Below are 72,089 nucleotides of genomic sequence, written 5' to 3'. Positions count from 1 at the left end.
GAAGCTTTCCACTCTTAGCCTAGCACCTTTATGGTGCGTAAATGGATCTCTTGTTCACGTACTGATACGCCGGACACTGGTGCAGTATATCGAACATGGATTCGCACTAAGGGAACTCTTGGCCTTACCCCTAGATTAACCCACACATGCATGTAGTATACGAACACATGTGCATCACGTGTGTGAGCCTAGCTTAGGATACCCTACCCATTTGTGTCTAGATTAGGCCGTGGTCCATCTTCCAATGGCTATGATCGGTCTTTAGGTGCACAAACAAAGTCATGAGTCGAGATCCTCTCTCCACTCCGCTAGATTAGGATTAGGGTTTGATGCCTTCAGGTAACACTGTTAAAATGTACGAAGATTAAAAACTTTCCCTTTGGGGTTAGGATATAAATCCCATCATTTCCAAAAATCTCATAGGATTAGTCATTCCTGATCTACCCGTTGAAAGCAATCCTATGTAATCTCATCTAATCTTTTGATCGTGTGTCTTTCATTCTTCTGTCATACGATTCGGTCGTATCTTCATACCATCCCCTAACTGGCAGGAACGAAATGTCACAATCTTTCGATTATGCAATCTCATGATCTGATCATACCTGGTCCAGATGATCCAATCTTGTTTATATTATTGGTCTCTTCTCACTCTAGGGGTAACCTTTTATAAGATTATTTCGATAAGCCTCTCAAAGTCTATTCCCATGACCCTTAAACTAGGGGCATCCCCTAGTGCATTCGTGTCGCCGTCATCGTGTCTCAGTCATTATGGGATTCATTATGTCATTTCAATTGCTTGTTTAACCCATAACCATCTTTCAATCGTCAAGAAGAGAGCGCACCTTGAATGTCAAGCTTATACTTTATATTCCTTGTTTCCATTCCAGGAACTGTCATAGCCATGTCTAATATTTTTCAGGTCCGGATCAATTCATTATTACAAATGAGGCCTGGCTCTCCACAACCTTCTGTTGTTGATCCAGATTCTGCACCACTTCCTCCGTCAGCTCCTGTGGCTGAAAGCTCGAGAAATACCCGGTCCAATATCACTGCTGATACCTTGGCTCTTATCTTCTAACAATTGCAAGAACTTAAAGAAGAGAATCGTTGCATCAGGGTTCAATTGAATGAGATATTTGGCTCAGCTATGTTACCTCTAAAGGCAAAAGCCCTAGCTTCTCCATGGCATATGGGCGTGCTCAAAGTTCCATGGCCACGGGGTTCTAAAGGATTGATTCTGAATCTCTCTAGACAAATGGCCGCCCTCGCGCAGGAGATTCATCAAATGAAGCAACAAATGAAGACCAATTGTTTCCAACCGCAAGACTCCAAGCTCCAAGATGATAGAGAAGGAAGTATTGTTATATGGAACTCGGCTAGTCAAAGCTCTAAGGAACCACTCAAGTCTCTGACTCATGAGCATGAACACGAAAGACCATCCAAACCAAATCCGATAATCGAGCTCAGTAGTAGCAGTGACGACGACAGTGACGACGATGCCGGAGGAGATCTAAACGTAATGTTGCCAGAAGGATTCCTTGATCCCCTGTCACCGGATGATCTCGATGCTTAGACGACCTATGGTTAACAAAAGAAACAGGTCTAGTTATGAGCCAGCCCATGCCGAGCCTCCAAAGCCAGACAGTTGCAGCAGTCTTAGTCCTTTTGTTATTTTAATTAACTCCAGTCATGATATCAAGTCCAGTTATTAAGTGCAGTCTTCTAAAAGTTTGAATAAATTTCTAGTCCAGTTGAGTCGTTTCTTACTTTTATTTTTGAGTCAAGAGTGTGAATTCTGAGTCTGTTCAAGATAAGTCTTATCAGACGTGGTATTTTTCAATTCAATGAAACTTGCTTTCTCTATACATTCCAACGTGTGCTTCTAACTTTAATAACCAATGAGAATAATACTCCCTCCTCAAATGAGGAAGAAGATGCCGACGAAACTCCTCTTGAGTTGCAGCCTATGCTCAAACAAGAGGAGGACCGCCGAGCCTAGCTTCTAAAAGAGGAAATTGAAATGATAAACATTGGCACTGAAACTTTGATTTAGTAAATGCCTATTGGAAATACATTGCCCTCTGAAGAGTGTGAAGAATTGGAAAACCCATTTCGAGGATAAAGAGGTGGTCCAGTAAGCGCTACCATTAATGCCAAGAGAAAGACCCAGATAGAAGGTTCAAGAAAGAATGAAGTGAATATCACATGCTATTCAAGGGGCATGGATTCGAAATAACTTCCATATCTCCAGTCAATGGCCCCGGTCACAGGTTTCACCAGTAACAATGTAAAGCCATCAAATTCAATATGAAAAGTGCAAGAGCAATCATCTCAGAGCAATCATCAAAGTATTAAGAGCCACCGACTCAATGATGAAATGATGTCCAAAAACCAATATGCACCCTCAAAGTCAAATTACTTATCAATATCCAGAAGGAAGAAGAATCATTATCTCTTACCGGGAAATGCCGTCAAACTCCGTAAAAAAAAAGGAAAAAAAGAAAAATAATCAGTACCAGAGGGACTCTAGTAACCTATATCGATTCCCAATCTGGACATCGGAAGGCCTCCTTTGGCCGAATAAATCCCAAAATCAGAACCCAACGTCAAAAGAATACCGGTTTGCAAACCCTTCGAGCCTGAATGAAATTTTCTTGAAAACCCATCAAACTAGGGGCATCCGCCCCAAACTACCGAGACCTGATCCCTACACTGGGGTACGTAGGCAGCTCGGTTAAACCGAGTTCGGTCGATTCAAAGAAAAAAAAAGAAATTCAATCCTTTCAGAAAAAAGAGGGACAAGTTCCAAAAGAAGGGAAGTCAATTATTCCAAAAAGAAAAGAAAAAAGAAAAATCAATCAACCTTCAAACAACTTATAGGGGCATTCGCCCTGAACTACGTACAACCTGATTCCTACCCTGGGACACGTAGGCAACCTGTTCACAGGTTCGGTCGAAATCTTTATTGAACCTTAAGCCATTCTTTGAAAAGCCCTATCCTACCTATAAAGTCCTTTCGGTGTTCAGAATTAATGATCTAGGTCCCGAAGCACAAAAAGTGAAAAAAAAAAGAAAAAAGAAAAAAAAGAATGGAGTTTGAAGATCTGCTAGAGTGAAAACCTGAAAGGGTGGTCTAGGCAAAATTTAAGATCATTCCCCTGCTAAGTTGAAAACCCGAAAGGGTGGCTTAGGCAAAAGCTAAGGGGATAGCCTGCTGAGTTGAGAATCCGAAAGAACGATTCAGGCAAAAGTTCAGGCTAACACGGTCCGCCAAGTTAAAAACGCTGAAGAGGTGACTTGGTCACGGTAAGAGAGTCATTATAAGAAGGTTACAGCCGATATCAAGATTGAAGAAGAGAAAAGAAGTTCGAGCAAGCTTAAATGTCATCCAAGAAACTTGGGGGCATTGAAACCAAGCAATCCTAGGAGTGGTAATCAAATTCTAAGAGCATTACTGTTTTTAAAAAAAAATTCCAATGCTTATAAATTGAGAAACTACTCTTTGAAAGGCTAGACTTACCAAACAAAACGATAGCTAAGCCAGGAGCATCACTGTGTATCAGTCCAGTCAGTCCATTCCTGTTCGTTTTAGCTCATTCTTTCAGAAACTTCCCGTTCATCCAATAGTGTCTTTTACCATCTTCCCCTTTTTAGTAGAGTCGATCATTGTCCAGTTAGTCAAATGTTGCAGCTGTCTCGGTAAAAGATGCTTGGTGTAGCTAACCCCCTGCAATTGTTCCAGAGCTAAGTTAATCCGCATGCAAGGATTTCAGGAGTTAAGAAAAAAATCCAGTCTAAGCAAAGTCAGTTCCAGAAGAATCCAGAAGCAGAAAAATCCGAAAAACCAGTTCCCATAAGAAGATCATACCTTAGAAAAGCACCTTGAGCTTGGAAGAGCCTTAGATGCAATGGTGGTTGAGCCAGTTTCTCATAAAGATGAACCATTAAAAATCGGAATCTCCTTCCAGTCAGTTGAATATTTGTCTGAATGCTTGTCAAAAGAAGAATCCTCTGTACCAGTGTCCAAATATTCCGAGGTCCCAAGAAGATCTTGATCTAAGAAATTTCAAGCCCTGTGAGACTTTCTTGTTCATCCTCAGTAAACAATTCAAAATGCTAATAAACTTGTGTAAAAACCAGTTTACTAGTTCATCAATTACCAATTCCTAATTCGCCAGTACCAGTTCACCGATTCCAGTATTCCAGTTCCAGTTCTAGTATCCAGTATTCCAAAATTCCAGTTCCAGTATCCAGTATTCTAGTATTCCAATTCCAATATCCGGTACTCTAGTATTCTAGTTTCAGCATCCAGTATTCAGTTTCAATTCCAGTATTCCAGTTCCAGCGTCTAGTATCCAGTTTCAATTCCAGTATTCCAGTTCCAGCATCCAGTATCCAGTTTCAATTCCAGTATTCCAGTATTCCAGTTCCAGTTCCAGTATTCAGTATTCCAAAATTCCAGTTCCAGTATTCAGTATTCTAGTATTCCAATTCCAATATCCAGTACTCTAGTATTCCAGTTTCAGCATCCAGTATTCAGTTTCAATTCCAGTATTCTAGTTCCAGCGTCCAGTATTCAGTTTCAATTCCAGTATATTCCAGTTCCAGCATCCAGTATCCAGTTTCAATTCCAGTATTTCAGTATTTCACTATTCCAGTTCCAGTTCCAGTATCCAGTATTCCAATATTCCAGTTCCAGTATCCAGTATTCTAGTATTCCAGTTCCAATATCCGGTACTCTAGTATTCCAGTTCCAGCATCCAGTATTCAGTTTCAATTCCAGTATTCCAGTTCCAGTTCCAGTTCCAGTATCCAGTATTCCAATATTTCAGTTCCAGTATCCAGTATTCTAGTATTCCAGTTCAAATATCCAGTGCTCTAGTATTCCAGTTTCAGCATCCAGTATTCAGTTTCAATTCCAGTATTCCAGCTCCAGCATCCAGTATTCAGTTTCAATTTCAGTATTCCAGTTCCAGCATCCAGTATTCAGTTTCAATTCCAGTATTCCAGTATTTCACTATGCCAGTTCTAGTCTCCAGTTCCAGTATCCAATATTCCAGTATCACAGTTCTAGTGTCAAGTATCCCTATCACCAGTATTCCAGTGTTCCATTTTCCAGTACTCGTATTCCTGTTCCCAGTATTTCGACACTCCAATTCAAACACCCAGTTCCAGTGTCCGAAAATCCAGCGTTTCAGTACTCTAATTCTAGTATCCGGTATGTCTTCGTTCTAGATTCCCGGTTCCCGATGTTTAGATCAAGATTCTAGTTTTCAGTTTCCAGTCCTAACATCCAGTGATCAAATTCCAATCCCAATTGAATCAATCAAAATGTCAATCCAATCTAATCCCCAGTTCACCAATTATCAATTTTTGACTCTCCAGTTTTCCTGTAATCAAGTTCTACAATTCCCAGTGAACTAGCCCTTTAACTTCTCAGCTCTTTAATTCTTTAGTTATCCGACTATTGAGTCCCTTAATCATCCAGTTCTCCAATTTTCAGCTCTGCAAATATCCAGTCCCTAAATTTTCTACTTCTCCAATTTTTCAATTCTTCAGTTCATCAAATCTTCAATTCTCCAGTTTCAAGTTATCAAGTCTTCCAATTCTCCAGTCCACCCATTGTTTGATTATTCGATTTCTCAGTTCTCCGTTCTCAAGTCCTTAAGCCTCTAATTCTCCGGTAATCGAGTCCTCCAATTTTTAAATTGTCATTTCCAGTCTCATTCTCAATTGTCAAATCCGATCTTAAATCCATTAGCCCCCACCTCACTAGTGAATAGGCTAATTCTCTAATTTCTCTGAGCCCGTTCAGGGAACGTGCCTCCTTCCGTCGTTGCCCGTTTGAAAACGGCGCCACGTCTAGGTTGCATGATTTTTTACACCCAGATTGAATCCAGTTCTTTATTATTCTGAACCACCAAGTCACGATGTCTAGAGTAAATGATCTTGATTATGTTCTAGGACTTCATCTAGGGTCTTGCATTAGGTTAGGTTGCATTGTCTAGTGAATCCATTGTTGATTAAAGCTACGCAAAACGGTTCTGTCACTATTTCCTTTGGTATTCGATGACTACGTCGCCTCTACCAAAGAGGGGCATCTGTAGACACCCCTATTTTGCTACGCTTTAAAAAGCAAAAGATTCGGTAGTATCATCGAGTTTTGAATCCGTATTCAGCATTAGATTTGGCATCCATGCATTTTAGGGTAGATTTCATTTCATTATGAGAGTTTTGAAGTTGATTCGCAATCCTGAAGGTCTCTAGGGGGTTCCTTTGGCCTCTGAAAGATGAAAGTTCAAGTTTTCAAGCAAATGAAAAAACCTGCTAGAATTTTCAGGGTTTCCCTCATTTTTGCTTATTTTGCACTGCTGGGGTATTTTGGTCATTCCCGATGTGCCTCGTTTGACCCCCGAGTTATATTTGAGAAATCTTGAGTGATTTTACAAATTTTTGAAAAAGTTGTTATTTTTAGAAACTCATGGGGCTTCCACATTTTCATCATCTTATGGATATTTCAATCATTTCTCATATGTCCAAAACCATCTCGAGGGTACGGCTGATGGATTATGAGTAATTTCGTAAGTTTTGGGAAACCTGCTAAATTTAGATCTCTCAAGATTTTCTCTTAGTCTTGCACTTCGGGGGTATTTTAGACATTTCCAAACATATCATATTTAGTCCCTAAGTTGTGTCTAAGAAATCTTGAGTCTGTTCATAAATTTTCAAAAATCTGCTATTTTTAGAATTTGTCAGGGTTTTCCCTAGTCTCGCCAAATTCTAGCACCTCGGGGTAATTTGGTCTTTTCCTGTGTATTTCTTTTGATCCCCGAAATATGTCTGAGAGATTATGAATGATTTTCTGAAATTTGAAAAACCTGCTAAATTTAGAATTTCTCACGAGTTTCGCTTAATTTGGAAATTCTAAGTGTTGAGGGCATTTTGGGTATTTTCAGGGGGTACCAAATGATCCTGTTTGATATTGCCCATCAAAAGGACCGAACTTTAATAGTTTCTATTTTTGAAGTTTGATCACAAAGACTTTCCATTTTTAACATTTTCCTTTAGGGGTGAACCAATTTAAGGTTATTTTGGTCACATTTGGATGTGTAATTGTCAAATAGGGGCATTTTGGTCCAAAAAATTATTTTTCCAAAAAAGATGGTTCGATCATGTGTGAGGGATGCACCATAAATGTCAAATGGGTTGGGTCCATATATAGAATGTTGAATTTAGAAAGATTTTATTGAATTTTTACGGAAAAACCTGAAACCCGTGTGAAATTGCCCATTGGGCTAAAGCCCGTAAAAATGAAGCTCATGTGGGTTCACCCATATGGGTCGACCACCATGGTGGGCGCCCCACATGGCTGACCCACAAGAATTGAGCATCCAACCTTGATGATGTCACAATGGTGACATCATATTTGTTAAAAGAAAAATAAAAAGAATAAAAAAAAGAAAAGAAGGAAAGAAGGAAAAGAGGAATGATTGCTTAAAAAAGGTTTTCTTCCAAAGAAGCAATGTGGAATAAAGAATAGCATGTCTTGATTGACAATAAATTAAGATTGGAATCAAATCCAATTTGGAAACAAGAAAGAAAGCAAGCAAGAGGGGAAAATTGGAAACAAGCCAAAAATAAGAGCTCTCACATTGGGAACTACTATTTCTCTCTTAACCCTAGCTTTTTTGTATAAAAATCAAAGCAAACAATCCTAAAAATGATTGGAAAAAGATCAAAATTCGTTTTTTTCTCTCTCATCCCAAGAAGAAAAAAAAAATTCTCTTTTCTCTTGAAGTGTAATAGATCAAATCAATGAATTTTTTCTTGACATTCTAGTATGTTATAATATAGATTATGAGTTTTCAAAATCCAAAATTTGATCCAAAAATTAAATTTCCTTTATTTAATAATGATTTTCTTTCGTTTTTTATTCAATATGGATTTAAATCGGATTATCAAAGCAAGTGTTAGAAAACGTGGGTTTCTTTAAAAACTGATATTTTTTTGGATTTCTATAAAATAAAATACTACTGGAAACTTAATTTTCAATCACGGTTTGGCCGTTTTAATTTTCATTCTAATTTTCAAACAATAACCCCGAAAGGGGTTATTTCTTGATGAACGAATCCAAAAGTATATCAAACCATGTCCAAAATTTATAAAATCTAATGTTTTTATTTCCAGAATACCCAAAAAATTTTGGATTTTTTTGAATTTTTTTAATCCGGTTTTAAATTATTTTAAATTTCGGCTATTTTTAATAAATATCAAAATATTTTAAAAATTAATTAAACTCTCCAGAATTAATTTTCAATAATAAATTGAATTTTTCATGAGATGTTTTTTTTTTTTTAAAAGATTTTTTTATTTGTTTTCTAATCGCTTTTTTCTTTTACGTGGCGTAATTCTTTTCGTATTAAATTTATTTGATTTTAGGATACTATTAGGTTTGCTTTTAAGTAATTCTTTGGTTTCATCCGATTTTTGTGTGAATTTCAATTGGAATCAAATCATAATAAAAGTTCATGAAAGTCATACAGTAGTCTAATCTCATGATTATCTTTATTCTGTGAAAGTTTGGATTAATTTGAAATTGATATGCTACAAGTTGATGTGTTAATCTATAATCTGATTTAAATTTTGGAAAATCAGAAATTGATATCAAATCTTAATGATAATTCATGAAAATTTTCTAGTAAGCTACAATTATCCATATCTTATTACTGAAAAAGTTTTAACTGATTTGGAGTTCAATTGCTTAGGGTTACTGTGTATTCCTAACAATCTGGTCTTAATGGTATTAAATCACAATTTAATAGCAAATCAATACAAAAGTCAGTAAAAATCTCCAAAAAACCTTAACTTTTCATCATAAATTCAATCCCTAACTTTTTGAAATAGAAACCTTAGGGTTCATAGATTGCCTTTGTAAATTGGCTATGCTGTGACAATTTAACTGCCGAGATCGTAACCATAATCGTATACTAATTGCGATCGATCCAGCATAATTTGAGTGCGTAAATTATAGTATAATATTGGCTCTGAGGTCCACTGTCCACGAAAATCCTGAGAAATATGCCAGGCAATAAGATACTATAATTTACGTGCTAAATTATACAAGGGTTGAGAGCACGATTCCCTTCCATAGTTGTGATTCGAGGTCGAAACTTGCGAACCATAGAGCCTTTGGTATTCCTTAGATGTTTAGGAACCGAAAATCCTAGAAATCTGAAAATCATTAACTTCAGCAAATTGAATCAATTTACATCATGTCTTTCGGAACCGTTGGATTGCGGTTTCCATCGTAAGAACCATTAGAGCCCTATTTAGGAACATTTGCGTCATGTCGTGTCCTCGGTTTTAGGGAGTCCTAGAGTTAGGAGTCTAGCCTCATCACGGGCGTTTGCTATGGATAGCAAGCGTGCCATAGATCTAGTTACACTAGTCACCTCACTTTCCTCATAGGACAAGCCTAGTTACCTAGGATGTAGGTTCATCTGCATTAGTCAAAGGGATGTCTTGCACTTAGATAGGACCATATAGCATCTTAGATGAAGTCCTAGGATAATAAAATCTTCAACTTGAATTAAATAATTTCTCTTAAAACTGTTGAAACAGTCAATCCAGTCTAGATCGGTGTCCTAGATGAGTTAGGCATAAGTAGCTTAGTTCAGGTGCACCGAACTACGTCGACTCTGATCCCAGTTAGGCTTGGGTACGTAGGCAGGTTGGATGCTTGATGGCATACCAATCACGAGTCGGCTCCACAACAAATTGTGGGGTTTTGTATATTAATTTTCTTGTAAATTCTTAATTAAATCAGTTAGGACTTTCTATGAAATTAGAATTTTAGGAGAACATTCACTTAGATTGAATTCAAAAAAATTAAGAAATCGAAAAAATATACATTTAGGATCTACATTGAAATTAGATCATAGGATGCATGTCACATAGTTAGCACACTAACATAGAGTTAAATGAGCCATTTAAAAGTAATTCAAAAGAGTTAACTTTTGGAATTGAAGACCGATTATCGGGCAGGAATGGTGCATGTGGTGGATAACTCCAAATACCTTCCATTCTTGTAACCAGGTAACGAGTCTAGATTTCTGGTTAATTATGGGTCCTAGATCCCACATCTAGGTGGCGACTCTGTCACTCTCTTTTGTGTGGAATTCGGATTACCTTAGTGATTCCAAGTTCACTTAAAAGACGAATTAAAATCAATAATAAAAGAGCACACGCCAATCGCGTGGGTACGAGAGACCAAGAGAGAGCATGGCGGCTCGCGCCCCACCCCTCTCGCGGGATCGGGTCCCACATTTACAGATGACATTATTAGTGTGAGAAATTGTTGTCATCTCCTTCACAAATGGAACAATTCACGAACTCTACAAGACTCGAAACATACCCCAGAACTTCAATAGTAAAACGTAGGAGTGAAACATATAACCCATAGCCTTTACCAATTAGAGGCTTAGAATGATCAAATGTGAGTGGATGTTCGTGCATGGCCTATACAGAGCCTAACAGATTATTAGTTTGGGTTAATGAACTAGTGGCCAGACTTGTAGTTTTACCTGTTCATATTTTCCGTGGAAAAATATGTGCATCCATCATATAAACCAAAGAACCCTGTAACACCAAAAGATAATAACCTAGAGCATACGATAATTATACTACAAAGTGTAAAGGATAAACCTATAAGTATAATAAACACAATTAACTAAGATATGATCTGCCAAGTTCACTTTTCGTTGTTTATATAGAAGAAAATGGATGGATATGTAAAAAAAATCCAACATGTGACCAGCACACTCCAACTGCCTCGAATGTTTTAGTACTTGAACAAAGAAGTAAAACCAAGCAGAGGTTGGAGGTAATCCACAAATCCTCGCGCTTCACTACACCACCTTCAAACAACTTATTCAAAGCCATACCAATCTATGATTACAGCAAAAACTAGATTAAATGAAGGAAAACTGTGAGATGAAGCAGATACCTTAATCAACGCACCACATGTCTTTTCTCAAATAAGTGACCAAGTCACTTATGGATAATGCCAACCGTAGATAATGCCAACCGTAGATACTAAAGAACAGTATAACAGTAGAACTGATCAACGAATAAAAACTAATATTTCTAACAGACCATTTCACATGCAAGTTGACAGAGGATGATAGGTTTGAAAATGGAAACTATGATAGTGGGTTCCGTTGGCAATGAGAAGCAAATCCACATCAAGTACGTACGAGTTCAATGGTACACAACAAATAAATGGAGCCCCAAACACAACATGGAATGAGGCGTACAGCAAATCAGAAGCAAATCCACATAATACATAAACAAGTTCCATGTATAGTACCTACGAGTGCAAATCCACATAATACATAAACATGTTCCATGGCATATCCAAATAAACAAAGCATGATAAACAACAACTACTGATAATAGCAGCATCAGAAACCATAGTCGGAGGAATGGCGGACAGTAGAGCGACGATGAAGGAACTTGTTGACAAACAATACACGCATATCCTTAGGGCGGTTCAGAAACCCACGACCCTCTTTTCCGTTTACAACCAAGTAGTCGTAAATGTCACAAATGTCACCACGGTCAAGGCCCTCTATCTTCTGTAATGCTTCCATCACCTTCTGGCATTGGATATCAGCCTTCTCATTCCTAGCATGAAGGGCGGAAGCCATGTCCTTCACGCTTTGAGTGAAATCCAGTACACACTCCTTCATGTCAGACACACCTCTCTTCTTCCTCTTAGAAGAAGCAACAGATTGACTTCCACCTGCAGCAGCACTTGTTTCCATTGGAGTACGTGTCGGAGTGCGCTGCGACCGCTGCCCGACCTCAGGTGGCGAAGTCCTACGAGGGGAAGGTACCTGAGGCATTTCTTCGGTGGGAATATAACTCGGCATGTCGTCGTACTGAGACCCAGTACCAATAAAATCAAATTGAGACGAAGTGTGTTCAGTGTATTCACTCTCCTCATTGGCCACGTTGACGACGTAGGCCTCCTCCTTAGAAGGCCGCATAACATTCTTATTTGTTTTTTTGTAGGTTCCATGTGCATATTCATCTCCAAATATTTCAGCCATCTCCTCATAAAAATCATGACGCTGACTGAAGTACCTCTTCCTGTTAGGATAAGACTAGGAATAAAACAAAAGCAGATCAGTTGAAAGCTAGCGGTTTGCATTATATAACTAAAAAAACCATGGATATGCTTATAATTAATACCTTCAAGTACTCCATGGCAACGTCCCTTGTAACTACGATTTTCTTTTTCTCTTCATCCCATCCAAAGCCACTTGTGGCAAGCATCTCAGCCACAATTCTGTAGTTGGCTTTCATTGTCTTAACATAGTTTTTCACTTGTTCAAATGTCAAATCGGTACCGCATGCCTGATTAACTTCAAGTAGTGCATACTTATACGCACTCTTCTTGAAGCCGTTGGGAAATTTGCCCCCCTCTATGGCCTCATGCCTAAGGGCCTGTAATAACACCAAGTCCATGTCAGATGTCCAAGACGCATTTTTTCCCTTCCCTTCATCAACCGCATATTTTCCCTTCCCATCATCAGCCGATGTTTCCATTCCCTGCCTCATGTAACAATATCATATCATAATCCATAACAACATTCATATTACCTCAAAGAAACACATAAAACCTTCCACTGGAACAATAAAAACAAACATGCATGAAATTCCATTACACTACCATAAGTAATAAGATAAAACTTAGACAACCACAACAGTTTACAGTACCATAAGTAATAAGATAAAACTTAGAGAATCACAACAGTTTACAGTACCATAATTCCCATAAGATAAAACTTAGACAACCACAACAGTTTAGTGTTTGCAGGACCATAACAATACTTCACTTAAGAGTATCAAATTAACTACACAATTCAAATTTCAAAACAAAATAAACAGTTCGACATCAGTCGGCCGCGCTGTAATCATTCCATATGTCACTACAGATCTGCTCCCGAATCCGATTTCCTTCCCTAGCATCGGCTGTTCGGCCCAATCATGGTGCACTTTCACGTTCTTCTGCCTCTGAATCATCTTCATCGGGAGCTTCTCGGTGGCGGCGGCGGGCACGTCTACCTTCTACTTCAGCTACTTCCCTATCAACCTCAGCAATATACGCATCATTCAGCATCACCCCTCGTAGGAAGTTGTGCACAGCACAACATGCCATAACAATGTCAACTTGCTTTCCATAGGCGTACATTTGTTCGCATGTTAGGATGGGGAAACGCTTTTTCAGAACACCAAAAGCACGCTCAATAACATTTCGGGCTGAGGAATGCTTGTAATTGAAAAGCTCTTTCTTTGTCCGGGGTGCGCGACCTCTCTGTTCACTTAGATGGTACCTTGTAACGCGGTAAGGAGTGATAAAATTGCTTAGTAACGGGAAGCCTGCGTCTGCAAAGTAGAACTTCCCAGGGTGGCGGGTAATTCCAAAGTCGTCAGCGATGACGTCCCCTAAGATCCTAGAGTCCGACGCAGACCCTTCCCATCCCGCGAGAACAAATGTGAATTTCATGTCAAAGTCGCACGCGGCGAGTACATTTTGCGTTGGGTGGCCCTTACGACCAATAAATCGCTTCTTCATTTCGGCCGGTACTTTTACAGGGATGTGTGTCCCATCTATCGCGCCGATGCAGTCCTAAACAATTACAAGTGACAGTGTTACTGTTATGTGTTACACTAGAAATGACAGATAATTTTAACGGAAGGAGGTTACCTTAAAATAAGGGTACCATCTTGGATTTTCCGCAATCTGCGTAGGTGTCTCCGAAGAAGGTGGTATTATAAATTGGTCTACCATAGACAGAATGGCACGGAGAACCTTATTAAAGTAACGACTTATGGTTTCTCCAGACCTTCGACAATACACTTTCATGCAACGGTTCCTCAGGTTGTGTACAACTGTGTGCAGGAAAATCGCAACATGTTCGTCAACATTGCAGTGGATAGTGTCCTTTAGGGTGCCGCTCTCCTTAAAAATATTCACGAATCGTCTAAAGCATTCGACGTTCATCCTAAGGAGATTATGACAATGCTCATCGCTCTCTACTACATAGTTCACGAAACCGCGATCAGTGAGATAGTGGTTCTGGTAAGGACCCCTTTCTATGAAAAGCCCTTCTTCGCCCATTACCGTCATTAAAAATAAACAAGCACCAACACAAACAACTGAGGCCACTTCGTCAACCAAATCATCTGCATCGTCACTACCTCCACTTCCCTCGGTATAGACATCAGCATCTATTTCCCAGTCATCGTCCTCCATCCTGATGTCTTATCGCAGTTGGATCAAGTCTAACATAAATAATTCCATCAAAATTACTGTCGTGTTAGTAACCATTTCATGAGTCAAAAATCGAACCCAACATAACCGTGTCGTGTAACAGTTGCAAAAAATCACAAAACCACAGCTTCCCGTGTGTTGGATCCATTGATTAAAAATATAAAAAAGCATGTAAACAATGCAATTCATGTGCACATTCGCATCAGAAGAGCCGTAATAGCACAAACCAAACTGATTTCCTTATTACGGTTGAGGAAATGCGAAAAAATCTAGTAAACAATACCATTAAAGCCCAAATAAAAAATTTCATTTCACCAGAAGCCAATCAGAGGGGATATGAAGAAACGGTCTTATCAAATAAAGAGAAAAAAAATTATATACATAATGCAAGGAATGGATATAAACGATCTACAAAAATAGTCATTAGTTAACAAGTTTTTTATTTTTGATGGGCAAGTTAACAAGTTCAAAGATTGAAACGGTAATAATGAAGCAACCACCTAGTAGAGAAGTTGGATGAGAAGAAAAATGTAAAAAGAGAAGAAATGATTACCCCAAAACTCCATTGAAATAGTACTGGAACAGGGGAAGAAATGCGGCAAAATAGACTAACAAATAGCAGAAAAACCCAAATAAATAAATACATTTCGCCATTTTAGGGTTTAATATGCGGAAAAACCCGAGCCTGAGAAGAGCGCGCACGACTTCGCCATTTCGACCAAAAAACCCCACAAAGCAAACTGATTTTTCTCACTAGGGTTTCAGATACATCGAACAATAAAACCCCCAAAAAAAAATTAAACCAGTCGAATATCAGACATGCAAACCAAGTCATAGCAAGGGTTTCGTCCTTTTTTTTATGGGTAGGGTTCCAAAGAACAACAAAAAACCCCAAATAGAGAACCCAACACTTCACAATGCAAGAAAGCCCTCAAATAGATCTACCATCACAAAGCTTTGATTCAAAGGGGGAAAAAAATTTGAAAAAGATGAACTTACCGGACTGGCCTTCCGCTTTTTGCTCCTCGACTTCAGTGGAGAGCGGAACGAAGAGGAGCTTGAGGAAGAGAGAATGGTGGTTGTGGTCATGAATGGTCGTCTCCTCTGTTTATTTTTTTTTTCTGCACTCATGTCCTCTCGGAAATGCCTCGGGCAGTAAGAACGAATCTTCAGTCATTCTCAATCCCATTCTCATCCCATTCTAAACAAAAAACTCCCATTTCTGGGTTTGCCATTCGGCATGGTGGAGAAGGCCACGTGGGCCGACAAGCATCCAACAAGCCCAGTGGTCAAACAGAGAAAACACATCCAAACGGTGGTGTGGAACTTCATTCGGAAATAAAATCCCACCCCAATGCCACATTTCATAGCAACCAAACAGAGCCTTAGTGATCAAAAGAGGTACAGAGGGTTTACACTACAAAAAAATGTATCTTTGGCCGGCGCACATCACCCGGCGTTCATTAAAAAAACGTGGGGAGAAAGCATACATCGTGACCAAAAAACCGAACCCGCCATCAAAAGAGGTACAAGGTTTTAGCTTTTCTCGTTCTCATTTCTTATTTTCTATCTGCCACTTCTCTTCACCTCAAAACCCCATTCAAACGAATCTACTAGGTATTTTTCACACCCCAAATCTCCTCCTTCTCCACGCCCCAAATTTCCTCCTCCTATTTTACCTTTCTATCGTTCTCTCTCTACCACTCTGTTTTTTTTTTTTTTTTGCAAAAATCATTTCCATTCTTGCTGGTTTTAGGGTTTTTCGTGAAGGAAGCATTAAAACCCCATTGAAACGAATCTACCAGGTATTTTTCTTCTCCTCCTTTCTCTCTCTATCTATCTTTATATATATCTCTCTCTCTCTCTCTCTTAATCAAGAAAAGGGTTTTTGGTTGTTGAAAAGGGTTTTTGCATGTTGCTCACCATATCTGCTTAGAAACCCTTCTTATGCAGATCTTCTTCACAATTTCTCTAAAGAAACCCTTTACCCTTTTTACATGTTGATATCTTTAATTTTTTATGCTAATTTTATCACCGTATGCTCTTTCTCTTTCAACCATTCACATCACTTATTGTGATTAGGGCAGATTTTTTCCTTAAATTGTAGCTCTTTCTGTCATTTTATTTTTTTCCATTCGACTAATATTTGAAATCTGCATTTTGTTCAGTCTACAACATAGTAATTTGTTACATGATATTTGATTTAGGAGATATAGTAGGTACAACACACCCCCCCCCCCCCCCCCCCTTTTTTTTTCCTATTTTTAAATTTTTTACCCCAATTCCCTCTTGCCATCTTGATTTGTTTTTCTCGGAATTGATTTCCTTTGGATTTGATCTGTAATTAGAGGGGAAACTTAAAAAAATAAGTGTTTTTTTCTCCTTTAAATCTGTTGGATTTTCAAAAATATAGTGTCTTGTATTGTTGCCAATCATATGTGTCTTGTATTGTTGTAGTAAATGTTTTCATTTCCTACAGGAACTGATTTTGTCAGGATAATGCAGCAAAGAAGATATTTTCTTCTTCTGTGATGTTTGGAAGCAATATATTGAATAATTTTATTTTTCTTTGTGGGATGTGTGCGGAATTGATTCTTTTACAATTTCATGTAAAATGCTAATTAAATATGTTCATGGCAATGCTTTAAATAGGTTACAATATCACTAGTTGAAGTTAACAATGGTCTTGTTCACTAAGTTTTTTATTTTCAGAATGTAAGCATCATAAATTAGGATCTTTAAAATTCAGAATGCTTCATAATCTGCTAGGGAGTTGGTTGAATTTTAGACTTGAATGAGTACTTTTTCTTTTTGTGTGCATGTGTATGAGTTCTTCACGAGAGATGGAGAAATCACAAAGAATATGGGATTTATGAAAATGTTGTAGAAAATGTTATTGTTCTGTATTTCGATTGGGTTCGGTCTTTGACTGTATTTTGGGGACATCTTGTCCCTGCTGTATTTATGGTTTATGGAATAAAATTTTGTTACCTTTTAAAAAAATGAAAATGTTATAGAATTAAGGCTATAATCTTATATGAGTAGAATAGACAACATGTAATCAATACTAAATGCAATTTCTTGTTTCTAAGGTTCAGAGAATATGGGATTTGCAATTATACTAATTCATTAAATCAAAATCTGTTTTTTTTTGTTCATGCTAGTGTAATAAAATGTGCTCTCTATAGAGGAAGGCAACTTGCTTGGTAGTTTCTTGAGGCTTCCTAGGACACACTGCTTTGATATATTTTTTGATAGCCATTAGGAACTTCCCGGTGAATCTTACGAATGTATTGTTTTCTAATGAATTGAATGTTTTGAATCTTTTGATATTAATGAATGAAATGAATGTCTCTCTCTCTCTCTCTCTCTCTCTCTCTCTCTCTCTCTATATATATATATATATATATATATATATATATATATATATATATAATGGTTATATGGAAATATTTTCATGAATGAAAGCTATTACTGTCAATTGTGCTAGAATCGAAGATGCGATTAGAAGGTAATTTTTCTTTTCTTATATTCAATCTTTTCCTAATTATATTCCAATCCTAACCCTGTCCATTGTCTTTTGTCACATTTTTTATTTTAGATTTCATCTCTTGAACATATCAAAGAGGATATGGTGACTCATTGCATAGTCTCCCATGAATGTAAGAGAGCCCTCAATTGCCCATATTGTAATTGTTCATTTATAACTTTATTCCGTTTATTGTTCTCAATTATAAGAATGCAATGAATTAATTGTTTGTTGTTGTTAAAATGCTTCCAATGTGGAGATTGAGTGCACTAGTATCAACCATTCTCGAATCCTTTAAAAGTTAAGTAATATCAATATTTTTGGCTTGTATGGTTTTTTACAAATTATGTTTATTAATGATTTGCTCTAATATCTACTCTTTTGGATGTTTTGCAGGTGAAGATAGTCTCCGGTTGGAATTTCTTGCACACTAGCTTTAACTTTAAAAGTTAAGGATTGCTTCAATTTATTGAAGTTAAGAATAAATTTGATTTGGAATGTTTGTATATGTGTTGTAACTTGTATAAGAAGGTCCCTTATTAAATCTCATTAAAACTAAAACATTTTTCTTTCTTCTATTTTCTCAGATTATTATCCAAAGTTTACATTGATTCTCCCCCTCTGTCACTCTCGGCACTTCTTCTGCAACTTGCACAGGTATGTAAAGTTAGACTTATTTTATTGATTTTTACTCTCCATTTTTAAGTGTTTTCTGGGCCTTTTGGTTGATGGGTATTTGGAGGTCAGCTTCATGGAGTGATTTTATTTCGGTATTGTTGTCATTGAATTTGTCTTTCGGTTGGAAACTCAGTCCAGGAGATCGATCTATTATGATGAAATGTCAACATGAAATTTCTTAAGTTTGTTGAAGCCATTTACTGAATTGGTCTGAGTCCTTTTGAAATACCATCATACTTGTGGAACATTCCTGCAGAAATTAGGTTTCGGTTCATGGGTGTCCTCTTATGATAGATCTGGAGTAAATGACTCCAAAATAGGAAGGAACCACTTGAATAAAGAAGGGATTATGAATGTTGTCACTCTAGTGGCCTAGGCACTTGTTGTAATTGGATGATCTAGCCTGTAGAATCGTGTGGTTGGTAGGTTGAAGAGTATGGCCAGCAGCCCTTCCTAGTGCTTCTAGTAAGATTCCCACTGTGTAAGCATATCCTTCGATGTGAGAAAGTCACTAATGGAAGAAAATGGTAACATTAGATGCCTATATAAAAACCTTAACCTTTGTCCAAACAATATCCATCTCTCCAACACAGCTTGTATTGATTGCAATATTCAATACTGTACCTTACTCATCATGACCCCTGCTACCCTGAAAGGGGGGATGAGTTTCTGCTATTACAACCATCAAAATTTCATTCTGGAAGGGTAGTATTTACATGGCCGCCTCTTTATCACAACTCGAAACTCCATTCGGCCCATCTCTGCACTTACACTTGCATCCAATGACAGCGCCTTCGACTCCAACCCTCCTTCCGAATTCCTCAAGCCGTTCCACAGCTCGTGATTTCTTGCATCGCCCCACCCCATGCAAACCTCAATCCTTTTTGATAATGCCACCGCTCCGCTACTCCCACCACCACCACCACCGTTGATACTACTACCACTACTACTAGTACTAGAGAAACTGCGAATTTCAATTGATTCTATTGTCTGTTGGGGTTTGATGGATGGTAGGCTTGGAATTGTTAATGGTAATTCAACCTCTGATGATGCTTGTGGTTGATCTGTTGTGGGTTCTGCTATGGATTTTCTTGTAAGGCTGTTCATGTCTAAAACATGTAAACATTTCTTTTTCAATCCAAACTTGGATTCCTTGTCCCTAGGATCTAATTTCACTTTTAAAAGAATTGAATGTCTCCAATACCACCTGATGGGTTAAGAAAGAGGTTTTACAAACTCATCAACTTCCCATGTACATATAGCATGTAGAATCATCTTATGTATATGTGTGTTCGTGTAGCTTCCACGAAGAATTGTGTAATTTAATCTTTAAAGGTATCTGAGATGATGATTAAGCTGTGGTAAATTATTCTTTACAGGTTCTAGGTAATATTGTATCCCAAATTTGGTTTTTTCGAATATTAATTTTTTTTTTTAAAACAATATGCTTCCCGGCGTTCCTGAATGCGGCATATGTTCCCCATATATATATATATATATATGAGTTAAGTGAAGCTACACATACGTGTAGCTAACTTAGCTACACCGACGGCTTAAAATACAGTGGGCCCACATTGTTTGGGTGATCCAAACCATTCATTTGATAGGCCCTCACATTGATAGGGTGTGCTAAAAAAATCAGCTCCATTGGATGATCCCAACCCTTCAAACTGTGGAGGCAAAAATGGACAGATTTGTGAAGGTTTTTACACGTCCATTTTTGCCTCCACAAATCGTAGGGTTGGGATGATCCTATGGAGCTGATTTTTTGGGCACACCCTATCTATGTGAGGGCCCATCAAATGAATGGTTTGCATCACCCAAACAATGTGGGGCCCACTGGGGCCCACTGTATTTTAAGCCGTCGGTGTAGCTAAGTTAGCTACACGTATGTGTAGCTACACTTTTCTCTCTCTCTCTATATATATATATATAGATAGTTTTTTAATTTAGTTTGGACTTTAGGCGGTGTTCGTGAACGCCGGGCAAGGTTCATCATATATGTTCAAGTTGGCATTCGGAATGTAGATACCCGGTGTTTTGTGCCGGCGTTTAAGTCTAAAAATTCCGGCGTTCATAAATGCCGGCCAAACTTTTCCCGACGCAGGTAGAGCGGGTGAAATTTTGAACGCCGGCAATACGCTGGGAGACCTTAAGCCGGCGTGGTTGCTATGTTTGGTCGGCGTTCATAAACGCCGGGAAAAACTCTTTTCTTGTAGTAATTATTTATCACCAAATAGAGGAAATGCCTAGTCCTCTTTGATTAAGAACAGGATTACATCAAGGAAATGACTTACATAGTGCAGTGGACAAAGGAAGATTGTTGTTGCTCATAACAGTATTATGAACTTAAACAACAGCCAGTCAGTATAGTCATCAACCAATATACAAAATTGTGCGCCAACAACTAAAGCTCTATTTGTAGTTGAAAGAACCAGCACCATTGATGGATGAAAAGACAACTAGATTAGTTTTGTTGTCAATGGGGTTAGAAGTCACATCCTCAAAGCGATCAATTCACATTCCAGACAGCTGGGAGCCGAGAACGGGCTGGACTGCAGGACTAAAGGTCTCTCTCGTTCCAGTTACAGGAAGCTTAAATTGCGTAATTCCAAGTTCCCAATGTGCAACCCTTGTGTTTTGGTTGGTGTTGATTAGTATTGTTACGGCATCCATGGGGATATTTTTTATTTGGAAATTGAAATGTTGCTTTGAATCGGTCGAGTGTAATTTGTTTAATTTCGCATGGTTTACGTAGAATTTGTAAAGAATGATGAATTTTTATACTGAATCACTTTTGATTTGGTCTCCGTGTCAAGGTTTGAAATTTTGGTTTCGGTAGAAATTTCGGCCAAAATCTTACAATTTTGTTTTGGTTTTAAATTTCGGTCCCGGCCGAAACCCAAAATTTCAGTATTTCTTTGACTCATTCTCATTGGGCGAGGAAGCCAGTGCCTAAAACAAGGTCCTAGCCTAGTGCACCAACCAAAAAGAATCCCCAAGGATTCAAAAATGGAAGAAAAGAATCCGATTCATTCATTGATAAAGCATTAGTCCCACTGTCCCTAATTATATGAGCAGAGTCGGACGAAATTCAGAACCATGCTACGTTTTTGTTTCTGTGTGTTTCATGTCTTCTTTTGCAATGCATTGTTATAAGCTTTACCATCTGCATTTGAAACGCCTACTCCATTCTATTCTATGTTGTTGTGATTTTCTCCGTTTGACACTTTGATAGTGAATGTGACTGACGTTCGATCCTTGTAGTTTTCAGCCTGTTATTTTCTTTTGTAATTCAATAAACAAATTCTGCCAGAAATTGCTGATATGAAATTGATGCAGAAAATAATCCAAATAAATAAATAAATGAAGAGCTAATTTAGAAAGTTAAAGTATTGCAGTAACGTACTGTTGCACTATGTAGACTGTTCATTTAACTGATTACACCATGGATAGGCCACGTCCTAAAGTCATCTTCAAAAGAAGATCCCAACATTGTCATAAAAATAGATGGCTCAGATAAGTCCGAGTTTTATGCACTAAAACTAATGGCCATCGGATCACTTTTGCATTTGTTTTAGATTTCATAAAAGGAAAACTTTACGATGAAATAGTTTATCATTCATAAGTTTTGCTCAGAAACTTATTTTACAAAAGTTTTACTGCAGTTGGAACAGACCTTGAATAGAAGTTAGAAATTCAAAGCCAATTTCTGAGTGAGTAAAAGACTTCAGATATTATTGAGGATCAATTTTCAATGCGTAAACCCTGGTTTAGCGTTACTTGATTTGCATCTGTGAAATTGGTGTGAAAATGATATTGAGAGACAGTAGCTTGCATGCTAGAGTTCATCGGTATCCAATCATCTATTATAAGATAGGAAAGAGAAAAGTACGGAATGTGTGCGATAGTTTCGAGGAATTATGGATTTCAGGTACTTTTGAAAACAAGACTCAAACACGGGCGATTCTTCAAAATCGAGTGGGAAAAAGACCCTGATACCCTTATGACATGATCAGAGTCCTCGTATGTTGCCCTACCTGATGGATGAGAATGTCAATCATTATCTTTGAAAATTTTAAAGGATGAGAACGTCAATGCAGGGGGGTGAAAATATCATAAAAAACGTTAAAGTTTGCCACTTTTCACATAAAATCAAGTACGTTTCTTTTGGCTTAGACGGTGACACTATTGAACATTTTATTATTTCCCACGTCTTTTTTGGCTTAGAATGCCGCCGGATTCTTGAGTACGCTGCCGGAAAATCAAGTACGCCGTCGGATTCAAGAAACACCCATTGTTCAAAGATATCATATACGCCACCGGATTCTAGAGTACGCTGCCGGAATATCGAGTATGCTGCCAGATTTTCTGGGTTCAAACATGTGTTCTAAACGTATCGAGTATGCTGCCGGAATATCGAATACACCGGTGGAAATAATGGGTATGCCGGCAGAATCTCATACAGAGAGGTGATATTATTAGAAGACGCCACCGTTCTATATTGATGTCCACGTGTCATGGATCCGACCGTCTATGCCTATTGGCGACGACCAAGATTTAAACGAACCCAAGGGACTCTGGGTTCAAAGAAAGATTTCAAATCCAAACCAAACCGGCTGTGTATAGAGGCGCAGCATTCCAAAAAGTTTTTCAGCACGTGTCAAGCATCCATCTGTCTCTAGTTATTTCCGACGGCCAAGATAGAAACGAACCAAAGTTCTGTTGGTTCAAATACACATTCAGACGAACCAAAAAAAGCCTTCTGAAGCGCATCATTTAATGGGCAGTAATGAAAAAGGAGATTTCTATTGATGCCAGAAGGGTGTCAGGTTCTTTTCCACCCGATTTTGAAGAATCACACGTTATTGATTATTGTTCTCAAAAGAACCAAAATCCATAATTTCTCGAAACTTGTACCTCCATTCTGTACTTCTTGATAGGAAAACACTTTGAAAACGGGAAAACGGGATTCCGTTTGGAAAATAAAAAGGGACCGAAGACTGTTGATTTGACCCTTTTAAATGTGTATTTATTGCTTTTATAGGGATTTGAGCTCCCTCCATTTGTCTTTTAGTGGATGTGGTTCCACCGGTTAATGCCCATTTTTTTTTCTTCCCAAAACGGGATTCCGTCTTACTAGCAGTGCTCTATAAGATATTGACTTTCTTTAAATTCATGTGAAATATATAAGGAAAATTGATGAGCTTTGCGATCGAGATGTATTCAAAGAAAGGCCTATCTAGCGATTAAGATGTATTCAATTGGTTTGAGTGTTGGTGAATAGAAACGGTAGGGGTAAAGCAAATTTTTTTGTTTGAGGCCCTATTTGTTTTTTATTTGATAATCAATTTGGAGTCCAAAACTAAATATTGGACTCAACAGGGATTGTACCGGAATCTGCATCCTATTCCTATTTTTAGGCCTTTTTGTTTTGGATTTTTTCATTTTAATACCAATTTTGGGCAACCCTCTCAACAGCTAAGAGATCCATTCGAGGAACACAAGGACTAGTTGAAGTAATGCACCTCTCATATTGTATTGGGAGGCTCATGATGCAGGTGCATCTCGCACTATCACGAGATCAATCAAGATCGTCAGAGCCTTAATCGGATCGTCTAGAAGCTTCAGATTGGATGATTTTGGACGGCGTCTAGATCAACAGCTCACGTTGATTACTACGATTCAAGACTTCTAGAGTTAATAGGATTTTTAAATTTTTTGTTATCTTGAATTGGATATCCCAAAGTAGAGAGAGTTTTAGGATTTCTAGGAAATTTAGAGAGATTTTAGGAAAAGATTGGATTTACCTAGTTTTTAGGGATAGAGTTGGCGTTAGAAGGGTCGTATAACCCCCAGGCAAAATCACTATAGTATAATAATTAATTTTCAATTCTTCCCTTAGCCTAGCATTTCTAGGAACTAGATTATATTTTGGTGATAAAATAAACAGATAAAAAACATACCTTTGTAGAAATTACCACAAAGATCGCCTGCTTGATCTACTCCCCGAATCTCCACGAACGAAATTTTCACCGCGGACGCCGCAAGTTGATCCGATGGGATCCTTTGATCTTTACACAAAGGGATAGAACAACCCTTGTTCTATTTAGGGATATGATCTAAATCTGATCTAATGGAGGGGATTATCTTAATTGTAGCTGGAGCTTTACTTGAACGTTCTCACTTATGGGAGGTTTTTCCAAAAGCAATACTTTTTTAAGACAAATGTCCACCCCTTTCTATATTTGAATATCTAAAAGAGTTTTATTAAATCTCAAGTTTATTTTATCCAAAATTGTAAAGCAACAAATATAATTTGATAAAATAAACATCACTATTACTTGGACGTTCTACAAGCCCAAGTTGGGCGTGTGAGAAACTTATGGGATTTAGATAAAATCCCTATAATATCTCCAAAGTCATCCCTTCGCTATCTTTTCGGAAATTGGTTTCCAAATGTAACTAGGTTTCCATATAACCATATGATCCTTGCAATTTTTCAAATCCTAAAAGATCTCAAATAAGATCTTCTCTCTTTATCTCCAAGGAAAGAAATTTCCTCTTGCAACTAGTATTCCTTTTTAATTATATTAAGATTATAATAGTATCTTCACAAAATTCTATTCTTAGGGCACCTCGACTAACAATCTCACACTTGCCCTCAATATGAAATTTTTTCCAATAGGGTTAAATTCAAATATTTATTTAATTCTTCCAATTAAATAAATGATTCCCATCCAATGAGAATAAAGCTCCATGTAAACATTATATAATACCTTTAATACCCTTTTTGTTTAACACTTAACCAATTTGGTATTCCTATCTATCCCATAGTGTACACGCACTATGATATCCATTTCCTTTGCATCAAATGCAACGAAACAAGTTTGTTTGTGCAATCAAATAAATGCAGGACCATATCTAATAGATACAATTGGCCATTCGAGTTGTGAGTGGGATTATTGCAGGGACTCAACGGTCGATCCTGCAAAACCCAATGAAGGGTCCCACTGCGATCTTTTTCTATAGTTTGAAAACCACAATCGCATTGAGTCAGTGGCCTCCATCGAGACGTAACCCTGAAGATGACCGTCAAATCATCTTACCCGTAATCGCATCCAATATGTGCAAGTCCTTTCTCCGTTCTCCATCTACCGAGTTAAGTCTTACGGGGGGTGGACATACACTACCCCCTTGGCCCACTCTGGGTATACCTTTCAGTCAAGTAGCTTAGGCACGCAAATGCATTTGCTAAAATCATTCAAAATATTTTTGTAAAATCATTTGATAAAACATTTATCAAATCCACCTGGCCATGTATTTTATAGGCCTACTGCTCTGACCAAAACTGTAGATGGTTTCCTCATGTTTATGAGGCGAAGAATTCCTTGTCAGCTATCACTATTAGTCTCATAGGTTTGTCCACGACTCTAGTACCACCCTTAAATGATTCCTAAGAGAACCATTGTAAGATAGACCAAGATAAGAGGACGGGCCCCATAGACCAATAAGACAATAAGATCCCTCAGGTCATAGGACATGTAAAGGGTCTTGTCTAGTGGAATAACCTTACTATCTCCTGTCGACAGGCAATTCCAATGAAATCCAGTTCAGAGCGCGATCACAATCGTCGCTTCCACTCTTCTTGCTTAGGGTCTCCTACCCAAGTGACTGAGATAACTCACCCCACAACACGTGCATGTCAACAAGATTGGTGCTGGTTGTGTACAGGAGGAGATGTTCAATCTCCACCCCAACCAGGAACTTTTAAGGTTTGTAAAGAACCGAAATTCTATATCTCCCTGCTCCCTAGGATCTGTGAATCCTTGAGCATGGTATTCCTACTTTGCTACCTAAGGACTAATACGTGTAAAACAAGCAGATCTCACATATTAACAAAATAACACCCAAAGATGTCATGAAATAATTCTTTATTAATGAAAAATACAAGGTACACTGGAATTTAAAGTAATCTCACACTGACTTTAGATCCACTCGTGCATATATCTAAGATCCATTCCCTCAACATGCTTGTCAAACACTTTTTGACTAAGGGACTTAGTGAAAGGGTCTGCCACGTGATCTCCCGTATCACATGATACTTCCGAAGGACGTGCTTAGACTTCTGATGAGACCTTGGTTCCTTTGCTTCAGCAATAGCCCAACTGTTATCACAATACAACGTAATTGGTCTCTTAACAAAGGGAACGACGCCAAGGTCATCCAAAAACTTCCGCAGCCATACTACCTCTTTTGTCGCTTCACTGGCAGCGATATATTCTACTTCACTGGTAGAATATGTTGTGGTGTCTTGTTTACAACTCCTCCAAGATATCGCTCCATTAGCCAAAGTAAAAAAAACATGAAGAAGACTTCATGTCAAGCGTCAGTAAAGCCAGAAACAACTAACTCGTCTGCCCCATAAACCAAACAATAATGTTATATTGTCCTAAGATATTTAAAAATATCTTTAATCGTCGTCCAATGCTCAGGACCTGGGTCTGACTGATATTTGCTAACCACACTTACAGACTGATAGATATCTGGCCTTTTACAAAACATGTCGTACATAAGACTTCCCACAGCTGAAGCATAGGAAACTTTATTCATCATCTGCTTCTCCTCAGATGTCTTTGGAGACATCTTCTTGGATAGCCTGATTCCATGCCTGAAAGGGATTAATCCCTTCTTGGAATATGTCATATTAAACCTTGTTAATATCTTGTCAATGTAAGCCTCCTTTGATAGCCCAAGCTTCTTATTTTTTCAGTCTTTAAACAATTTAAATCCTAATATATAAGAAGCTTCACTCAAATCTTTCATTGCAAATGTACTGGAAAGCCATAACTTTGTGTTAGATAACATTCCTACATCATTCCCAATGAGTAGAATGTCATCCACATATAGAACCAAAAAGGTTACGGTACTCACATTGACCTTCTTGTATACACAAGCCTCATCAACATTTTAAGAGAAGCCAAACTCTTTGACCGCTTGATCAAAACGATGATTCCAACTGCAAGATGCTTGCTTTAGTCCATAAATGGATCTATGCAAGTTCCACACTTTCTGATTATCTTCTCTAGCAGCCTCAAAACCCTCTGGCTGGACCATATAAATATCTTCTTGAACGTTTTCATTCAAGAAGGCAGTTTTGATGTCCATCTGCTAGATCTCATAATTGTAATGTGCGCGATAGCTAACAAAATCCTGATGGACTTTAACATAGCTACAGGCGAGAAGGTTTCCTCATAATCAATTCCAGCCTTTTGAGTATAACCCTTTGCCACAAGCCGTGCCTTGTAGGTCTCCACCTTTCCATCATGGCCCTTCTTCCTCTTGAAAATCCATTTGCATCCAATGGGCTTAATACCTTCTGGTGGATCGACTAGAGTCCAGACCTTGTTGGAATACATAGAGTCCATGTTGGATTTCATAGCATCTAACAATTTGCTCGCATTGATGTCTAATATGGCCTCTCTATAGTTAAGGAGATCAATTTCTTCTATGTTTGGATTAATTTCCTCACCAAGATAGAGATATCTACGGGGTCTTCTGATCTCCCTAACACTATGTCAAAGTGACGGAGTAGGCTCATTAAATTCTTCTTCAGTTTCCTCATATCTCTCTATTGGATTATCAGATTGCTCTTCCAAGGTAATCCTCTCCATCTCACCAGGATCTTGGATGAACTCTTCTTCCAAAAATATGGCATTCCGGCTTACAATACAAATTTGTTCGCCAGGGTTATAAAATCAATAACCTTTTTTGTTTCTTTAGGATATCCAATAAAGAGACACCTTTCGGTTCGAGTCTCTAACTTGTCAGGACTTATCTTTTTAACATGGGCAGGACAACCCCATATCCTCATGTGAATCAATGAGGGTTTTCTACCCGTCCATAACTCATATGGAGTCCTTGATACTGACTTAGTTGGGACTCGATTAAGGATATAAAGCGTTGTTTCTAAGGCATATCCCCAAAGAAACAGTGGTGCCTTGGCAAAACTCATCATGGATCGAACCATGTCTAACAAAGTTCGATTCCTTATTTCTGAGACACCGTTCAACTCGGGTGTGGCAGGTGGAGTCCATTGAGACGTTCTTCCATGTTCTTTTAAGTAGTCCTTAAACTCATCCAAGAGATACTCTCCTCCCCTATCAGAACGGAAGAGTCTTGATTTTCTTATTTAACTGGTTTTCTACTTCATTTTTGAACTCCTTGAACTTTTCAAGGATCTCAGACTAGCGTCGCATTAGGTACAGATATCCGTACCTTGAATGTTCATCCGTGAAAGTCACAAAGTAGATAAACCCTCATCTTGCAGGATGAGAAAGAGGTCCACAAACATTCGTATGTATCAAATATAACACACTTTTGGATCTTCCACTCTTGCTTTTAAAAGGACTTTTGGTCATTTTGCCTTGTAGACACAATTCACAAGTTGGAAAGGGTTCCATTTGAATAGAATCTAATGGACCACCTTTCACTAACCTTGTGATCCGCTCTAGGCGAATATGACCCAATCAAAGATGCCAAGTTGAGTTGGAATTACCATGTCCCTTGCCCTTTTGAGGTTCGGAACATCAACGCTTAGAATACTCTCAATGTTACTCACATTCTCCTTGGCGTTAATCAGATACAAACCATATACTAATGTACCTTCCACAATAATAGAATTTTCTCTTTTAATAAAAACTGAGCTTTTATTAAAATCTACTAAATATCCATATGAAATTAGTTTAGAGACAGAAATTAAATTAATTCTTATAGAAGGCACATATAGACAATCTTTTAATAGTAAGTATCTCCTAGAAATGTCAAATAGTAATCGCCCACAGCCTGAACTGCTACAATTGCATCAGTCCATTTCTGCCTCCTGCCCCTTTCAGCCTGTGGGGCATCGACAGTCAAGGTTTAAAATTTCAGTTTCGGTACCGGTTTCGAACCTTGAAAATTTGAAATTTTGACCGAAATTTAGAAATTTCGGTCGAAATCTGGTAAAAAAAAAACAATATTTAATTCATTATTAAATTTCGATCGAAATTTCGTTGAAATATTAAATTAATATTAAAAAAAAATTTGGCCTAATTTCGAAAAAACTAAAATTTGGACCGAAATTTCAAAATTTCGGCCGAAATAAATGAACATTTCGGTTTTGTGTAGTTTCGGTGTCGGTCGATTTTGGTCTGAAATTTTGGATTTCGGTCGAAATTTAAAACCATGTCGACAGTAGGCTCTTCAGGTTCAACAGTGGTAAGAACCCAATAAACTTTCGCATCTGTTAAAACCAGCACCAAATTCATTTTCCAGTCAATGTAATTAGGGCAACTTAACTTTTTATCTTCTAAGATTCTAGCTAGTGGGTTGAAGGAAGCCATTGATCTACATTCAATGAAAAAAAGAGACACATTAGCAAGACTACCAAATTTAAGTTCATTAATTTCATGACATATTTCCATCGGATCTAGGTTTTCAATCTACGATGGGACCACCCATTGTACGTCTCATTCATGGGCCCCTCAACCTCGTGGATGAAGAGAAATTTGTAATTTCTTCAATGGGTATCGGAAACCTATTCATAACTTTGAACAAGTGGATGCTTCTAATCCATTATGTTTCACATAATATCCGATTTTTCTTTTGGCCTCCAAACATCGCGGTATGTTTATCCTTTGGGCTTCAATACCCTTTGCTTGGTTAAGTTAGACCCATTACCTCAAAAAATAGTATAAATTTACAAAATCTTCTGCTTTGGCATATAACCTTTGCATTTTTGCATGTTTCCTTTATCCCCATGGGAATCTAGTGGTTACTCTAGCTAAGGGAATGGAATCGGCTTCTGCTTTGGCATGTGATCGTTCTATTCTCTTGACTAGCCAAGCACTAGATGGCTATGGAAGGCCATGGAGTTTAATTCTTTCAATTTGAACTCTATTTATCAACTTAATATCATAATGAGGGCATTTTTATAGTGGTAGTGTGAATATAACATTATTTGCTTGTTTTAAGCAAACAACCATCCAATGGAATAAAACATGCATGAAATAAGCATAAAGCAATCATAAGGCATCCATCACATGAACACACCCATCCAAACCATAGGCTCAATTTGGTATTTGGGTTGTAGGGAACTCCTACTAACCTTATTATAATAAGGGTATCCCTACGACTCCACATTACCAAACCGAGGGTGAATTTTGGGCAACTAAGTGCTTTCGCACTAGGAAAATTCGCCGACCTCAAGGCGAATCATCCAAAGGGGTAAATTTTAGATATATGCCTCATCAAAAATTGCTAAATAAATCAGCAACATCAACATATATGTCCATCCTTGGCCGAATAAAAAACCACATCATCCGCCAGACCTTCTGAAGCATCTCCATTCCACGGTTGATTTGATCCGTCAGTCGGCCTCCAAGTCAACGATCCGATAATCAATTGAGCTTATTTGAACATAAAATAAACTACCCTAGTGTCCTACACTAGCCTAGGCAATTTATAAATCATGGTCAAATCTTCATGGGAAACCAGTTGTCCGCGCAACTGCCCAGAGGGAGTATAACAATTAAGTAAAATTAAAATTAATACATTGCGGACAATATGTGGGACAAACCACGATTGAGAAGATAAATAACTTGCACATCAACATATAAAACTATAAATTAACTCTGTAATTGAAGAAGAGATACACCATAAATATGGGCTGTACATGTCTTAATTGACATGTCCTTATTAAATAGTCCTTATTACATACTCATATCCTATTGGATAAGCATTATTTGAGATCCTATTGGCTGCTTCTAGCTTATTTCATATTGGAAGAAATTGATAAGGAAAAGAAAGTTTGAATTGGAGGTGGTTTCCTATTTGGAGGAATCTTTTGGATTTGGAAACTAACCACAACGGCAAAAACATTTTGTGTGTTGGTGTTTTTGAAACAAATTGGAAAATGAGTTTTAGTGGTGTTTTTGAAACAAATTGGAAAATGAGTTTTAGTTAAACAAAGTTTCTAAGATTCAAGAGGTTACCTAATAGGAAATGAATTCCACTTTGGAACTATAAAAGGGAGATGGTGGTGGACAATTTTACACTCTTGCGAAATTTGAAAAGCCTTGGAAATTAATTTTCTCCAACTCCCTCTTCCTTCCTACTTCTAGTTCTTCGGAAGAACTATCAAGCCTCAAGGATTTCAGTTTGGGATTGGATTCCAAGTTTGTTTCTTCTTCCTCCTTCATCTGTGCGACGTCAGGACTTCCGGAGAAGCTCAGGTTAGAGATACATCAAGCACCTAACAGGGAGTAGATCAAGCAGTGATTATTACCTCTGATAATCTGTGGTAAAGTTTTCTATTCTTCTGAATTTCAATTCATAACAATTATGAATCTAGTAACTAGTATCTTGGTTCGGTTTGTGGAAAAGATTTTTTTTATTTTTTGGACAATCAAGCTTCTGCCGCAAGTACTATCTCCACCACCAACATTCAACATTAACACACGTGTAAAACCAAACAAGTGCAAGATGAGAAGGTTGTTGGGAAGCATCTATCAGAAGAACTTATAGAAATAACATATGATTCCAAGCAGGAGATTAAAATGTACAACAAGTATATTATTAATAGTTTTAGATTACACATTAAAGCTCGGGAGTTGAAAAGGAAGACTCAAAATAGTAGAGTTATTGTGAGTTCCACAGTTGAGTGCTTTTCGATTGCCAATGATAGACATCTGACAAACTAAGAAGTGGATTAGGTTTCCTCGATAAACTAAGAAGTGGATTTCTATGGTTTCCTTGATGTAATCGTTGACTATTATAGTAGTTTTACGGTGGTATTATTCAAATGTGAGTGGTTCGACATTAATACTCGTGGGAGTAGGATTAAGTGTGACGAATATGGATACACAGTTGTGAATACCAACAAAAAGTTAAAAACTGGTGAACATTATGTGTATCATCTCAGGTGGAGTAAGTGTTTTATGTGGACGAACCCAATGGCAGAGCTAGTGATAGAGCTAGCAAGTCGTTATTTGAAACATTTCTAGGGAGTTTTATGATCATATGCCCGACACTACCTCAATAGATTATGATGAAATGTACTGTCCAGTCGTGTCAAACAATATTCATCATCAAGAAATTGTTATGGGCGCAGACAATGATGATGTGAATTGGGTTAGGATGGGTGCAAACATGGTAGAAGGTGATGAGTATCAAGCCTAGGATGAGAATGACCCCATGGATATTTCATGATGTACTTAAAAGTAATTTTTAAATATGACATAATTATTGAATATTTTTATTTTATATGTATTTTAAATGAATGATTTTATGTGGTGGAAGCAGATATATGATGCCACCCCGTAGATGTGTCATGGATCGTGGTTTACAGTCAATGTGCCATGTGCGACGACGTAGGGGAGGACTTACCCCAAGACTGTATTCGGATCCAGTCGAGGTCCTTCGCCGGAGGAGAACAAGATACGAGCACAGCACAAGGCTCGGTAAGTGGAGCTTATGACTGAGCTCTCTGTTATTCTTAGTCAGATAGATACGCTACAGGCAACGGTGGAACAACTGCAGATAACATTTAGCGTGATGGAATCCCAATACAGTCCGTACATATCATCTCCTGGTGTTGCTGAGAGCTCACAAGTAATATTTAATAAGCTTTGTATCATGTAAAATCTTCTTTGCAAATTTATTATGTGTGTTTATAATATATAATATTGTTTACAATTATCTAGGTAACTTGTACTGACGCTTCTCTGTCAGCAATATCACCTCTTTAGAAGAGGCCTATGACTGATGTTGAACAGGTAATTAATAATTTTTGGAATTTATAAATGATTGAACTGCTTAAATGTTACTAATGTATAATGGAATCACTCATAAAAAAAATGTATAATGGAATTGCTTGCATGTTTCTTATATATGTTTATGTTTCATCTTCCAGGGTGCGTAGACGTCTCTCTTGGCATACCAATAGAACTACTCTCTTTGTTTTTTTATTGCATTTGGTATTATCTTGTATTTCTGTTTATTGTGTATTGGAACATGATGTTTTTTTTGCAACATTGGCAATGTTAGTTGTGTTATATATGTTGTATTTCTTTTCTACATAATTATATAGACACCACCATGTTTTGATAATAGACGCAAAATTGACTTGTTCGTTATGTTTCAAATAGCTGTCAAAGGCTGCTGACACCTTTTGGGGACTTCTAACAACTGGTCATATATATAGGACAAGCTGAGTTTGCGTCTATTATCACAACATGCTTGTGCCATATATCATGTTCTTCTTTTATTGTGTTTTGTGTTAATAATAAGAGGAACAAGTAACAGGTACATACAAGAAAAATTGATATAGGTTGTTGGTACCCCAATTAAACAAAAAATATTTTAAAAAATATAAGAATATTAGTGACGGTTTTTTCCATACCTAATAGTAAAAAAGGCGATGGAACATTCTGTCAAAAATTCTAACCAAACAATGTTTAAAAAATTAATTAACTTAGTGACGGTAACATTAGCATCGCCAAAGTTATTTTTAACGATGGATTCTTTTAAGGGACGGTTTTATTTCCATCTCTAGAAAGTAAATTTCTAGTTTTTCAATGAAAAGTAAATTAAATTTAGCAATAGATATTTCTGACACAGTTTTGCCTTTTATGGCAACGCCTTTTTTGAAACAGTACATTAACCGCCACTAAAGGTATTTAATGGTTTTGCGGTCTTTGGCTACACATTTTTGCCGTCTTCAAACACTGTTTTTCCTTCACCATGTCCTCACTTATAGAAGGTCATAAGGCTTGATGCATTATATTTTCAAGGGAAGTTCAGAAGCAAAGTACAAGGTTGCAGGAAAATGAAGTAACCAACTGACAAGGACAAATCCTATATATAGATGGTTGTGCTAACCGGTTAGGTTCTGACTTCAACGGTAAATATGCAATTCTCGACTGAGAGCAGAACTACAATAGTTCTCTGGTTCAAATCTCGCTATATGTTTGATTTGAGATCAATAACACAAGTAATGTGATGTCTCAGAGAGGATGAAATCCAATCAACATGAGAGTTAGAGCAATAATTAAACCACTCAGATTTTCTCAAGAGGCTTAGCAATATTATAACCAATCACAGATTCCTTTCAGCTAATCGAGGGAAACAAGTGTGCTTGTATTCAATTTTTATGAGAGCCAACAGATCTATAGTGTAGAACAAAGTTCAATGCTCTTAAAATGTTCATAGTTTACTGATTGATTGAAAAAATTGAAAGTCCCATGATTTCACTATGCCTTGAAATTAAATAATGGCGCAAATCCAAAATGCTTTTAAATGATTAAGCTTGGAATATGGTTCTTGCCCAAACACTATACTCCTAATTTTTGGAGAAAATAAATGGTTTTATAGTCCTAGAAAATAGATCCACGCAGAAAAATTCTGAACATTACAGTAACCAATGATTGTGATGATTTGTAATTAGCATCCACATGCAATGAACATTACAGTAATTAGGAAGCCACGAGTTTACAGTAAACTAACTCTTTGATTACAACAGCTGAATGAAATCAAACTTACTATAGAAATATCATGAAACTCGTTCATCCATCCAGATAACCATTCATAGGTGTCTAGAGTGGTCTAACATGCGAATGCATAAATTGTTTGTTGTACAGAAAATTTGAACAATTTTCGTTTGTTACTTGTAGAACAATGTGTGATGATTGCTTAAAGAAAATTGAGAGTACAATTATGTAGGTATTCAAACACATGCTCAAAAGGAAACTCGCTTGTTTAAATAACTGGGCAGCAAGTTCAGAGTGTGAACTTTGCTGCCTTTTTCTTTTTCAATTCATGTCCTCCAATTGTAACTCACTAAGGACGTTTGAGGTATTTTAATTTTAAAACTTATTAGCAGAATTGATAGAGAACTCCACAGATCTGATGGAAATTTTATAAATCCTTGCACATCTAACATCCAAAGGATTGGTGTTCACTCAATGAAACTGAGAACAACAATATAGCCGTCCTTCGGTAATTCCAGCAACATTTGCGTTGGATTTTCCCTAAAATTTTGAAAGGTGATTAAAGCATCTATATGAGACTTACCAATCCATTATTGATTGAAAGATTAGCACAAAAGTACTCTAAGACCAGCACTGTTTTCAGCATCATAAGCATTCGAGGCCAGACAGGGAAAGATCTGCGATTTAGCTCAGTATTTAAAAATGCGGATGTGACGCGTAACGCGGCCAAGAAAAATCCTTGTCGACTCTGCGCGGACGCATCCAAGAACACGTTTGACGCGGTCATAACTCGGGAGAGTCAAAGGAATTTATTGACTCTGTAGGGAAAAAAGTGGTATGCGGATGTGGTGCAACGCGGAACGCGGAACGCGGCCAAGGTAGAAGGAGTCGGCTTGGGCGAGTTCCTTATCGAGTCAAGGAGTTTTTAAACACTGATTTAGATATTCAATTAACAATTTTTCTACATGCATTGAACTTTGATCCAACAGCAGCAAAGCCTAGGTCAGATACTCTATTGATTGTTGTTCTTTGTGATTTCTTCAACGAAAACAAATTCGATCCAACAAGGGGATGCTGGATCTTGAAGACGATAAAGAATCATTGCTAAACAAGGTCAGAACATGGTGAAATGAGAAGGAACTGAAGAAAACCAGTCCCCTATTCTCCTTCCATGAATTTAGCAAGAAAATGTCTATCCACAAGGAGAATTCCCTCCCAAATAAAAAAAACTCAGATTTCTCACTAATTACAAGAACACAATTAAAAGACTAACTTAAAAATGAAATGCAAGATGACTTTTATAGCCAATTATAAAAATGAAATGACCTAACTTCCCTTACCTAGCGGAAATTTCTAAAATGAACATGAATGAAATCAAAATAGCTAAACTACCCCGTATTAGATAAATGCAACGAAATAAAGATAAAATTCTACATTAATGAGCTGTTGAGCCCTATGTTGACTCAACTTAAGGGGATGCTCCTGCATCAAGGCCCATGGAAATGATATTATCGTGTATTTGCGACCATCGACTGATGAATTTAAAGAATTATGGGACACATGATGTACACCTATGATGCATCGATGAAACGAATACTTTCTATTTAGAGTGGTGTTGCTTTAGACAATTAGGGATTTTCCAGCCTATGCTAATTCGTCTGGTTGGAAGACTAAAGCAAAGTTGGCATGTCCTTGTTGCAATATAAACACTTTTTCAAGTTGGATATCTAATGGTATGGAGTATTGTTATATGAGACATCATTGTTGGCTAAAATCATATCACAATTGAAGAAAAAAATAAAAGATATTTTGACAGAAAGACTGAGAACTGACATTCGCCTGTATTCTCATCTTAATATATGTTATTAGGACAGTTACATGACATTGATGTTGTCCTTGGGAAGAACTCAGGCAATCGAGATTTACGAAGCAGACAGAAGTGGGAGAATAAGGGTATATTCTTTAGATTATTTGATGCAATCAAACAGTTAGTGAAAGATTTTTGAGGATGAATGTAATGACGAGATACACAAATGGAAAATACAGAAACTAATCCATTTTCGTGAGAAGAAATATTTTTGGTGATTTTACACTCCTACATATGCAACTCCGTAAAAATAGCACGTTGAAATCATGAAGAATATGGAAAAGTTAGAAATTTGGAAGATTTGGGAAACACAGTTTTCCTAAAAGTTATTTATTGCCTAAAGTAGAGTATCTCTTCCAACTATTTAGCAATTTTCTAGTTTTTTGCTAACTTTTCCTACTTTTTATAAGCTCATTGTTTGCCCTTTCCTATTTTGATGGTCTTTCCTATTCTGTACGTTAATTGTTAGTCATTTCCTATTTTGTAGGTAGTTTAGCTTTTATATTTTGTTTTGGAGAATGTAATGGACGATCGAGTATTTGAGAGATTGAATAAAAATTCTAGCTTCGCGGTTTTGCTGAGACGGCATACGTGAACAATCGAAGAGTGTGTTAAATTAATTTTTTTCAAAAATAAATTTATCTAGAGTCAAAACTACAACTATAGATTTTTTAAATCAAACTACTACTTTTTGAGTTAGATGTGACCACCAATAAAGGTAAATGATTATATCAACGGTCAAAACTATTATCCTATTGCAGGAATAAACTTTTACCATTCTTTCCGGGGGTATCCGGCAACATAAGCTTCACCAACACCACATTTAGGAGAGGATCTTAGAATGCCGGTAATCCGCCGGTAAAAGTTATACTGATAGATTTTAATAGTTGTACTATGATATTATCTTGTTTGCAAATAAAGAGAAATTTTGGTTGCATGCAAAGAGATTCTAGTACTTCCATTTTGCTTTATAAATTTTCAAGAAGACGGCCCCTCATTGGCCTAGGAGTTCAAAAAAAGAAAATAATCAATTAAAACTTAGAAAATTTGAATAAACCAAAATAAAATTAAATATTTCACAACAAACATCATATTTTTCTTCCCTCACATGTGCCACCCTGCTTCAAAGAGGCCAAGAATAGGGTCCTCCTCCTTCAAAACAACTTTTTTCTCTTTTCTCCCCCGTCTTGTCTCCGGTAGGAGGCGCACGAAGCTGATCGAGGCCTCTGGTCGGTCACGAACTTCACCAATAGTAGCCACCTCCGATGGCGCTTGAATTCTACCTATGTGGGCCGTGCGCTTCTTGCGAATTCCCTTTCCTTCTTCCTTCTTCCCAATATCCTCCCTCTTTCCTCCCTCCTCCTTCCCAATCTTCTCTCTCTTTCCTTCTTCCTTTTTCCCAATCTTCTCCACAGCTCCCAGCTTTTCCTCCGGTGTACTTCCAACGCCCTTCCCAATCTGCTGTGTCTTTCCTTCCTCTTCCATCTTCCCAATCTTTTCCTTCTTTCTCTCTTCTTCCTTCTTACCAATCACATCTCTCTTTCCTTCCTCTTCCTGCTTCCCAATCTCCTCCACACCTACCAACTTTTCCTCCTGTTTACTTCTTACGTCCTTCTTCCCAATCTTCTCTCTCTTTCTTTCTTCTTCCTTCCTCCCAATCTCCTGCACACCTACCAACTTTTCCTCCCGCGTACTTATGACGTCCTTCTTCCCAATCTTCTCTCTCCTTTTGTCTTCTTCCTTCTTACCTATCTCCTCCACACCTCCCAACTCTTCCCCCGGCGTACATCTGACATCTTTCTTCCCCATCTTCTCTCCCTTTCCTTCTTCCTTCTTCCCTATCTCCTCCACACCTCCCAACTCTACCTCAGGTGTACTTCCAACATACCTTTCATCACAGTTTACATCGACTACGATCTCCCTCACCTCCTTTTCTCCATCGAAGATCCAATAAACTATGGATTGCAAGAAATACAATCCAACCATCAATTGGGTCGCCACCCAACCAATAAGAGGAACTTGGTGGATCACCGCTGGAAAATGATCGACGACGTCATCAAATTTCCTTGGTAGGATCTCGGAGATGTCGAGGAGAATGTCGATCCTGTCGAAGAGATGTTTCGAAGGAGGGAAGAGCGTCTCGACCGTGTGTTCAACGGTTAAGATTTGTTCGTCGGCGAATGAGAGGATTGATAGCCATTGGTATTGTAATGTGTATGCAAGAGGGCTAGCAAATGAAGCCAATTTTTGTGCTATAGAACCAATGGGGCCATGGAGCTCTTCTGCTTTTTTGTAGGATTTGTGGGCTATTCTAAGGAGGGAAAGCCCGCATGCATATAAAAGTCTTGGTCTATGTTGCCTTCTGGTTGTTGATGGAAATTCCTACACAATTTTCATGAACACAGAGCTTAAATTAAACCCAAGGAGACTTAATATAAGTCAATAGAAATTTAAATAAAAACGAATTCAAATCATACTCTATGTGGAAGGGGCCCCCGAGACTCTCCTGCAAATTCCATGGATTTTCATACCAACTTGGCCTCTGGATGGCACATGCAATTGTACAAGTAAAATTCCAAAGAAAGTTTAGTAAATATTGAAATGCTCATAGATTAATTTTCAGAAAAATCTAGTTCATACATTAAATGAGAAAATGGAAAATACCTTTTGTCTTTCTCTCTTACCTTAAACTTAATGTGCTTTGGAAAGGGAGGTTGGGATCAGGGAAAAGGAAAAGGGTGTTGAAGGAAAGGTCGGAAAATGAAAGGAGTGCATTGAATTTCGCCAAAGAAATTTCCGGAAGAAATTTTCCGAGAATGATTACTTGAAATAGGGGGTTGGGGGGAGGGGGGGCATCATGTCCGCATGGTTATCTTGGGTTTGGTCTCTTTTCATGGAATTTACACAAGGGAAATATTATCAGCACTACTGTATTTTGATGATCGCACTCCTCATTTTATTAAAAATATGGTATGGCCCGCAACATAGGATGATCCAAACTGTCCATTAGATGGGCCACATCCTAAATAGGTTGTGCCCTAAAAATTATTTTCCATAGGTTGGTCCTGGATGATCCTAACCTTCTATAGATCGGAGGGTTAGGATCAACCTACGGAATTAATTTTTGGGGTACAATCTATTTAGGGTGTGGCCCATCTAATGGACAGTTTGGATCATCCTATGGTGCTGGCTATACCGTACTTTTAATAAAGTGAGGAGTGCGATCATCAAAATACAGTAGTGTGATAACATTTCCCTTTACACAAATGCCAAATTTGCTGACACCACAAATTTGGCATTTTTCTTCTATGGCAGTTTGTCTTATTTGAAATTTTGAATTGACGTTTCAAATGATACGGGTGCAATGCCTAATTTTCAGTGGCTGTTTGGATCTGAAAATGACTTTTCTTACGTTTGGTTAAGCCAGCTTCCGTTGAAAGAATGTGGTAAACTCAGTTTCCATGGATTTTTCTTCTCACCCTTTTCCCATGGGAAAATTTCGATCCCATCATACACTGGAATTTTTTTTCTAAGAAATATTGTTGTTCTTGAATTTTTCTCTCCTTCCATAAAAATGTTTGATCCAAACAGCCCTTCATTGTCATGGAAACATATGCGTATCAGCATCTAGTGTAACAACATATGTGTATTTACTTCTATATGCGTGGAGGCTGGGGCGGAGCCAGGAAATTGCTCCAGGAGGGGCAGAGAATGGTTGTTATAGCATGTTGGGGCCCACCATTTTACAATTCATGTTTTGATAGGTGGGAACCACCATCTCCCCTAACCCATGCATTAGCTGGAGTCCACAATTTACCCCTGATATTTGGATCTAGTGGGGCCCACTATTCACACCTCACGTTCTGATGGGTGGGGGGCCATTATTTTACACTCATGCATAACATGGCCTAAGAATGTTAGTAGTATAATAAATTCCAAGCCCTCCAAAAAGGATCGCTCTTTTACTCTGAAAATTTTAATAATTCTAGAGCTTTTATATGTTTGTGCGTGTAGTCTTATCATTTTTCAAAAAATACTATGGGCCCACTTCATTGGATGATCCAAACTGGTCATTTGTTTGGCCACAATGTCTAAGTGCCATGTAAAACATCTCCATTGGATGATCCTTATCCTCCAATCTATAGAGGTTTCTATACCATGCAGCCTATTTACGTTATGGCCCGACGAATGAACAGTTTGGAAAATTCCTATGAACAGGGCCATCTCATAATTATGAGTACTGCTAAGGAGACCAAGCAAATCCCCACATACCACATGGCTTGGGAGGGGTAGTTTTGCCATTTTAAAGAAGGAAAAGTCAAAAATCAAGGCTGTAGTGTTAAGAACCTATTTGTTCGTTTCCACTCGGTTATCATTATCCATAATTAACTATATGGGATAGAGAAACCGATCGTTGAAGATACAAGAAACCAACTTTCGGAAAAAAAATCCCAAATTGAAAGAGGGGAGAGAGAGAGAGAGAGAGAGAGAGAGAGAGAGAGAGAGAGAGATTCGGGGGAAAAACTGAATCTGGGTGGGGGGGGGGGGGCTGCTCCTAGCTCAGCCCCCGTGTGGAGGTAAAATAATGGACGCAGGACCCTGTTGGATTGCAAGAATTTTTTGGAAACTTTGGAAAATGATTTTTTCTGAATTTCTTGTTTTTTCACTGTTTGATTACATGTGAAAAACAAAGTAATTTGAAAAACTAAAGTAGAGCGACCCAAGAGGGGGTGAATTGGGCTTGTAAAAACTTTTGCTCTTTTAAAAAACTTAATAACAAATTTAAGCTCAAAGAACAAAACAAGCACAACGGAAACTAAAACTCAAATTCACAAAGAAAATAAAGAAAAACGAGTGGCTCAGCCCTGTGTGGAGGTAAAATAATGGATGCAAGGACCCTGTTTGGATTGCAAGAATCTTTTGGAAAGTTTGGAAAATGATTTTTTCTGAATTTCTTGTTTTTTCATTGTTTGATTACATGTGAAAAAAAAGTAATTTGAAAAACTAAAGTAGAGCGACCCAAGAGGGGGTGAATTGGGCTTGTAAAAACTTTTGCTCTTTTAAAAAACTTAATAACAAATTTAAGCTCAAAGAACAAAACAAGCAACAAGCACAACGGAAACTAAAACTCAAATTCACAAAGAAAATAAAGAGAAACAAGTAAGGGAAGAGTGCACCGAGATTTATAGCAGTTACGTCCTTAGATCCGCACTAAGGCCTACTCCACTCCACCTAGATATTTGGTGAGTTCCACTATCCAATCCTCTTAAGGGTGAGGATCAAACCGGTTACAAGGAATGGCTTCGATCCTCACACTTGCTGTCGGAGAAGGATCCGCATCTCCCCACACTTGCCTCAAATACAATCTCTCAACGAAGAAAGAAAACAAATGCCTTTGAAGGCTTACAATAATTCAAGAAAGGTATACAATTGAATCCTATGTCCAAATCCTGTTCCAATAACGAAAGAGGCACTAATAAATATATTCCACTCTTTAGGATGTTCAAATGATGTTTAAGAGTGTCTTAGTTGGTTTAGAATGGTAGGGGAACTCATATATATAGTGGAAAACCAAAACTAGACGTTTGAGTGGCACTTTGGTAAAAAACTGTGAAGTTCCCGCAACTAGCCGTTATAGCTCCAACAACAAGTTTTTAAAGTGCAGTCCAGTCGACTAGACACCCGCAGTTGATTGGTCCTATGCTGGACCACATGCTATTAGAAAACATCTTGTATTTTGAAAAATGTCCAATCGGCTGGACAATGGGCAATCGACTGGCCCTGCCATTTTATGCACATTTTGGGGCATATGATATCCAATCTTTAGGGTGTGTTAGCTAGGTCTTGCCCCACATATATTATCATGTTTAGGGACCCTAATTAACTTAATTAAGTGCCTCAAACAACCTTAGAACATAGAATGGACTTTTACAATCTATTTGGACATTGAACAAAAATAGATCTTCATTTGAACTACAAGGCTACAAGTCCACAAAGCTCCCTGGATCTCCTCTTCTTTACTTAGGCTTCATTTGATCCTCCATTTGAGCTCCAATTCCTTAATCCAAGCTCCTTGACTTTGGCTAATTGCTTTAGTAAAGCTACAGCTTAAATACAAAACTCATTCGCACTAAAATCACTTGTGTTTGGAAACATCAAAACAAGATAGAAATGCCATGGGTTGAACCATTGGGCTTACATTAGGGTATGTGATGTAGATGCATCTTGAAAGATCATGAAGATCACACAGTTAAGTGACGGAAGGTTAACCACTTCCGACAAGATCGTTATGTGCAGTGGAATAAAAATTGTACTTAAAATTTTTCTTTTCGATCTTGCAGTCGCCCAAGATCCTAGAGTTTAGATTAGTTAATTATGTTAATCAAACATAAAGAAATACCTCTTTGAAGAAGAAATCAAGGAGCCACGTTGTTTGATCTACTCCTTGAACTATTTCGATCGTTCTGAATGCCTCGAACCCCGCAAGTTGAACCGATGGATTCTTTTTCTTTGCTCGGACTATTGTGGATGTGAATAACTCTTAGTCACCTCTTTAAGGTCTTATCTAATCAGTACCTTTGCTGTAGAGAACAGAGAAATTGATTGGAAGCCTTTTCTCTTAGAAACTATTTCAATTGGAAGAGAGAGAGGAGAGAGAGATGGAAAATAATTTTTCCAAAGGGGGAAGCATGGGAGAACGAATTTTGGAATATCCCTCACTCAAAATTTCGTTCAGCCATCTCTCCTTTATAGAAAATAGAGTTTTGATTTCATAAAATCTTTGTTTCTCACTCCCAATTCCTTTCTAATTGAGAATCCAACTTGAATTGAGACTCCTCGAGTGAATGAGACTCTCCCAAACCTCCAAGGCTGTGTGGGGATACTCAAGATACATGGGAGAATGTGTATGGATGCCTCTCTCCAGCCCTTGTAGCCTTATCTCATAAGAGTTGGTGTTGGAAACAAATTGCTTGCTTTGTAAATCCTACAATTTAGCAATTCTTATCCAACAAGGAGTTTGAGTGCAACTCAAAGTCCTTGAGCAATTGGGACTCTTTTTCCCAGCTCTCCAACTGATTTAGGAGTGTTAGGGACCCCAATAACCTTATCCAAATTGTAGTACTATCCCAATTCCCAATTCCATTCCAATTCTGCAACTTTTGCAAAACCGGTTTGAGAATAACTATCCTCATTTGGATTACACATTATTATGTTTATTATTAATCAAATTAATAATACATAATAATGTATAATAATTAAAAAATTAATTAATTAATAACTCACATCCAATGGGAATTATTTCGGCTCCAATTTGTCTTCAAAAAATTCCCTTACTGTCTCTTGTTACTTACTTAACAAATTTCGTTTTCCCCCTAAATTTCACCCAAAAATCTGTTTTTTTTATTAAAATTTTACCGAAATTTCAGTCGAAATTTTATATCAAATAAAAGTCTTTTATTGGTTTCGCCGGATTGAAATTTCGGTCGAAATTTTGATTTCGGTGGGGTCCAAAACCGGTACCGAAACCGAAATTTTAAACAATGGTGGTAGGTAAAAGGAGATACGGGAAAATAAAAGAAATGCAGGGGATTAAAAATGTCCTAGCCCTAAACTCTTCTCTCTTTGATGAGGGAAAGATAGACCTATGTCATTGTGTTGGAGGGTTGTGCACAAGACCTTTAGTTGGCGAGGCGAGTGCCCTGGTTGTGTAAATTCTAGACAGATTGAGGCAATGTTCCAAGGGTTCCATTTCTGATTAACATCAATCTATGATGTGTGTATGGTTTGGGAATCAAGGAGACAAGAGAATTCAATGGAAATAATCTAACAATGAAACAGGATTTCATAACTATAAGACATACTAGTGGTATTTGGAAGCTCTGTAACCCCATTCATTTATGGCCTAGATAAGGACCAATCACTTAATGCCATGATGAAATGTAATTAAATTAGCGCCTCCAGGACAGGGATCATAAGTTTCATGGTGTTATTTTTTAATGATTTGCTACTAAGTTACATGGTGTTATTTATTAATGATTTGCTATTAAAATACACCCTGTTGAAAAATGAAATGTTCACGTACTCTTTGTTAAGCAAAAATGAAATAAGTATGTCTCTAGGTGGACACGACTACATGAATACATGAACATCCATAGTAAAATTATAATGTTTCTAGCTTTGCTTATGCAAGATAGCTAAATTTTCCATGACTCCTATGGAGAATACAATGTTGATGGTCCAATACATGGTTTATAACTGTCATCCTTACCCTATCATTAAAAAAAAAATGTCATCCTTACCCTTTTTGGTTTTCTTACGTTCTAGTAAATGTATCATAATGCCCCACCCGGGCATCAATAACTATTGATCTCTAGAATTTTTATTTCTTGAATTGTGTTTATGTGATAAGTAGACCTGACTTCAGAAATTAGTTTTAGAATACCCAGGTTTTACTTCCATGCATTTTCAGTTCTATGTTTTACTCTTCTGATTATTCTTTTCTGGGATTTGCTAGGGACCATCGCAGAAAGGCATTTCGTGGATGGGCTGTTGCATGTGAGAGCAGCCACAGAGGCTCAAATTTTGTCTTATTCATTTATTTCAACTGAGGTAGCTTCTCTTACATGCAACAGCCCAGCAGTGAAATGCCTTCTGCAATGGTCCCTAGCAAATCCCTTCTTTTTTTATGTCTCACTAATTCTTGATAATTTTAGAGTCCTAAGAAGGTCAATTTGGTGGCTGCTTTGGTTCGTGGAATGCGGGTTGAAGATGCAATGTTGCAGTTGCAAGTCACAGTGAAGGGTGCTGCAAAGACCGTATATCAGGTGCCACAATTTATGCATCACTCATGGATTAATTTAGCAAATGTTGGACCTTATCATAACTTGGCTTTCTTGGCTGTCCCAAACAAACTCAACACAGGCCAAAGTCGTAGAAATGACCGGCTAAAGTAATCCAAGATATTTATGAAAGGGGATTTGCTATTTAATTCATCTGAGTTGCCTGCTATCTCCTGCAAAAGTTAGCTGCGAAATGAATTTCTGCGAAATTGCCTAGCAAATCCCTTATGAAAGAGAAGACACGCCACCTATTAGGGAGCTTCCTAACAGCCCTCCCTAACAAGCCACACGATCTACATTGCATTAACGAGAAGTCGATAACACTTTTCAGACTAAAATACTCAGCTTTTTAATAAATGACCAACATACTTTTATTTCAGTAAACATGACAATATTAGGATGGCTGTTCGGGACAACCCTGACACCCATTTCTTCATATCATTTTTCTTTATGAAATCATATTATGCTCTCAAAGAATATATTTATCAATAATAAAATAATAGAAACCATATTAAATTGCCTTATTTCTTCTAGCAACTCAAATGTTCCGCTCATAAAGTTCAAAATTCACATTTAATGTGCTGCTTTCTGGCACTTTTCATTTTTCTCACAACTCATGTCTTATATCGTCCGACTCCAATCTAACATCCAATTCATATACCTACAGTGTGAGAAATACAAAGAATTAAGTTTCATTAATTCTTGAGCTTCCTGTGCTTAAAAAATCATATCAACCTTATTTTCCTACTGCAATTGCAAAATATTGACACGGAGCTCTGTGTATTTTCCATCTTTGTTATTTATTTGGTGCAGGTTATAAACTCAGCCCGTGCAAATGCAACCCATAATCATGGGTTGGATTCAAATCGTCTCCTTGTTGGTAAATAGCTACCGGAAATATTTACGTTAGGTGATTCTTTTTCAGCAACTCTGTACTAGTGATTCACTAAAAATGCTGATTGTTATGCCCCTTGTATTTTTTTATCTTTGTTTTTTACCCACAGCTGAAGCATTTGTGGGAAAAGGCTTCTTTAAAAAGAGAGTTTCTTACCATGCGAAAGGGAGAAGTGGGATCAAGGTGAGACCAGAATGTAGGCTGACCGTGTTAGTGAGGGAGATTACTGCCGATGAAGAGGCCAAGATAGCCAGATTGAGAGTCGGTAAATTTCGTAAGCTGACAAAGCGGGAGAGACAGTTAGTCCCTCATCAGCTCATTGAGACCACCCCAATATGGAGCCGCAAACGCAATCCAAGTGAACCATTATCAAATGCCATGGCTTGAATCCTTCCAAATCTATGTTGCATCAATTTGGGTACGAGTGTTGGAATCCGACATGGGTATCTAGTATCGGAATCGGCAAATCTCAAAAATGCGGATTCGTGGATTCGCCAACATATTTTAATTACTTTTCAAATTTTATTTTTTAAATAATAATATGGTTATAGTAAGTAATATATTGAAATTTTTAATAGATTAAGTAGATATAATATTTTATTTCCTTTCAAGAAACTTACTATTACGATGGGTAAAACTCAAAATATAAGGTTGTGGTCATAGTATTCAGAAAACAAATGAGGATATAAGAGATCTAGAATAGTCTTAGAGAATCATGCTGTGATATCCCAGATGTCATTACAAGTACATTAACCAAATTTGATAATTAACCGATTGAAGTATCCCTTAACATAACATAAGAAAGGCCAAATCAAATTTCATTACATACAAAACATGTCCAAAACAATACAAGCATTACTTCCAAATGAAACACATTCGTAAAAAAAAACAAACTCTATACAAGTCAAACATTTACATCCCATACGAGTCTTGTTCATTAACTTTATACAAGAGTCCTCAAACATAAGGACATATGAAAGAAACAAAACTGCTAAAACTAAGAGAGCGCAAGCAGCCTAACTCGTCCCTGTAAATCACCCAAAACGGCTCTCACGTGCAATGCTCCTCAAGATCACTGATCTGAAAAATTGTCATAAGACGTAGGTTGAGCGACACAGCTCAATAGATACTCAACTTACTCAAAGATTGTAGTACACCTTTGAGGTTGAGTGAAAAATCAGTATTCCACGATCCATGTTTAATATTCAATAAACCATAGTTCCTTATGCAATAACATACATATACGATGTGTGAATGCTTATCAAATAACAAGAGTTGTATACCGTAAGCAATGACAATTATTTCTAACTCCATCGAAAGCATTGAGTAAATATATCAATAGCAGTCCAGAGGTTCAATAACAAGATGCTAGGCAATACGTACTACATGGCATTAATTCAATCTATCACTAGCAAATCCAAATATCCAATAATGAAATTTCAAACAATAAAGACAATACAATTTAATGACAATGAGCGGAAGCATGTTAAGCATTTCACTTAGCAATTAAAGTTAGCGATTCACTTTCGAATAACAAAACAATACACTACGAGTATGATTCTAAGGGTTTAACAGTTCCATATTTAAGTAAATCCAATCCCACCAATACACACTTCAATATTTATAGATTTTATTTGATATTCAACGAGAGACGATTCCGTAAGCAATGAATAAGGTTAAGCAAAGCAAGAATGCATGCTATGTAACAAGAATTGCATATGACAAACAATAGCAATCCAAAGGCTCAAAAATAAGATACTAGACAGTAAGTACTATATGTTATTAATGACAATAAGTTGAAGCATGTTAACAATTCTCTTAATATGAGAGTTTTTAGTTCACTTTTGAATCACAAAACAATACACTACAAGTACGATTCAAGGTTTAAACCCTTCCAAATTTAACGAAGAAACACTTCAATATTATATCCTCCTGCACACCCGCCAGCCAACACTCCAATGAACACTTCAATATTATTATCCTCCTACACACCCGCCAACCAACACTCCAAGCAATAGGGCAAAGCCCGATAAACACTTCAATAGTAAGCACTTCAATATTTTATCCTCCTACACACCCGCCAGCCAACACTCCAAGCAATAGGGCAAAGCTCGATAAATTAAAGTAAATAATTACCATATTAGGTTTAACTACTAATCATAGTTAACCTTCCTAATCACAATTAAAGTAAATAATTACCATATTAGGTTTAAAATACAAGTTCAGGGTATTTCACGTGAAGTATTGGAATCTCTGACGTGTCCGACACGGATTCTTCACACTTAAAAGAATTCATGTAACATGGTTCCAAACACATTCTTGAACGGGCATGATTTGAATTTTATCTTTCAATTTTATAACAAAGTCTAGTGAATACCAAGTTGAAAATCTCTTTTCTTGAAAAATCAAGGATTATTTTTCTGCAGCGCAGTCATTGATACCTGTGGCAAAGATGTTGATTCTGTAGTTTAACTTGTTTAATTGAATGGATATGTTGAGAGCTATATGTATTCTTCCACTTGCAACAACTTAACCAGGATTGCTTATTCAATAATAGGGGGGACGAGGGTTGCAAATTCAGTTAAAAACTAAGGAGACTCTTTGATTAAGATTGATATGAAATCCTTTATTCAAAAGCATGAATTTTTAAGTGCCAGGGTTTATGTGAAAAATTTATATATGGTGGATGGATGTGCATGGAGTATAGCAAAAACAAAAACAATAGTGGGGCCCACATTATAGGGTGATCTAAATTGTTTATTTCTAAGGTTGAATTAGGTTCGACTAAGTTCAGTCAGAGTTTTATTTCAAAAAATTAAAAGCCTGCTTGATGAACTTATTAAGCAGAGGGATGATAACAAGCCCAATTCGGATCATATCCACATATGTCAGGTTTCAAGATCTAATTGAATCCTAGTTTGGTCGAATGATGTCAAGATGTATTTGTATTCTGCTTGGATTGGATCTTAATTGGTGGGATTACTGGATCCTATTTTTGTGTATAATGTCTTAAATCCTATTATTATTTGGGATTTGCTGGGGACCATAACAAAAGGCATTTCGCCGAGCGTCTGTTGCATGAGAGAGCAGCCACAGAGGCTCAGATTTTGTCTTATTCATTTAATTCATATGATGTGGCTGCTTTCTCATGCAACAGCCGCTCCGCAAAATGCCTTTTGTGATGTTCCCTAGCAAATCCCTTATTATTTTATACATTTTGTACAAAGTTAGAATTTTTTAGTGTGGGTTTTTCATTGCCAATTTCTCATAATCACGTAACAATGAATGAAGAGGAAGGACGCATCCACCGAAGAATGGAGACCGAATAGAGACCGATGGCAACTAAACGAATATGTTTTAAGGTTTTACCGTCCAATGACCACTTCGTTAGACTAAATATATTACTAAACGAATATATTTTGAGGTATTAGGGTTCAATGAACACTTAGTTCGGACGAAGGATATTTCGGTATGGGAATTTGTTAGGGAGCATCGCAGAAGGCATCTCACAGGCCGGCTGTTGCATGAGAGAGCACCAACCTCAGAGGAATTAAATGCGTAAGACAAAATTTGAGCCTATGTGGTTGTTCTCTCACGCAACAGACTGCCCGCGAAGTGCCTTCTGAGATAGTCACTAGCAAATCCCTTTGGTATGATAGCAAAATATATTTGGATCGAGACAATATTATCGGACTAACTTTTTTAGCAATGTCTTGGTTCCAGCTGATTAAATAAGGGTTATATCTAAATCCCACGTGTGATGACCCGGTCCCACCAAGGGGCTATAAAGATACAAATCCCAATTAAATCTAGGCCGTAGATCTTTTGATCAAAGATTAACAGCTAGATCTCGATTTTGAGTTTTTGAACCGTAAGATATGCAAATTAGATATTTGATTGATCCTCAATCTGTAAGATTCTTGTGTATTTCCTATCCTGCATTAGATTAAATGATCTTAAAAATCAACAGTAGTAGTATATTTTCGTCACTTTTAGTATAATGGCATCAAATCTTGTCTGTTTGACATGATTTTGGTCCCGGTAAATGTGTATTTTGAATACATATTCAACGGATCCAAGATTTAGCGGTTCAGACTATATTTAAGCAAGTTATGACAATTTCTCTGTTAGGGTTAGGCATAATTACAGGTTAGGCTTACGAGTTTTGTCTTAATAGGCAACTTTTATATTGTTTTATTTTAAAAAAATAAAATCTAAAAGTAACCTTATATAACCTAAATACTAATAATATATTAGAATAAGTTATAAAATCTAATATTGATATTTTCATCCTCTTAAGTTTGTATTAGATTATAATTAGGAATCTAATAACTAGAATCCTTCTTGAAATAAAACTATGGGCTAAGTTTATAAATAAACTAATCTAGGGTTATTTTTAATTACCTAATAATTAATGGAAATGAAGAGAGGAGAAGAAAGGAGAAAGGAAGAAGAAAAGCTACGGTTTTGCATCGATTGGTTTTTCGTCTTCGAATAAGTGCCTAAAAATAATATTTTTCGTAATTTCTTATTTAAATTTAGAGTTTTTGGTTTTGTTGATCATATTTACACCTAATTAGTGTTTCTAACAATGTTTTATTGATTTCTTTACTTTCTTTTGAATCAAGAAACTTATTTTAAATTTTCTTTTAAAAATTTATGCCTTAAAAATATATATATGTATTGTATTTTACTTAAAAAAAACCCTAATTAAAGTAATATAGAGTATAGTAGGAATTATTTTTGGGTGCCTAAACCTATATGTGTGATTTTCTAGAGGATTTGTTACGGTTTTCCTTAAAAATCAGCACTTAAAAGTAATTGTTTTTTCGATATTTCATCGAGTACTTGTCATATAAATTATGCAAGAAGTTTTTCATGAAAGATATGATACCTAGGTGTGTTATATATGATTTTTGTGGTAGTTTGTCAACAAAATCAGCACAAAAACAGTGTTTAAGGGTTGTTTTGTAACGATTTTATCGTATATAAATTATATAACTCATACAAGTGTTTTATGCAACGTATATGATATATAAATAATGTATCTAAATCTTATGATGCTAATTTCCAAGAAAATCAACAAGTATGGGTGTTTAAATAGGTTGTTTTGTATAAACATCTTCGATAAAATTGTTATATAATATACCTATATGGTGCTATTTCAAAAAAAAAAAAAAAAAAAATAAAAAATAAAAAAAATATATATATATATATATATATATATATATATATATATACACCTATATGGTTTTGCATGAAAGAGATGGTATATGTATGTATTATATAAGCTTTAAATGGCTGATTTTCATTAAAATCAGCACCTAAAAGGGGTTAAATAATCATTTTATTTTGGTTTTCAAAAGAAATCAGATTTATAAATAATAATACAATATGTTATAACAATTGGTTTACGAAGAAATCAGCAGTTAGGTTTAAGTTGAAGCCTCTCCGAGTTTAGTAATAAATTTGGTATAAATACGAACAAGTTTAGTAGAAAAGAATTGAACACTTGAACTAATGGTAACACGCTTGATATGTAAATTGTAAAGGGTTGCTTCTCGATTGATACTTAGAGCCTTCCATCTCCTTCCACAGTCAAACACTAAGGCAAGTGATAGTTGACTCATGTTATGAGAGCATTTTAATCATATGATAGTTCGTGATATGCATATTCTTTGTTGTACATGTTTCTATCTATCAAGAAAAATTCAAAACTAATGTATGTTGATGCATGGACATATGTATATATTAATGTCTTACAGTATCACGTTGTCTTTTGTCTATGTTATGTTCGCTTTATTATTTTTATTGTTTACCATGTTATGGATGATATCTTTCTTCTCTTATTTTAATTGTTGTCTGTGTATGGACCTGATTAGGATACAATCTCATTAAATTGCTAATTATTTTATTAGTCTGCTACAGGATCTTGTTTAGTTTTCTGAATCTGTAGGTACAGATAATGACATGATAAGATGAACATAAACAAGGAAGCTAAAAGAATAGAAGAGATAGTGTTTAGCCATGTGGCCTTGTCGGACAAAGTACTTTTACTTTACGAGTTGTATTGGGTTTCTTTTTTATTCCGCTTATTTCCCTTTTGGGATAGCGATTAGGATTTCGGGATTTCTGGAAAAAAAAATTATGTCTAAAAATTTGCCTCAAATTTGGGTCGTTGCACCACGTGAGACACTCTAATTGACTGATATTACCTCTCTAGCTATATCCCACAAACAGGGCCTAAATAAGATTTCCTTCTATTCTTGGTGTTAAGGACACCATAATTGAGAGGGGTTTGCTTGTATGAGAAGTAATTGTGTCATTTTGGGAATACAAGGCCTGATTTCACATAGTCCAAGGATTATATAGTTCTTCAAATAAAATTCCTAAAATTGCACGCACAATATTGAGTGTATATTTGGATGTACAACCAAATTTCAATTTGGGTCTTTCTAGATTGCAGCTTTGGGCTTAAATTGCATTCTAACAAGGGACTTCAATATAGAGTAGGCCCCCGGCACATAGCCAAGGCATGGTCCTTGATATTTGATTCAACAACAGCCAATTTTACACGTAGATTGAGTAATCAGGGTGCCACCACCTTTGATATTTGATTCAATTACAACCGATATTATAAGTCACTATTGTTGGATCAAATATCAGAGTTTCTATATGGTGCCCGAGCGTGAAGTCCAGTGCAGCCGGTATCGCCCTTGATAGTCGATCCAACAGCAGCCAGCTTTTTAAGAGGGTGCAGTTGGATCAAATATCAAGGGTGGTAATTTTGTCATACTGCCTGCACTGGACTTCATGGCCGTGCACCATATAATTTCTCTACAAAGAGATTGATCAAAAGCGATATACGGTTATTTAGGTTATTTAAGAGGGCTGATGGGTCTGTTGGATGTGAAGGTGGAGATGGTGAAGGAGAGAGTTGAGGTGCTATAATCCAGTATGGAGAGACTGCTGAGCCCCATATCCAAGCAAAACCATTCTAAGCTCTGGGCATTTGATTGTAGCATTTTCGTCTTTGTAACCTATAAAATATTTGCGAAAAGCCCATGATCATTTGCTGAGAAAAATAACATCCGCTAGTGACAGAACAACACAATGCTATTAAAGCTTCTGTTAGGTATAATATTTTGTTTTCATTCTGGGGACTATTAACAAAGACCCTTTTAAAGTAAATGCACTGAAAAAACTGCTTATGAAATGGAACAAATGTACCAGCAAGATAAATCATGGATGGGATTTTCCTGGTCAGCATCCAGTCACCTTCCTAGGTATACCATGGCACAACGTTGTCAGCGTGCAACCAGAATCGTGCAGAGATAGCATGGTTATTTGAAATCCAATGTTGCTTACCTGCAGTTCATCCGATACTGTCCATCTTCTCCCATCAAGTCCACAGTTTTGTTAGTGATTGTTAAATAAAAATGGGTGTCAAAACACCTCATCTAACTCTCTCTCCACAGTATCCATCACAAGTATATCATCAATATTGGATCGGCCCATCCAAGCTTCCAGATGCAAACTGCATATTTAGATCTCAGCTTAGATTTCCATAAAAACCTATGTCACGAATAATATCTCCGATATTTTCAAAATATCGCGTTTTTATCGCGACATTTTGACAAAAAACAACAAAATCCCGAAATAGTCCTGAGATTTTAAAAATATAGCGATATTTTCATTTTTATCATAAAATATCGCAATAATATCACGGTATTATCCCGGTATTTTTACGATATTTTTTATTTTATTTTATTTTCAAAAAATTTATATATTTATATATTTTTTAAATAATTTACTTTTTTATTGTTTTTCTGATATAAACGAGAAAAAATTAAAAAAATATATATCCCTAGATTTTCCCATGCCGAGAAATTCCCGAGAACAATATTAGTGAGATAGATAAAAACTTAACATTGGTGAAGGGATTCAAAACTTGATGCAATGATACCTGTCTAACAATGGGATTTGTTGAGGTGGCAAATTCATGTGTCATGCCTTCCCAGACAATTCTCCCCTCGTAAAGGAACAACAACCTGTTGAAAGACCTTTGGTTCTGTAGGAGACGGAAGAGCGAGCTTTTAATGGGAAAATGGAAATGTTGGAAATGATATTACCTATCAACTGCTCTTCGTATAGTACTATGTTGATGAGTGACAACCACATATGAAGCAATCTTCCCGGGTTCTGGAATGACTTCTTCACCTTTCAAATGGATGGACCGTATGAGATCTTCGACAACAGTCGATGCAATCGGATCAAGCCCAGCTGTTGGTTCATCATACAAGAGGACCTAACCACAAATAAGAGCACGACATTCTGTCAGGCAAAAAAAAAAGTCTAGCAGGTTTTCTCTACTGTTGCACTGGAAAAAAGTCTTTAACATGTTAAAAGGTTTCACTACTTTTGCCACGTGATAGATGATGAATGCTAGATTCTAGGCTGATCAAACCTAGATTCTAGGTGCTGTTTGATTCTAGGCTGATCAAACCTAGATCAAACTTGGATTTTTTCCCTGCATTTCTTTTCACACACACACACATATACACAATGTTCTCTTGAAATACGTGTGTGTGTGTGTGTAGAGAGAGAGGTGTCTCTACTCGATCGAGTAGATAACTTCTCTACTCCGGCGGCCTAAAATACAGTGGGGACCCACATTCTTTGGATGATCCAAAGCATTCATTTGATAGGCCCTCACGTAGATAGGGTGTGCCCAAAAAATCAGCTCCTTAGGATAATTCTAACCATAGTTTTAAATTTCGGCTGAATTCCGAAATTTTGGCCGAAATATTTCGGTTTCGGTTTGGACAAACCGAAACCGAAATTACATTGAATCGGATTTTTACATGATTTTCCCGAAATTTCGCTGAAATTTTTTCATCCTTATTTACAAAATTTCTACCGAAATGTAAACGATTTCCACCGAAATTTTCTACTTTTCGGTGGAAATTTTAAGGAAACCGAAATTTTTGTCAAATTTTTACTTGATTTCGGCCGAAATTTCCACCGAAACCGAAATATTTCGGCTTCCGTTGTGGCCGAAACCGACACCGAAACCAACATTTAAAACCTTGATTCTAACCCTTAACTACTGTGGAGGTAAAAAATGGACAGATTTGAGAAGGTTTATATCCATCCATTTTAACCTCCACATTTTGAAGGGTTTGGATGATCCTATGGAGCAGATTTTTTGGGCACACCCTATCTGTGTGAGGGCCCATCAAATGAATGGTTTGACTCACCCAAACAATGTGCACCAACTGTGTTTTTGGCCGATGGAGTAGATAAGTTATCTACTCGATCAAGTAGAAACACTAATCCCATATATGGGGGCGATGTTTCTAGTCGACCGACTAGAAAACCTTCTCTAGTCCGCCGCCCAAAAACACAGTGGGCCCACATTGTTTGGAGGATCCAAAGCACTCATTTGATAGGCCCTAACATAGATAGGGTGTGCCCAAAAAAATAGCTTTATTGGATCATCCTAACCCTTTGATTTGTGGAGCTAAAAAATGGACAGATTTGTGGAATTTTATACCCGTCCATTTTAACGTCTACAAATTGCAGGGTTGGGATGATCCTATGGAGCTGATTTTTTGGGCACACCATATCCATGTCAGGGCCTATCAAATGACTTCTTATGATCACCCAAACCATGTGGGCCCCCACTGTTTTTATGGCCGACGGACTAGATAACTTTTCTAGTAGGCCGACTAGAAACACTTTTAGGCAATGTTTCTAGTCGGCCGACTAGAGAACCTTCTCTAGTCTGCCGCCCAAAAACACAGTGAGCCCACATTGTTTGGATGATCCAAAGCACTCATTTGATAGGCCCTAACATAGATAGGGTGTGCCCAAAAACTCAGCTTTATTGGATCATCCTAACCCTTTGATTTGTGGAGCTAAAAAATGGACAGGTTTGTGGAATTTTATACCCGTCCATTTTAACCTCTACAAATTGTAGGGTTGGGATGATCCTAAGGAGTTGATTTTTTGGGCACACCCTATCCATGTCAGGGCCTATCAAATGACTTCTTAGGATCACCCAAACAATGTGGGCCCCGTATCTAGTCGGCCGACTAGAAACACTTTTCTCATATATATATATGGGGGCGATGTTTCTAGTCGGCCAACTAGAGAACCTTCTCTAGTCCGCGGCCCAAAAACACAGTGCGCCCACATTTTTGGATGATCCAAAGCACTCATTTAATAGGCCCTAACATAGATAGGGTGTGCCCAAAAAATCAGCTTTATTGGATCATCCTAACCCTTTGATTTGTGGAGCTAAAAAATGGACAAATTTGTGGAATTTTATACCCGTCCATTTTAACCTCTACAAATTGTAGGGCTGGGATGATCCTATGGAGCTGATATTTTGGGCACACCCTATCCATGTCAGGGCCTATCAAATAACTTCTTAGGATCACCTAAACAATGTGGGCCCCCACTGTTTTTATGGCCGACGAACTAGATAACTTTTCTAGTAGGCCGACTAGAAACACTTTTCTCATATTTATATGGGGACGATGTTTCTAGTCGGCTGACTAGAGAACCTTCTCTAGTCCACCGCCCAAAAACACAGTGGGCCCACATTGTTTGGATGATCCAAAGCACTCATTTGATAGGCCCTAACATAGATAGGGTGTGCCCAAAAAATCAGCTTTATTGGATCATCCTAACCCTTTGATTTGTGGAGCTAAAAAATGGACAGATTTGTGGAATTTTGTACCCGTCCATTTTAACGTCTACAAATTGTAGGGTTGGGATGATCCTATGGAGCTGATTTTTTGGGCACACCCTATCCATGCAAGGGCCTATCAAATGACTTCTTAGGATCACCCAAACAATGTGGACCCCCACTGTTTTTATGGTGACTAGATAACTTTTCTAGTAGGCCGACTAGAAACACTTTTCTCATATATATATATATATATATATATATATATATATATATATATATATATATGAGGAAATGAAGTATGTGCAGCTGCACAGATAAGCTATCTGTGCATGGCTGCGCAGACCATAGTGGGGGATCCAAAGCATTCATTTGGGAGGCCCTTCCATGGATAGGGTGTGTACCAAAAATCAGCCCTTTAGGATCATCTTAGCCCTGCCATTTGTGGAGTTAAAAAATGGGTAGAAACAGTGTCTGTCCATTTTCCCCTCCAACTTTGATTGGGTTAGGATGATCCTATAAGGCTAATTTTTGGTACACACCCTATCCATGGAAGGGCCTTCCAAATGAATGCTTTGGACCCCCCCAAAAATGTGGCCCCCACTATGGTTTGTGAGCCATGCACAGATAGCTTATCTGTGCAGCTGCACATACTTCATTTCCTCTCTCTCTCTCTCTCTCTCTCTCTCTCTCTCTCTCTCTCTCTCTCTATATATATATATATATATATATATATATATATATAAAGAGAGAGAGAGAGAGAGAGAGGGAGGGAGGGAGAGGTTTTCCCAGATTGGCTTCAAATATATTGGCAGTAACTAAAATAATTAGAAACTAAAGAAAACAACATAAAAATATAAAGTTATGTGTAAATAGCTATGTCACAAATATCGTTCCCGGGAATTTCTCGGTAAAGGAAAGATCTTGGGATATATTTTTTTTCAGGTTTGTATAGGGAAAAAATGATAAAAATAAAATTATTTAAAAAAATATATAAATTAATAAAAAAATATTGTAAAAATATCACAATATTATCACGGAAAATGAAAATATCACTATTTTTTAATTCTCAGGATTATTTCGAGATTTTTTAAAAATGCATAGATTAAGAACAAATAAAAAATAAAAGATATCGTAAAAATATTGTATCTAATCGTTAAATTATCACAACAAATGAAAATATCGCTATATATTTTTTTTAATTCTAGGATTATTTTGGGATTTTATCGTTTTATCAAAATGTCACGCTAAAATCACTAAAATTTGAAAATATAGGACATATTTGTGACATAGATACATAGAATATACCTCTGGTTCTATTGCCTCCTTTGTGTTATCAAAGATTATGGACCGGGCTAATGCCACTCGTTTTTTCATTCCACCAGACAACTCTGAAGGCAATCGATCCTCAACACCCTGCACAGTGTCAAATTAACATTAGGATTTATCATGTGAATCTTAAATCGTAATGCGATCTATCTGATCAGTATAATAAGTGCATCAATCACTCACTTTTAATAATGCATTAACTTCTAGAAGAAGAGTCCCAGCAAATGCACCAAAAAATGGATGATGAAGAAAGCAAGTAACCCAAGTGCTTAGTAACAAAAACAGTGTGTTTGTCAATGTGTTTGTGTGTGTACACGTTTTCGCTTTTGGCAGCTGAACCAATTATAATCTCTAAACTCAGACACAAAACTCGGATCTGGGTTAAATTTGGATCTATATCCCTCACTAGAATTCTAAACATAAAGGTTGAATATGCTACCAGGAAATGCTAAAAAGAATCCAAGTGACTTGAAAATGTAAGTTGTCATTAGTTACACCCCTTTCTAACCATCAAGTATGTATTGGCTGAGGAATCATCACAGCATAATTTTACCGCAACCATAAAATGACTTGATAAAAAGGAACTTAATTACAATTCTGGAGCAAGATTTCATTATTCAAAACACTAATAAAATCACGAAGTGCTGTCATCTCCAATAATACCATATGTTTAGTATGGCTTCTATCAGTCATTTTAAACATCTACAAAGGAAAAAATGTAAATTTTGAAACACAAGCCACACACTTTATCGACAATTTTAGTTTATACCTTCAAGCCAACTGCCGCCAGAGTTTTCGACACAAGCTTTCCTATTTGATCCTCCGACATGTTAGAATTTTCATACCTGAAATAGAAAAGTTGGGGCGATACAAAATTTCGATAATCAAATAATCACGTGATTGGTCAGAATATGAAAACAGAAGATGATGATCAAAATTTCTCAATACAATTTCATATGTCACTTACAAAAGAAAACCAACATTTTCTCGTACTGTCATAGAATCAAAAAGTGCAGCACTCTGAAACACCTATTATACAAAAAACTAAATAAAGTGATCAGCAAAGCATGATATATTGAGCTAAAAAAATAAGTTAGTAAATATAACCGATGAGAACACCATCTATTTAAGTAACTGTGGCCAAAATACCTACAATTATTTAAGTACAGCACCAGAATGAGATCCTGGCTGGTTGTTTATTCCAAAGCAGGTGGGTCACAGCTTTGTGTGCCGTCTTATAAAGAATACCCCCACCCCCAAACAAAATTACGGATTCATTGTAAGAATTATAACTACACGCAATGAGAACGATTAGTGTTCTACCAATGGATGCAATAAAGTACATGTCTAATATAGATAGATGAGTAAACAATGGAGCACTCATGAAACAACATGTGGAAGTAGTTCTGTATGGTTTGATGAACCCCTCCAAAAAATAGTTAGAAATGGGGTGCACTGAGTCATGGAATCATTTAGTGAAATGAAATCAAACAATGAACAAGTTATCATATTGCCACATTTGATTGATCTAAGCTTCAGTGGTATTTCAGATTTGCAAGCAGACACTGAAAGTTATACCAAGCCAATTCGAAGCCCGGATATCTCCTCATCACTGACCAGACCATGTCTCTTTCTCCCACGAATAAGAACATCCCCCTGCTCATTAGGCGATACACTTAGTTGTACGAAAGATATTAAAAGTGGTTTGCAGAATGATTTGAGTTGAATATACTTTATACACCACAATAAAAAAAAACTGTAGTAAAGACAAACTCATGCATGAGCAGTTGCATCAAATTACTGACTTTATCTGGAGCAAGAAGTCCTGCCATAATCTTCAATATTGTTGATTTTCCCGTGCCAGAAGGCCCAATTATTCCAACTGCTTCACCATGTTTAATCTACATATGTAGACAGAATTGTGGGAAAAATATTCAGTTAAAAAAAGTGTGAAAAATATGAACAAGTTGTCTGTCAAGGCATAGGCATGTCATTTTTAGGTGTTTAATACATTGTCTGGAGAAATGTACAACGTAAAATGACAGGTGTCAAATAAACAAGACAGAAGCGTCGAATAAATAAGACACAGTCAGTGAACAATATTATCAACACCCCAAATGAAACTGGACTTTCCCTATGAGCTAAGTATACATTCTGGTATCAGAGCTTGCCGATCTGTTTTCGGGTGGGGAGGAACTGTGTCCAAACTTTAATCACCATGGACCACCTGGAAAAATCTCATGTATATGCAGTATCCTGGATAACTTACACTTAAATCATAGTTTAACACATTCCAAGGTAGCAAAGAATTAAGCAATCCCCAACTTTCAAAAAACACATTCCAAGGTAGTATTCCTTTTAAACAAATTAATAGATCTCTCAATGTGTGGCTTATCCGATCACCATTATCTGAAAAAACGGATCTTTGAGCTAAAACAGCGAATCCACTCCTTCGGACTGAACACTTCTAAAATAATATAAGTGGAAAGTAGAGTGAATGAATTAGTCCAAGGAAATCACCATTGGAGAGGACTATTACACAGTTTAGGATTATTAGCCGAAACCCCATTCAAGAAGTCAAAAGACACGTGTCGTCTGGATCTGCACACATGGTTGGAGAGGAGAACTCATCGGGCCCACACAAAACATAAAACTCCCAGGACCCATTCGGACATATACCAGACCCACTGGCAAGCAAATCTGCCAAAGATCTGCACAGATATCTCCTACAGATGAAAAAAAGGAGAAACTAAAGCTAAGGGCAAAGAGAAAACATCCGAGCCTTCCTCCTACTCTGGGAGCAAAAAAACCCTAAGAAAACCAAATTCGGCAAGAAGTTATAATAGAATTGGTTTTCTATTTGTAATTGACGATCGAGATCCTATTTTTTTTCCATAGGATTGCTGCTTTTGGAAGTCTAGTTTGTTCAAGACTCCTAGTCGGCTAGTCCTATTAAAATTTATTTGCTAAGAAGTAGGGTGTCCAATCACCAATGTGATACTGTATTCATTTTAGTTTTCTAATCCTATTTGTATAAGGAGTTTACACTATATATATATATATATGAAAGAAGCAGCTTGTTTTATTGGGAATTTTTTTTTTTTTTGGAATTCATGACTGAGTCTTGACGTTGGAGATCATCTCCATCTATTTCTTTTGTTTTGAAGATATTAACATGGAAATTTATATTTTCAAAAAAAAAAACATGGAAATTTACTGAATTGCTGCAACACACATCTGCAAGTGTGAACTGTTGTGCTTGCTGCTCCAGTTTTACAATGAGGGAAATGAACAAAATTACGCAAAGAATATGTGGTGCATGGGACCCAATAAGAAGTACACCAATAACATATATGATATGTCCATCTACTGAAAATCATCAAAAAGGCACTCTCCCCCTAATCAAATCACAGGATATTTATGACTGACTGAAATTGTGTTTTCACCATTTTAAGGTCTGTATGAAATACATTTGTATCCTTATATTTACTATGCAAGAGAGATATCCATGTATATCTAGAAAAAATCATTTATGAATGTAACAAATTAATGATAGCCTTGAAGAGATGAGATAGGCATTGGTCCCCATGCATCACTATGTACTAGTACAAAGGGTGTTGTGGTAACGTGATAACTTGTGGGAAACAATAGTCGAGTGCCTTGGCTAAATGAACATGAATCATAATGATAGGAAAAAGATACTCAAGAAACATCAACTATATGTGTAACTAAACCATATTGTAACATAAATTTCAATCTATAATGATATGGTCATACGTGTTGTCTTCGGTGCATGTAGCAAGTGTAGTAGTCTGACATGCATGTTGAGCTCCGTCACCACTTCCTTGAGGAGGGTCCTAAGTACCACCTCACTGAAGGGTCTCCTAACCCTATTGAACCTCCACGAACCTTGGAATGCTAAGAACACTCTATAATGATATGGTCAAGTCGTCGACAATAGAAGCAAGTGTTCCGCATATTACAGTTCAATGCGGAATAAACAGTGAAGTCTCGAATAAACAGTGGTCTGTGATGATGCGGGATCACTCTATAAGTCATATGGCCACTGTTGATGCGGGAACTCTATAAGTCACATAAGGGAATCTACCATCACATAGACCATTCTTAAATTAGCATCTCATCAACATCCAAGCAAGTGAATCAAATCAGAAATTTGGAGCAAAAGATGATCCTAACCAGCACCACAAATTCATGCAAACGAGCAAGTTTTTTGCACAAGATCCCAATCGCACGAATTGCACCCACCACCATACCATTAGGGGCCCCAAATTATGATTGCTAAACCAACGAAGCCCAAACAGTAATGCTCTAGCCTCCGCCTCGTTCGCATCGCAGACACCCACCGGCCCTGAAAAAGTCATAATGATACTTCCGTTGGAATCTCGAAATGCTCCCCGATCCCCGCCGGGCTCGGATTTCCCAGTGAGCTCCCATCAAAATTAAATTTAAGAATGCCCACAGGCAGTGCCGACCAACTAGGCTTAAGAGTATTCACAGCCCTTTCCTCCCTCAGAACCGTGAATCCATTCCTCAATATGTGAGAAATTGAATACGATATTCCCCCTTTGCAGGTCACCCATGAAATAATCGCAATAATGATTGAGAGACACCAAGATCTGGCAGTCTTGTACCTGTTATTGAAAATCCTGTTGTTGCGCTCGACCCATATAAACCAAATAATTGCGAACGGAATAGCATTCCACATTTTTTGTCCGATGCAGCCAAGAAACCCCCGCCCAGTTCTTAAGAGTCTCAGATATGTTATTGTGGAGCACCCAATTCATACCTAAACACTCCCATCCACACAGCAGAGGAATGAGGGCATACCAACAGAAAGTGGTCTATTGATTCAGTGCAGTTACAACATAGAACACACCTACTCGCCAGCCGAACATTCCTCCTCTGTGGCCTTTCATAAGTATTTATACAGCGGTGCGCCACCGACCAAGCAAAAGCCATAATCCTCAGGGGTATATAGGGTAACCATAAGCACTTCCATTTACTATCTCGTCTATCCCCCACCGTTAATTTTAGGAAGAAACTCTTTACCGTAAAACCCCCTCAGAGTCAGGTGTCCATATCCACTTGTCCGAGAGACGGAGATAGATATGTGTTGCATAAAATAGTAATGAGTGTAGTGAAAGATTCAACCTCTTCATCCTTTAGATTACGACGAAGTCGGATGTCCCAAAAAGAAGCCCCACCGCCTTCACCATAAATTACATTATCCGAGATTGTTGCCTCCTTATTAGATGCAATCCTGAATATATCCGGGAAAGCTGTAGATAAGGTAGAGTCACCCACCCATAAGTCAATCCAGAAACGGACTTCATTGCCCTTACTGGGCCTAAATCTTACAAGTGGTCTAAATAGCTCCCGGATGGAATGAATTGAGCACCACACCTCAGATCCATTTCTGCGCGACGGGACTCCACATTCCCACTCCCCCACCCCCGACCGTATTTGCTTGCAATGATATTGTGCCATAAAGCTTCCTTTTCAACCCCAAACCTCCATAGCCATTTACCCAGTAGAGATTTATTGCGCAAACGGATTCTTCCAATATCGAGACCACCGCAATTCTTAGGCATACAGACCTTGTGCCACGATAGTAAATGTTTGAGCTTCTTCGATTCTCCCTCTCTCACTTCCCAGAGGAAGTCTCTTCGAATCTTTTCAATGCGGTTGGCAACTTTGGCTGGTATTTTAAATAAAGACATGCAATACACCGGCATATTGGCGAGAGCAGCCTTGATGAGAGTGATTCGACCACCGAACGATAAGAACTTCTTCTTCTATGTGGCAAGTTTCCTTTCGATTCTTTCAATGACGACATACCACAGCCCGATTTTTGGGATGCCAAAACCGAGTGGTAAAACAAGATAAGTGATAGGATATTGACTCACCCCACATCCAAGAATATAAGCATGTCCCCCAACTGCCTCATCCTCCAAATTGATGCCCGCAATAGTGCTTTTGGAGAAATTGATTTTTAATCCAGATGCCATTTCAAGCCGACGAAACAACCTCTTCAAATTTGCCACTTGAGATAACCCATCTTTGAGGAAAACTAAGGTATCGTCCGCAAACTGTAAGTGTGTAATAGTTGAGAATTCTTACTAGCCGTCAAACCCATAAGAACACCTTTGCTTTCCGCCAGAGATTACAGTCTACTGAGAGCTTCCACCACCACAATAAATAAATACGGTGATAAGGGGTCGCGCTGACGAAGCCCCCGAGTACTGTTGAAGAAACCATGAGGAGATCCATTTATAAGAATTGAAAAGGAAGCAGTAGAAACACAAGACCTCATCCACTTCCTCCATTTCTCCCCAAAACCCATCTTGTCCAAAATGAAGTCCAACATCCCCCAGTCAACAAGATCATAAGCTTTCTCTAGATCCACCCGTGCAATAATGCCCCTTTCCCCATTCCTCTTCATTGAGTCAAGAACTTCATTTGCAATCAACACCCCGACAAGGATTTGCCTTTTATACACAAAAGCCCCCTGGAACTTGGAAATCACTATATCCATCACCTTGCAAAACCTCATAGCAAGTGTCTTCGCTAGTAGTTTATAAAGGCTGTGAACCAAACTAATCGGACGGAAATCCTTTAGTTCGGTTGCATCCTCCCTCTTAGGAATAAGAGTTATGAAATTAGTATTTATCCCTTTGTTTAGAACTCAACTCTCATGGAACTCGTTGAAGAAACGGCATACCTCCTCTTTTATGGAATCCCAATATCGGATATAGAATGCCATTGGGAAGCCATCCGGTCCAGGCGCCTTGTCTTTTTTCAGCGCATTCAGTGTCGCTTCAATTTCCTCCACCGAAAATATCCTTTCCAGCCAACCCTGTTTTTCTTCATCAATTCTGTTAAAAGACAAACCCCCAAACGTGGCCTCCACTCATGCGCCGAGGTATATAAGTTTTTCTAGTAATCAACAATACAGTTTGTAATTTGATCCCTATCTTCCACGAGCACGTCGTTAATCATCAAACAATTTATCATGTTAGCCCTCCTCCTTGAATTTGCCATCATATGGAAAACTTAGAATTCTTGTCCCCAACGTCAAGCCAAATGGCGCGGGATTTCTGTCGCCATTGAATTTCCTCCCTACGAATCAGATCTTCGTATTCCACCACTAAATTCTCCTTCAATTGACGATCGGCCTCCACCAGTGGATAACATTCTTCTTTTCTTTCGAGTCCCTCTAAACCCGATAGAATTTCTTCCTTGCGAAAAAACTTTGCACGGCGATCAGCAGGATGAACCCCGCCCAACCTTCAAAATGTGCCGAGGGCCACCATTCAGCAATTTTTGCGTCAAAAGTCGAATTCTCACAGAGAGACATGTCCATTCTGAACGTATAAGGTCCACCCGAGATTTCACCAAGCACCAGCATTAGTGGGTTGTGATCGGATATGGGTCGTCGTAGCGCTCGTTGGTATATATTCCGATAAGATTCATCCCATTCCTTGGAGATAAGAATTCAATCAATCAGAGATTGAATTAATCTTTCTCGATTATTCGTCCAAGTGAATTTGGCACCTTCCAAAGGCAAATCGATCAGCTCACAGTGGTTAATCAAATCAGATAAATGCCGCATACTAGAAGTAATACGCCCAATCCAATTTTTCTCGTAAGGGTACCTAATAGTACTGAAGTCCCCTCCCAAGATCCAAGCACCTGGTCATCCATCCCGAATGGAGTGGATTTCCGGCCAGAAAGCGTGCCGATTTCTAGCCCTTACCGGCCCACACGCCACTGTAAGCATCCATTCAGCACCTTGTAAAGGAGAAGAAAAGGTAAGTGAGATTGTTGTAAAGGAGAAGAAAAGGTAAGTGAGATTGAATATTGCTGAATAGATTGCCGCAACACTCTGAATTGAGAATCCTTCGAGATAACAATAATACCCCACGCCGATCCCATTGCATCTTTTGCACACCACAGACGGTCGCTATGACCCCAAATCCCGTTAATGATGTTCTCCCCCACCCCACTTAATTTAGATTCGATAATTGCAAAAATGTCTGGTTTTCTCCTTCGGCAAATTTCCTTCGCTGCCAGTTTCTTTCTTTCCGACCCCAAACCCCTGTTATTCCATAATAGAATCTTCATTTGGAAGAACGGTAATTGTGCCCAAAGAAACCTTTAGCTCTAGCATTTTGCAGAGCCCTGATTTCCTTTTTCCCCTTACCGGAATTATTCGCCTTTTTACTCCCCTTCCGATCCCTACCCTCGATCTCCATGAACATCTTCCTTATATAGTCCACATCCTCCTTATACATAATTCCCATATCATCACCCAATGCCGACATAGCGGCAAACTCATCCTCGCTTTCATTTCTGGCCGATGATTCATCCTCGTTCTGATTGCGAAGTAAATAGAACTTTAGTTTGCAATCCAATTCCATGTCGAGAGTGTCTTTGGAGATTTTCGATGTTATCCGGTCACTACAAGGCCCCAATCCTCTGGCCGGAATCAAAACATCCGGTCCCGTTACCTCATCACCCTCATTTGCCTCAGCTGGGTCAAAGCTTTCCACACACCATTCATTAAGTAATTTCGAGTGATCTTCATTGGGCTCAGAAGAATCAGTCACCAAAACACCCGCTTCCTTCAGGATCATCAATTCATGCTCACCGAATTTCAATCTATACTCCTTCAGGAAGGCCTCATGAATTTCAATCTATACTCCAAATATCAGAAGCATATATGCCAAGTTAGATCCAAAAAAACTCCACAGCATGAAGGATCAAAGCCTCCTTCACAACAACCAAAAAAAGGAAAGAAAAGAAAAAAAAAATCTTCAAGTTCTTCTCTTCACAAACTGACTCCATAGATCTTTTGTAACTCTGATACAAGTCATATCACCCTTAATGGGAAAAAATAAAGAAAATAGAAGAGAAACAAATGAAGAGCCCAAAGAAACCCTAAGGCCTCATGAAATGCATGAGGAAGGAGGAGTTCACGTCATGGATTACAACTTGTCTACTCTTCATATCTCTAATCAATCCAAATTACATAAGTGTGCCATATTATACACAACACTGAAAGTCATAATCGTAAACTATCTGACTTATAAAAATGAGTACATAAGTTATGCACACTATAATAGACATCACAACTCACATGCACACCACACAACGGAGCATATAAGTGAGTCATAAAGTCACTTCCCACATGAAGCAAGAAGGCTAATTGGCATGTACAACAATGAGAAGAGGGAGTTTGTTATTCCATTAGCATTGTCCAAAAAAACGAATGACCTGCATTGATTATTTTTTAAACCAAACAAGCCACTGCATAGCATGGGAAGGGTTTGGTTTACGATTTTTTTCAACTAGCTAAAGCACTTTTACGATTTTATCAGAGGTATGGAATAACTGAATCTTGAGACAGTTTTGGAAGTAGTAGATCCACGATTAGAAGAAATCAAGTTAGTTTGTCAATACATTACTTGAACTCTCAAGCTCTGCCGCTTTTCCTTATGAGCTTAGAGGTTATGTGGAGTTGGGGACGTTACACAGTTGATACTGAAAAATCCAAAGGAGAAGTGCTTCTTCGACAAGAATTCGATGACACTTGTACACTTTGAAACTGGGTCCTTGTCATCACATTTGTGACTTTTTTTAGGGCTGTTGTTGATAAGGGCTTATGTAAAAGCACTAGCATGTTGGAAACGATCCTAAGCCCAATTGGGCTGAGCATCTAAGATATTGAGAGATTCTGCTTTTTCTCCGCAACATTTCTCTACTGCGTCATTTTAAGGATGAGTTTTGATTGCTCTTCTATGATGCTTTTAGTGGTTTTGTGCTATGGAATATGACTATTGAAGTGCAAAGGTGCTCTCTGATTTTTCTAGTTGCCAAAGTTTACCCTACTTACAAAATGTAACTTTTCGGAATCTACTTACTATTTTCTAGAATGGGATCTGTTAGCCACCTTCGCAGAAGTTACTTCGTGCCCCGTCTTTTGCATGTGATGACAGCCATGTCAGATTAATTAAATGAATAAAGCAAAAGTCAACATATGCGGCTGTCATCACATGCAAAACACGGGGTGCGAAGTAGCTTCTGCGAAGGTGGCTAGTAAATCCCTTCTAGAATAGTCTTTTTCAAGTGTAGGACTGCTGTAGATGTGGTAAGACATGTTAAGAGTGTATTAGAACTATATGGGTGGGTATCGATGACATGGGATGCCTCTCTTAAACTTTTTAATTGAACACCACTGCCTAGCCTACCCCAAAACACACACAGGAAATCTTTGATTGAGAAAAATAGTGCCTAAAACCTGACTCAACAATGACTACCAGTCTATCACAATAGCAAACTCACAGAAGTTATCTTTAATTTCAAAGATGAGATAATATTCTAATAATAGCAAGAAAGTTTACACAATAAGTTGACTTTAAGACCATACTTAATGATTATCGGTCCTGTCAATATTTACAACATGGAAGTTTTTTATTAGCTTGATGAAAAATTAACTTCATTCCGTAATCAACATTTGGTCATAAATATTGAGTGCTTTGAAATCAAAAGAATGATCCATCCAAGTTATGATAATCCTCAAAATAAGATGCTATGACTAAAATCTAAGATGCTATGACTAAAATGACCATATTCCCTGATCAAAGAAAATTAAATACAAATCTGTATACAAATAACTTCAGGCAAAAACCAGGCAAAATTAATAACAGTTAATTTCTACGGCACTGTGTTCATAAGAAAATGTATACAAAATAATTAAGAAATGAACAGCAGACAAAATTCACCTTGAAGCTCACACCTCTCAAGATTTGCTTCTCCCCAAATGACTTATAAACATCTCTACATTCGATAAGAACATCAGACTCATCCTTGACCTCTCTACCCATAATCAAATTCTCTGATGCCGACGAATCCTAACAACATACCCACCAAAACCCATCAATATATGGGCCACCTTAATCAATTAAATAATAAAAACTGCTCAATTCAAAATCTAGTTCTACAAAAAGTACCAATGTTCAAAACCAACTTGCATATTGTAAAGGAAGATAATTCCGAAGTATTAAGGCCATGTTTGGGTTGCAGGAATTTTCATGAAAAGTTTGGAAAGGAAAAACATTTTGAAAATTTCCTACTTTTTTCACACACGGAAAAAGATAACTGGAACCAACCCTATTCAATTTGACTTAGAGGGTCCTCCAATTTAGCATAACATCTTTCTAAATTAACCATAATCATATCATTTTGAGTAAATCATGGGAAGAAAAAATTTCCCCAATAAATGTTTTTCTTGCAATCCAAATAGGGCCTAATTATTCTATTATGAATAAATTAATCAAATATCAGCAATGATAATACAAATAAAACTAACTACTAGAAAATAGAAAATAGAAAATTGTGGGAATAATTATCTTACATTGATTCTAATGGCAGAAAGTCCATCACCCAAATTTCTGGGAGGAGCTGAACACGCACAAACGATCTTTTTCTGGCCAGAAAAAGAATTAGATCTCTTTCTACTAGGAAGAACGAATTTACAACGGCCAGAATAATCGCGAAAACCAGTTAAAAGGGGCAAAAAAGAATTGGCTGTAGAAACCATGTTAATTGACATTTCCAAGCTTGGGGGAAAGAAAGATGGGATTTTGAAGCAAACCCAGATCTTTTTAGAGAGAAAGAACAAAAAAATCTGTCACTTCAAAACCAAGAAAGAAGAAAAGAGGGGGGAATTTGTATGATGTGGATGGTCTTCCATTTTGGTAAAGAGAAGGTGGATTCCACTACAAATTTCCTATGTAAAAACTAAGGAATAGAGACATCGAGACTGGAATTTCGCACGAGATTTGTATGGTTGGTGGATTTGTTGTGTTCTTATACAATATTGGATTGTACCAGACTTTTCTTACCCTCATCTCTTGTGCTCTTTTTTCTTTGTTTTTGCTTCTTTGGTAGGTCTTCTTGCCGTAGAGGGGAAGATGGACTTTGTATATAGCCCATGTTCTCGTTAAAATTTCGATAGGGGGACGCATTTTATACTTTATTATAATAGACATAGGGTAGTGATGCTGGCACTACCATATTTTACAAATTGCACAAACTCAACTCCTCTTTTCTTGTTCAAACCCCTGTAAAAGTTTATAATAGTTCGTGGCCTTGGAATGGGACTACACATTCATGATGGGTCCCGCATGGGGCAAATGTATCTGATCGGGACCGTTGATCTGGTGGAGTAGACCATGAACGTACATCCAATCGATGAGATTAAGGAACCTTATACACGGCCTTATAGATCAACGTGCTAGGATCATCCGATCAATGGGAGGCCAACTGAGGATGGGCCGCTTTCTAGGCAACAGATATCCCATCAATTTAGGCGTACAACTCAAGTCGGATGAGGCCAACCCGAACCTGACCCGAGGAACCATTTACTCAACCCGAACCCGACCGGAGTTCCTACCCGACAAGCTTCAACCCGACCCAATCCGAGGAACCCTTTTCCCCACCCAAACCTGATCTGACCGGAGTTCAACCTGAACTAACCCGAGCTTTTAAGCTTAGTAGAAAAACTTGATTAAAATGTCAGGTTTAACTCGGGTCACGTTGCCAAAGCCCTCAACCCGAACTCAACCCGGGTTGGGAAAACTCAAACCGAACCCGAACCCGAACCTGAACCCAAACCCGATCTGACCCGACTTTTTTTCGGGTTGAACCCGACCCAAGTTGCACCCCTACGCATCATTCACTTGAGGTATAGTTGGGGCCAAGCTTGATCTCCGGTAGAAAAACTCTTTTTTGAACTTTTCGCATATAAAATTGTAAATACATCGATCAATTTTGGTGTGTGCATCATTGCTACCGTTGATCAAGACCACCCAAATTATGATGTGTTATAGTAAGCCGGCTTGCCCAATAACATCGGCGTTATTATAGAACGGCGAAGGTAAAGTTAAGTTTGACGGACAAAATCAAAATTTAGGGGAAGGGAAAAACTTCAGTTTACATGCCCGGCGGCCGGCCGAGCGTCGCCGGATTGGGCAGCGCGCGTTTGTGGTATAACCAAAAGCCCATCAGGTCCACTTGGTGGCTCATGCACGTAGGCCCCCCTTTCTTCTCTTCTCCTTCACAAAGCAATGAAAGTGGAAAGCAATATAACTAGAATCTTTTCTTCCCTTTCCAATACGGGACTATTACTTTTGTGAAGGAAGAAGGAAAACTGTAATACCCGACCCCGCCTTGGGTCGGTGGTGCAGGCGCATCTTAGTCTATTGAGTGCTATCTTCCAATTATTATCAAAGTAATCGGATCATCCAAATCAATGACTAAAGTTAACATGAAAAGAGAGTTTTAGCTAAAGTTAACATGAA

General features: G+C 37.6%; 4 protein-coding genes and 1 long non-coding RNA gene across 11 annotated transcripts; 2 read left to right on the top strand and 3 right to left on the bottom strand.

Annotated features, from left to right (window-relative positions):
• Positions 1-11,214: 11,214 nt before the first annotated feature.
• On the bottom strand, positions 11,215-12,624 carry LOC143891193 (uncharacterized). The gene is made up of 2 exons (XM_077395826.1): positions 12,256-12,624; positions 11,215-12,167 (listed from the first exon to the last, which is right to left on the bottom strand). Exons 1-2 carry the CDS (start codon positions 12,622-12,624, stop codon positions 11,463-11,465), a joined length of 1,074 nt encoding a protein of 357 aa, XP_077251941.1. The 3' UTR covers positions 11,215-11,462.
• A 3,084-nt stretch (positions 12,625-15,708) lies between these two features.
• LOC143890040 (uncharacterized) lies at positions 15,709-33,654 on the top strand. Of its 5 annotated transcripts, none has more exons than XR_013255106.1 (9): positions 15,709-15,867; positions 16,098-16,146; positions 17,943-18,003; positions 18,130-18,170; positions 18,267-18,344; positions 18,458-18,527; positions 32,892-33,200; positions 33,293-33,364; positions 33,502-33,654. It is a non-coding gene; the product is annotated as an uncharacterized LOC143890040 (long non-coding RNA). The 5 variants fall into 5 exon arrangements; XR_013255105.1 differs by having other exon boundaries at positions 15,710-15,867; positions 18,267-18,318; XR_013255102.1 differs by having other exon boundaries at positions 18,130-18,318.
• Positions 33,655-37,953: 4,299 nt separating this feature from the next.
• Positions 37,954-39,717, bottom strand: LOC143891415 (uncharacterized). 2 transcript variants are annotated; one of them, XM_077395986.1, is made up of 3 exons: positions 39,629-39,717; positions 39,422-39,486; positions 37,954-39,326 (listed from the first exon to the last, which is right to left on the bottom strand). In XM_077395986.1, exons 2-3 carry the CDS (start codon positions 39,461-39,463, stop codon positions 38,049-38,051), a joined length of 1,320 nt encoding a protein of 439 aa, XP_077252101.1. In that variant the 5' UTR covers positions 39,464-39,486; positions 39,629-39,717; the 3' UTR covers positions 37,954-38,048. The 2 variants fall into 2 exon arrangements, with proteins under 2 accessions (XP_077252101.1, XP_077252100.1); XM_077395985.1 differs by lacking the exon at positions 39,629-39,717 and having other exon boundaries at positions 39,422-39,609.
• A 2,616-nt stretch (positions 39,718-42,333) lies between these two features.
• LOC143891192 (uncharacterized) lies at positions 42,334-47,066 on the top strand. The gene is made up of 4 exons (XM_077395825.1): positions 42,334-42,366; positions 45,659-45,769; positions 46,598-46,664; positions 46,789-47,066. Exons 1-4 carry the CDS (start codon positions 42,334-42,336, stop codon positions 47,064-47,066), a joined length of 489 nt encoding a protein of 162 aa, XP_077251940.1.
• A 6,711-nt stretch (positions 47,067-53,777) lies between these two features.
• Positions 53,778-70,723, bottom strand: ABCI13 (non-intrinsic ABC protein 11). 2 transcript variants are annotated; one of them, XR_013255323.1, is made up of 11 exons: positions 70,142-70,723; positions 69,510-69,638; positions 60,510-60,605; positions 60,283-60,360; positions 59,672-59,733; positions 59,474-59,549; positions 58,684-58,791; positions 54,812-54,987; positions 54,646-54,730; positions 54,048-54,216; positions 53,778-53,961 (listed from the first exon to the last, which is right to left on the bottom strand). XR_013255323.1 is itself a non-coding variant. In XM_077395984.1 (10 exons), exons 1-10 carry the CDS (start codon positions 70,337-70,339, stop codon positions 54,178-54,180), a joined length of 1,047 nt encoding a protein of 348 aa, XP_077252099.1. In that variant the 5' UTR covers positions 70,340-70,723; the 3' UTR covers positions 53,778-54,177. The 2 variants fall into 2 exon arrangements, 1 of the variants encoding a protein (XP_077252099.1); XM_077395984.1 differs by having other exon boundaries at positions 53,778-54,216.
• Between the last annotated feature and the right edge of the window lie 1,366 nt (positions 70,724-72,089).

This window comes from Tasmannia lanceolata, unplaced genomic scaffold, assembly GCF_043159265.1.
Source record: "Tasmannia lanceolata isolate RefF3 unplaced genomic scaffold, GAP_Taslan_0.1 ptg000013l, whole genome shotgun sequence".
In the NCBI taxonomy this organism is placed as follows: domain Eukaryota; kingdom Viridiplantae; phylum Streptophyta; class Magnoliopsida; order Canellales; family Winteraceae; genus Tasmannia; species Tasmannia lanceolata.
The sequence above is the reverse complement of the archived record's forward strand: the minus strand, read 5'-3'. Positions and strand labels throughout refer to the sequence as shown.

What these genes read in the sequence shown, in the direction of transcription:
- LOC143891192 (XM_077395825.1), top strand. Translation starts at nt 42,334, where the DNA reads ATGCCTTTGAAGGCTTACAATAATTCAAGAAAG. An exon ending in CTTACAATAATTCAAGAAAG is followed by an intron (nt 42,367 to 45,658) that starts GTATACAATTGA and finishes TGATAATTTTAG; the next exon opens with AGTCCTAAGAAGGTCAATTT. An exon ending in CTGCAAAGACCGTATATCAG is followed by an intron (nt 45,770 to 46,597) that starts GTGCCACAATTT and finishes TATTTGGTGCAG; the next exon opens with GTTATAAACTCAGCCCGTGC.
- LOC143891193 (XM_077395826.1), bottom strand. Translation starts at nt 12,624, where the DNA reads ATGAGGCAGGGAATGGAAACATCGGCTGATGATGGGAAGGGAAAATAT. An exon ending in TTGCCATGGAGTACTTGAAG is followed by an intron (nt 12,168 to 12,255) that starts GTATTAATTATA and finishes TTTTATTCCTAG; the next exon opens with TCTTATCCTAACAGGAAGAG.
- LOC143891415 (XM_077395986.1), bottom strand. Translation starts at nt 39,463, where the DNA reads ATGGAATTTGCAGGAGAGTCTCGGGGGCCCCTTCCACATAGA. An exon ending in GGGGGCCCCTTCCACATAGA is followed by an intron (nt 39,327 to 39,421) that starts GTATGATTTGAA and finishes AAAATTGTGTAG; the next exon opens with GAATTTCCATCAACAACCAG.
- ABCI13 (XM_077395984.1), bottom strand. Translation starts at nt 70,339, where the DNA reads ATGTCAATTAACATGGTTTCTACAGCCAATTCTTTTTTGCCCCTTTTA. An exon ending in TTTCTGCCATTAGAATCAAT is followed by an intron (nt 69,639 to 70,141) that starts GTAAGATAATTA and finishes GTATGTTGTTAG; the next exon opens with GATTCGTCGGCATCAGAGAA. An exon ending in CAAATCCCATTGTTAGACAG is followed by an intron (nt 54,217 to 54,645) that starts GTATCATTGCAT and finishes CTAAATATGCAG; the next exon opens with TTTGCATCTGGAAGCTTGGA.